The 69,482-nt window shown below is 48.2% G+C and overlaps 6 protein-coding genes and 1 pseudogene across 8 annotated transcripts; 5 read left to right on the forward strand and 2 right to left on the reverse strand.

Annotated features, from left to right (window-relative positions):
* Nucleotides 1-14,145: 14,145 nt before the first annotated feature.
* On the forward strand, nt 14,146-16,823 carry LOC120690135 (protein ECERIFERUM 26-like). Its single transcript, XM_039972658.1, has 2 exons — nt 14,146-14,836; nt 15,702-16,823. Exons 1-2 carry the CDS (start codon nt 14,348-14,350, stop codon nt 16,599-16,601), a joined length of 1,389 nt encoding a protein of 462 aa, XP_039828592.1. The 5' UTR covers nt 14,146-14,347; the 3' UTR covers nt 16,602-16,823.
* A 362-nt stretch (nt 16,824-17,185) lies between these two features.
* Nucleotides 17,186-20,701, forward strand: LOC120688668 (annotated as a pseudogene).
* Nucleotides 20,702-22,726: 2,025 nt separating this feature from the next.
* On the forward strand, nt 22,727-24,681 carry LOC120690136 (heat stress transcription factor A-2a-like). Its single transcript, XM_039972659.1, has 2 exons — nt 22,727-23,635; nt 23,789-24,681. Exons 1-2 carry the CDS (start codon nt 23,282-23,284, stop codon nt 24,557-24,559), a joined length of 1,125 nt encoding a protein of 374 aa, XP_039828593.1. The 5' UTR covers nt 22,727-23,281; the 3' UTR covers nt 24,560-24,681.
* A 3,868-nt stretch (nt 24,682-28,549) lies between these two features.
* Nucleotides 28,550-31,811, forward strand: LOC120690139 (transmembrane emp24 domain-containing protein p24beta3-like). The gene is made up of 4 exons (XM_039972662.1): nt 28,550-28,915; nt 30,549-30,735; nt 30,936-31,043; nt 31,446-31,811. The coding sequence occupies exons 1-4, from the start codon at nt 28,703-28,705 to the stop codon at nt 31,577-31,579; spliced, it is 642 nt and encodes a 213-aa protein (XP_039828596.1). The 5' UTR covers nt 28,550-28,702; the 3' UTR covers nt 31,580-31,811.
* Nucleotides 31,812-32,409: 598 nt separating this feature from the next.
* On the reverse strand, nt 32,410-35,311 carry LOC120690137. Of its 2 annotated transcripts, none has more exons than XM_039972660.1 (7): nt 35,169-35,311; nt 33,923-34,251; nt 33,730-33,849; nt 33,484-33,639; nt 32,947-33,119; nt 32,766-32,871; nt 32,410-32,682 (listed from the first exon to the last, which is right to left on the reverse strand). In XM_039972660.1, exons 2-7 carry the CDS (start codon nt 34,163-34,165, stop codon nt 32,653-32,655), a joined length of 828 nt encoding a protein of 275 aa, XP_039828594.1. In that variant the 5' UTR covers nt 34,166-34,251; nt 35,169-35,311; the 3' UTR covers nt 32,410-32,652. The 2 variants fall into 2 exon arrangements, with proteins under 2 accessions (XP_039828594.1, XP_039828595.1); XM_039972661.1 differs by having other exon boundaries at nt 33,923-34,248; nt 35,169-35,300.
* A 13,225-nt stretch (nt 35,312-48,536) lies between these two features.
* Nucleotides 48,537-49,154, reverse strand: LOC120690140 (homologous-pairing protein 2 homolog). Its single transcript, XM_039972663.1, has 3 exons — nt 48,994-49,154; nt 48,717-48,902; nt 48,537-48,603 (listed from the first exon to the last, which is right to left on the reverse strand). Exons 1-3 carry the CDS (start codon nt 49,042-49,044, stop codon nt 48,601-48,603), a joined length of 240 nt encoding a protein of 79 aa, XP_039828597.1. The 5' UTR covers nt 49,045-49,154; the 3' UTR covers nt 48,537-48,600.
* A 2,037-nt stretch (nt 49,155-51,191) lies between these two features.
* LOC120690141 (probable L-type lectin-domain containing receptor kinase S.5) lies at nt 51,192-54,037 on the forward strand. Of its 2 annotated transcripts, XM_039972666.1 has the most exons (3): nt 51,522-51,663; nt 51,761-52,594; nt 52,817-54,037. In XM_039972666.1, exons 2-3 carry the CDS (start codon nt 51,862-51,864, stop codon nt 53,812-53,814), a joined length of 1,731 nt encoding a protein of 576 aa, XP_039828600.1. In that variant the 5' UTR covers nt 51,522-51,663; nt 51,761-51,861; the 3' UTR covers nt 53,815-54,037. The 2 variants fall into 2 exon arrangements, with proteins under 2 accessions (XP_039828598.1, XP_039828600.1); XM_039972664.1 differs by having other exon boundaries at nt 51,192-52,594.
* The last annotated feature ends 15,445 nt before the right edge of the window (nt 54,038-69,482 follow it).

Consider the following 69,482-nt stretch of genomic DNA (forward strand, 5'->3'; position numbering starts at 1 on the left):
CCGTGGGCACGGGCACTATCGCGGCGGTACCCTCGTCTCGGGCCTCGGTGGGCTCCGAGATGGGGGCTCCTTCTACCGCTGGCGCCTCTTGCGCCATTTCTTCTGCGAGACCCTCGCCCTCGGCCCTCGAAGGCTCGAAGACGGGGGTCTCCTCCGCAGTTTGGCCGGCAGGGTGCTCCTGCGCGCCCCCGCCAGTTTCTCCTCCTATGTCCGGCCGGGCGGCGATGTCTGCGTCGCCCTGACCGGCCTCAACATCAATGACCGCTTGGGCGGCGCCACCGGCACCGCCCTGGCCGGTCTCCTCGGCGTCGGCCGCTTGAGCAGCCGCCTCGGCGCCACGGTGGCCGGCGTCACTCTGACCAGCGTCACCCTCCTTCTCCCGGGCTTGCTGCGCCACCTGGGCCCCTCGGGCCACTGCCTCCCGTAGCCTAGCGGCCGCCGCCTCGAGATCCAAGGCGGGCGGGGGCTGCGGCGCCGTGTGCGGAGTGCTGCGAGCCCCGGTCTTGAGAGCCTTGGCCGGGGCAAGGCGCACTGCATCCTTGGGAACGGCCCCGGGGCTAGAAGTCAAGAGGCACGAGTTGAGCGGGATCGAGAAATTTACCAAGTACATAACAAAAAACGAAATCCAAAATGCTTACCCAGATCGAGCACTCATGCTCCTCTTCCTCGTGGCGCTCTTTCGAGCCTGGGGCATCGAGCTGTCCCTCAAAGACTGCCCCGAGGGCGCCCCCCTCGTGTCAGCCCGATGGCTCGAGGCTGCCAGCACGGACGACTCCTCTCCCGCCGCGGCCTCGTGGCCGCGGATCAGCACCTGGGGCGCAGGCGACCCCTCGCCGGCCGCCGGCGAGGATGACCCCGTACCGCACCCTCGAGGGTGGGATTCGCCGATGACCCCGCTACGGCCCCCGGCTCCTCTGGCGCCACGGTTGCTCCCTCTTCCTCGTCCCACAGGTAGAACGGTAGGGGGCTCGCGCCCTCCCCGTCCCACCTCGGCGCGCGGTCCTCGGCATCCGAGGCCTCCTCCGAGTCCTCCTCCTCGTCCTCCTCCGAGGACACAGGTGTGGCGGGTCGCGGCTTCCCCTCTGCCCGAGCGAGCTGGCGCGCCTTGTCGTGCGCCGCCTTCCTTTTCCTCTTCCTCTCGGCCTTGGCCTCCACCGCGTCCTTCCGCCTCTTCATCTTCTCCGCGTGGAGGCGATTGATCAGACGCTGTTCTGAGACCGGAGGCCTCGAGGTGCCGCATCTCAAACCCTGTACAATACACACAGATGGGGTCAGGAAAGGGGAACTACACGATGCATGACGAGTTCGAAGCTAAAACTCACCAGGGAAATATACCCCGGCTCGGGGCGCATCTTGATCCTCCAAAGATCCGCGGGATCTTGGGGAAACTCCGCCACCGCATACTTCGCCCTTCGGGCGGCGTTGGTGTGGGAGAGAAGCTTGCTCAACGTCCTCGAGCCCTCGACCTTGCTCCCGGGGATGAGCCGGTAAATCGGCAGGGCCCTCTCCACAAGAGGGATCACCCTCTGCCGGTGAAAGTTCGTGATGATGTCCGCCGCTGTCAATCCCTTCCTCACCAAATGCGCCAGCGCATCGGTGAGGCCCTCGAGCCTGGCTTGTTGGGCTGGGGGCGACACCCCCCAGTCCCACTTCGCCGGACGCTCCCGAAGAACCTTGTTAGTAAACGCCGGGAGCACGCCGCTGAAGTTTCGAAGGTTGAACCACCCTCGGCTCCACCCGGAGTTGTTTGTCGTCATCTTGCTTGTGATGTAAAGGTTCCGCCGGTTCGGGCGGACGTGGAGCGTCAAGCCACCGGCGCGCGCGAACCGCCTTGGCTGGTTCCACGCGTTCTCGACGAAGAGCTCGCCGCGGAATAGGTGGATCCAGAGATCCCAGTGGACGTCGATGCCGAGGTACCCCTCGCAGACGGCGACGAAGACCGCCGCCTGCGAGATGGAGTTGGGGCTGAAATTGTGCAGCTCCACTCCGTAGTACTCGCACAGCGCCCTCATAAACTTGCTGGCGGGGACGCCGAAGCCCCGTTCGTGGAGGCGCACGAAGCTCACAACATAGCCCTGCGGGGGCTCCGGCTCAGACTCGTCCGAGCGCGGGGAAATCCACGCCGGCGCCCCCGCGTCGGGGTTCCGCGGCAGCAGCCGATCGGTGACCAGCTGCTCCAGCACCGCGACGGTGGCGGAGGACTTCCCCCATGGCAAGGGCTCCTGGATATCCGACATCTCCGAGAGTCGAGGGGGGATGGAAAAAGGAAGGCTCCGAAATGGCTAAGTCTCTTCCTCTCTCTTTCTCTTTCTCCTTTCTCCTTCTCGCTCTAGGCTATGGGTTCAGGAGGCGACGGAGGCGGAGAAGGCGAAACAGGATGAAGGCAAATGGCCAGGTAAACCCAAAACATCCCCTTCTTCTCCATATTTATGTACCACGGGGGGCGCACCCACAGCCACGGCCCAAATCTACCGCATTCAATGCGGTAGATTTTGCTATCACTGACGGGTGGGCCCCACGACCGCGGAGTTCCCCACGCGCGCACGCGGCGATAAATGTGGCACGGTAACCGGCGGGCGCGACGCGACTGTTGTGTTATCCCATCCGTCAGCCGCCGCCCACGCCGCTCCGTCTGCCCGAGGCCGACGCCTGAAAAGGCGCGCCCACGCCGCACCGCACGAATCGGGCCACGTTCGCCCACCACCAGCGGAAGACCCGCGCGCACGACTTGCGACTCTGCGTCGTTTCAAACCAAGATGGAATATTCCTTCAGGGGTCTCTTTACCCTCAAAGGAATCGCATTTCGAGGCCTTACTGATCAAGGGATCGAAGCCTGGCCCTTCAGGGGGTTCGACAGGCGCCCCAGATCACCGGAGTCAGGGACTGCAGGGATGTGCCATACAAGCTACCCTTGAATGCGGAGTTCGAGACATCCTACGCAGTGTTCAAGGCCAGTCGAGGGTGCCTAGAAGGGGGATCCCATCGAGGGAGAGCGTCGAGCCCTCGGACCCTATCGAATGGGTCCGAGCCCCGCCTAGTGAACCCTCGCAAGCGCTTTATGAGACGTGTCTATGGACCACGAGCCGACCCCTATCGAACGGGGCACGGACGTCCACTTGAACAACCCGCTAATAGCTCACTGAAGCAGCCATAGCTCGCGGCCCGGGCATGGGTAGCATGGTGCGCTTCACCCCTCCTCCCTGCGGAAGGGCGACGAGGGTCGTAATTAAAGTCGAGGGTTTCCCCTGAACGCCTTCACACGGGCCTAGGCTCGGGGGCTCCTCGCACACCACGGTTCAAAACCACACCCTCGAATAAATCGACAACCATCACTTATGAAGCTCCACGCGTAAACCGAACCCACCGCTATTAGCGTACGTCCCCCTAACGGCTAAAACTGAACGCCAGATCGCCGTACCAGCACTAAGAGTGCCGAGGCCGGCTGAAAAAGTGCCGATGCCGGCTGAAAAAGACGCTGGACGGCCATCCCAGTAGAGCTACCCAGCGGGACAACGTTTATAGCCCTTGGACGAGCACAAACTCTCCTCCAAGGCCTCGGGGGCTACACCCGCGGGTGCGATGACGCGCCCCCGCGAAGGTGACTTCACACATATTCGAGTGTCGTGACTCTCTATACACCCCTATACCCTCGGTAATCCTCCCCGCAGAGGAGAAAGGGGACTTTATTGCTCAAATGCAAGTAAAGATTACAAAGGATCACCGGCGCGAAGCCATCGAAAGATACAAACACATTGCCACCTACGTGGCAATTTTCCCTGTCTTGGGGAGGAGCGAGCGACGAAGAAAGGCACCAAGCCCCTAGCTGACGCAGCGGCAGGGCTGCTAGGGATGCGAGAAGCGGCCCCCAGACCTCACGGGTCCAGCGGGACGCTCTCCTCGCAAGCCTTCTTCTAGCGTCTCCTCCACCGAAGACCGCGCGGGGGGTTAAGCTGGCGGACAGCGCCCTCCGCACCGTCTCCCCGAGAGCAACCTTGTCACCGGGGGGGACGATGCGAAAAACAGCCGCCGGACCTGGCGCCAGCGCCCCGGTCAGGCGTCTCCATCCCTCTTCAGGCTAGGGGACATCGCAGGAGCAGGACCCCACGGGCCCAATGCTCTTCCGCTGATCCCACTGAAGCTGAGGGATGGTGCGCACGCCCACTCCGGTCTTCCCCAACCGCTCGCAAGCATTCTTCTAGCGCCAAAAGCTTAAAAAAGCCAGGCCACCCCATCTGGGGGCCAGTCGCAAAAAGGCAAAGGAAACATTACAAGATTTAGGCAATGCTGGAAGAAAGAGTCGGAAGGCTGGAGAAGAAGGGAAACCCCACGACCCCTATTTATAGCTGCGCCGGGCACAAAGCTTCGAGCTTTTCGAAGAGCGGAGGCTTGTATCGCCCGTGACAAAGCGGCGCTCCACGAGCAAAGGATGTCCTCGGTCCCTACGCCGAGACACGACCGAACGAAATAAAGCGGAGCTGAGCCCCCGGATGCTAAGCGGTGCAGCATCGGCCCTGGCCGGATGCCCTCGAACGACGCGCCGTAAAGCAACTAGGAACGCTGGGGCCAAGGCCCTACGTACGGGACAGCACGATGGGAGCACCAGCTGCCAAGCAGCGGGTGCCACCGTCGCCCTGGCCCCCCTCAGTGCGCGGACACGTCTTGTCCTTCAAACAAACAAACAAAGAGGCGCGCGCCTCGAAGTACACCCCCCACGGGCGTACTATCCCGACCGGCGTGTTGTCGCACCCGCCGGGCCCGCGCTCAGGCGCGCCCAGCAGGTGCGCGACTTTGACTAAACACGTCGAAAGAGAAACCGCCGAATTACCCTTTGGACGAATCCCATGACTCGACCAAAGCCTCGGGGGCTACTGTCGGGTGCCACAAATAGGGACACCCTAATTGGAGTACTAAAACCACTTTCGAAAACACAAACACATGTTAAGGCAACTGGGCCCACAAAGGCCCCCGGCCTCCTTCCAAATCTGGAAGAGAGGAAAGGACTCAAAGAAGCCCAGCGTGTGGCCCATTCGCACCCCTCTCAGGCCCACCGAACAATCTCCGCCCCGCTCGAGGGTAGCGGATCTACCCTCGGGCAGGTCACTCATCTCCGCCTCGCTCGGGGGCTCCCCTCGGGACCCTCGACCGCGGAATCGCATTTCCGCCTCGCTCGAGGACAGCGGACCTGCCCTCGAGCGGGTGGCCAGTCTCCGCCTCGCTCGAGGACAGCGGACCTGCCCTCGAGCGGGTGGCCAATCTCCGCCTCGCTCGAGGCCATCTCTCGGCACAAGGGACAAGTGGCCCCGCCGCCCAACCGACCGCCGTACAAAGGCATTAAAGGCCAGCTACTCCGCCACGGCTCAAAGGACGGGCGGCGTCAGACTGCCACTCCCGCAGTGGATGTGACCGGCGTCCCGTCCACTGACCCCGGTCACCACTCTGCCACCCCAGCCGCTATAGCAGCACTGTGGAGCATTCAACGCGGTACAAGACAAGTTGGCGCCGCCCCCGTTACTATCACGCCGACATCAACCATCCGAACACACCTCCCCCTGGGGAAGGGGTCTGGCGATGTCACGTGCCCTTCCGAGAGGGGCACTCCGCATGCGCGGACGGGACCCCGGACCTCCCTCTTGTGGGGTCCGGGACTTCCACACGCTCCCGGACCTTCTAGTGCGCACGCTCGCACCCCGACCAGGGGGTCCGGGACCGTCCCACGCCATTACTACCGCTGGGACTCTGCAGGACGGCCGCCGCCATCTCCACGAGACCAAGGACGGAGCCCAGGATGACGGCGACGTGCGTCGCCTTCCCACAGTACACTTCCTACAGTGTTCGACCACTGTACCCGCGATTCAGGGGAAAACGACGACTTCCGCGCCCCTACACTCATGTACGCCGCCCCTCCTTACAACTATAAAAGGAGAGGGGGGCTTCCTTTTGGGCAGGCGGATCAACTCTCTCCAATCGAAGGTTGGCAGCAGGTTCTCCGGTTTTTCTCCCTCAGAAAGACCTCAGCACTACTGAGCACTCATCTCAACCGACTCCACTCCTAGCAGAGACTTGGGAGCTTCCCTCCCTCTCTCGCCTCGCTTGTATCCCCTACTACGAGCACTTCGGGTGCAAGATAATACAGTGCCCTCGCACACCCCCTTTGCTGGACGTACGGCCCCGCGGCCGGAAACAGGATAAAACCGTGTGTTACTGTGATTGCCTCTTGCATCATCATCTGGGACGAGGAAACACGCAGCATTTACTAGTTGGGATTCAGGCCCCACGGGTCGGAACGCCGACAGCTACAGTGACCATGCTCTAATTATCGTCAAATCATGCGGTCAAAGGCCTCATTAATTATAAAATTGCTACAGTGCGCATGGTTGTGGAGGTGTTTTTGTAATTAGACTTAATTTAAAACCTCTAATTAGTGGTTTTTCAAAGTTGCAAAAAGTTTCTATCAAATTTTTTTCACCCTTAACCAAACACAGCCTTTCATGCAGTCATTCAATGCGACCTGGCTGCAAGCCTGCGAGGTGCTATGCGGACAGTATGGTCGTTGCCTCGTGAAGAAGATCTAGTAAATGACGGCCCTGAATGGTTGCTGGGCATTATTAGGAAGTATGATGACGATGTGGCGCGACATCTCCTTGTTCTATGGAGAGCATGGTTCATTCGCAACGAAATCACGCATGGGGGGAAGCATGTCTCTGTTGCTGCCTCTGTTAAATTTCTGGAGAATTATGAGCAGGAGCTACTATCTATCCGACAACACATGACAGAAGACAGGAAGGGGAAGAGGCAAATCGGCTGTGTAATCTCAAGTGAGAAGGGACCACACGTCGCTAAGCACAGCTTGAAATGGGAGCCCCCAGATCCGGGTTGGGTGAAAATAAATGTTGATGGTGCGTTTTTGGAAGAAACGGGGGAAGCAGGCATTGGCATGATCATCAGAGATCATCATGGCGCCGTTAAACTGTCTGCCTGCCAGGTTATCTTTGGCGCCTCTGATGCAGAAGAAGTAGAAGCTCTGGCGTGCCGTTCAGGGATCGAGTTGGCAGCTGAATGGGTGTTGGCCCCAGCAGTGCTGGAGTCTGACTGCGCTGCGGTGATCCAGTACCTGAAGTCGCCGTCGGCAAGGCCGTCCTGCCTATCCATCATCCAGGAGGCCAGGACTGCAGCGAGAAACCTTCCCCAGCTTGAAGTGGTTCACATAAAGAGAGATGGAAATGTGGTAGCACACGAGCTCCGGAAGATTGATGAGCTCTTGTCCTTTGAGGTACTCCCGTTCGATGTAAGCATGCCACGACGCTGCAGGAGAGGTAACCCAGCTCGGCGACAACTTTTGGCAGCGAATATGCCCATGGATCCCCAGCTCGAGGCATCCTGAAGATTCAGGTTAGTCGAGCACCTGCTTTGCTAAGAGATTATTCTCGGGGTTAACAACATTACTACTATATTGGATACGTGAACATGCTGACAAAGAGTGCAACAAAAAGTACCAATACTAATTAATTGGTCATCAATCTTCAAAACAGGTAAGCGCCCGTGAAGATTGGTCGATGCTTTTCAGAAAAGTTAATTAATTGGTCTACTCACCGGTTAACGGTTGTGTAGAATTGTAGATTGCTGACGGCGGACGATGGCAAACCGGCGGCGGGTGACGATGGCCGAAGCGCACAGGTGCAGCGGACGGAGTAGAAAAAAGAAGGGTTCGGAACTCGGGCGGTTGGTCGTTACTCGTTAGGCTAGCGTGTGTGAATCGCGCAATTTTGCATCCACAATGCACAGCCCGTGTGCAGCCTACAACGCGGGCCCAGACGCCCCCAAAGCAGCCGGAGCCCAACAGGCCACCACATTTATCTTGAGTCGTTTCGATTGACTGATTTTTTTTTTCTTGGATGAACTTATCTTTTAAGTCACAGTGGTGCGGTTTCATCGTTTTCCGCTTCTTTAATTGCATCGCCGTGCTTCTTGGTCATCAACTGCGTAAAGAAACCGAAACTAAGCCGAGCCTGCAGATTCCACTCTCACCCCGTCATCCGACCGTGCGGCTCATCAAATTTAAGCTGCATTTGTCAATCATTACTGATGAAAGCTGTCCGTTTCAGGCTCATCTATGTACTCCATTCGTATTGTAAAGAAAGTCGTTTCATACATCGACACGACCTCAAAAAACAACTTTGACCATTATTCTTATGCTATAAAAATTTATAAAATATAATTAATATATACTTTATAAAACTACATTTTAAGATGAATCTACTTGCATCGCTTTTATATTTTCAAACTCAATCTAAAAAAATTTATTTATAGTCAAAGTTTAAAATATCAGTATATTTGTTTTCGCTTTACAAGGAAATAGGAGGAGGACCAGCACGAGTGCACGGGGATCAGTTATTTGCAAAAATGGCCGGTGAGACGGGATGCTAGGTGCTATCATGGCGAGTCGAGTGGCTAGTTGATCAGCAACCAGCCTACTACCTTCATGTCGCGTACTCATGAAGCATCGCCACCAAATGCAGCCCCGCCCACCGGGCCCGGCGCCACCGCCGTTGTCATCCCCCACGCCTCCTCCGCTGCCGTTGTCGGGGCTGGCGCCACCGCCGTTGTCATCCCCCTCCCCCTGCCTCCTCCGCTGCCGTTGTCGAGACCTGCGCCGTCGTCGTCGACCTCATCGTCGCCGCCGCTGCTGTCGTCGACCTCATCCCTGTCGCTGTCGTCGTCCTCGCCAACGTTGCCACGGTAATGGTAGGCAAGGATGATGATTCCTGTGCCTCTGGCAGCAAAACAGACGTAGTGGTACCAAGCGAGGTTGCTGTAGACGATCTCGGCCCCTGCGAGCACCGTCTCTCTCACCGCCTTGCTCAATACGAGGGGGTCATGTTCATGGGAGAGAAGTAGATGTTTGAGAGCTTCTGAATGCCGTGGAACTCCACTCGCACACAGGTACCAGTTGATCTGCTGGACAACGCTCTCGAGATCCTTGATGGTCTTCCCCTTGACGAAGTTAAGGTACACGAACCTCCATGCTCTCTAAGAGCACGTGTGCCACGATCCCAGCCAGGCGGACGCCATGGAGATCATTCTCGTGGCCACTGCAATACGAGAGGGAGGTGGCGGTGTTCTGGTGGACGAGGGAAGAAGACGTGACGGGGCCTATATATATATATATATATATATATATATATGTATGTCATGGGTGGCTAACTGACCATGCGGTGGTGTTCTTGTAGTAGTATGGTTGCTAGTTTGTTGCCGGCGGGCGGGGTGGCGCCTGAGGAGGGCTGCTAGCTGCAGCATGCAGACGCGAAGGTGACGCCGGCCGGGCAGACAAAAGGTGTGTAACTGCGTGCAGTGGTTTACGTAAGTTTGTTTAGATCATTTGGTCAAAAAATTTGGAAAGAGAATCTTGCTAAATTGGAGGATTAAATAAAATCTATTTACAAAACATTTTGCACGTATGAGTTGTAAATCACGAGACGAATCTAATGAGTCTAATTGATATATGATTAATCCATAATTAGCGGATGGTTACCGTAGCATCACTGTTGCAAAATATGGTGGCCTACCCCTAGAACCGACATTGCTCATTAGCAATAAAGGTTGGTTTCTTCAGTCAGGTTTTAACATGACAATTGATAGCTTATTGAAGAGAAAATAAAGATAAAAAGAATACAGTTTAATTTGATGACCTTTTACTTCAGACGTCCCAAATGAGTATATTTTGTAGCCACATATCCTAAAACAATTTACCCCCTTATAATGTCTACAGGTGATCAGGTGATCAAGGTAAACAAGGTTTAGGATGCCTCGAATCGGGGATCCAGATGCAAATTCACTACATAAAGCAACGACATACCAGTGAACCCATGGCTAACCCATTAGCCCCGTAAAGCCTAGACCAAAGGTGCCTAATAGCCTAGCAAATTCTTGCCCCAAAAAAATGGAAGGAAATGAAATGCCCGGGCCTGGAGCATGGACTCAGACCCACAGGTCGGCAAGTTCTCGAAAAAAAACTCAGACCCACAGCTCAGTGTCGTGTGTAGGACACGTTGCAATACGCCACAAGAACGGGTGGATTTGTGATCCCCACATATCAGAGAGACTACGTCACCTATCCCCTTTTTTCTTTTTTGAGAATTTCTTGTTTCTCTTCCTGAACCCACTGTACCCCCCCCCCCCCCCACCCCACCCCAGATGGCGATGGACTCATCCTCCTCGCCAACCTGGGCACCCCAGCAGCGGCGTCGACCTCCGCAAACCTGACCGGCGTCACCGCCTCATCCTCGACCACGAACCCATCACAGGGCGAGGGTCAATCCTGCAATTCCTACCGAAGTCGGGTCTAGTAGCAGGTTAGCGTGCTTAAATTGTCTTGTAGGAGCAAATTTCTGATTCCTACAATAGTAGCAAGTTTTTACTTTAGAAAGTTGATCAGTATTATTTGTCAACATTCGAAACCTGAGTTTGAGAATAGGTGCAACCAACCTGTTTGTACTGTACTAGTGAAGACTCTCTGAAGTCTGACCATAGGTGAAGCAGTTGAAATAGCCAGCAGCGGATTCAGCGGTGAATCTAGGGAGCCTCGACCACTGGAAATCTCATGAAGCCCCTCCTAAGGCCCCGCCCCCCTCCCTACAAATTTGAAGAGGAAGGAGGGAAGGAGAGGCGAGAGGAGGAAGGAGAAGAGAAGTACCCCACCTGGAGCTCAATCCTACCTCCGCTACATATGTTCTTCTTGCCATCCTTTGATTATGTTTCATAGCTGATGTGGTTCTCCATTGCACGAGTGATGTTGCCCGATTCACAGTGATAGCTTTAAGCAATTTATGAAAGGATAATGTGCTAATTAGTTAAACTTGATAATTAACCTACAAATGTGAGCATCATATCAGAATCCCTGTTCCTGTCATTGTTGTAGAACATATTGGAATTTGGGCTTGGCCCAATAAATTTTCATCAATTCCAAATAAAATCTCAAAGATATATGTGTGTGTGTGTGTGCTTGTGTGTGTGTGTGTGTGACCCATCGGCATCCACCGATATACACCAATTCGAGCTAGGGTTTTGCCTTCTCTCATTATTGCGCCGCCGCTGTAGCCTTCTCCATCCCGAGCATCGGCGTGCATCAGCGAACGGGATAGCAGGTCTCTGGAACCCTTCGCCCTTGAGATCCTGCACCGGAAGAGGGAGAATAAGGTTTTTGGGAAGCGCTTCACGTGACTGCTCAAGATCTTTACCACGGCTCATCCTCCGTCCAAGTCTGGTGTTGTGGCGTACCATCGTCTTCAACATCGTCTGTTGCGCTCCGTCCGCAACACCGTCATCACCCCGTCTGCGCCGCTGGGGATTGACACGGCATCTTCATCTACAAACGCTCCGTACATGCGTCGTGATCTGATCATTTTTTTAACCATGTTTTCTGATATCATGATTATGTTGTGTCTTGTCACTAGTATGATAGAGTTGTTCATGCTAGATCTTTTCATACTCATGATTTATTTATTTCAGAATTTAATCATGCAATTGCCTAATAGTTCAACAGAATAGTTACTTCACTTCGTTCTGTATGCAGCAAGTAAGTTTCATGCTTGAGATTGCTTTAGTTTCTATTTGACCATTTTCTTGTTATGTTTGACATAATGTCATTGATGTTTTACCGGACATTTAAGATACGAAAATCAGAAACTCATTTCCAAAGAACGCATGTGTGTGTGATATGCATATGGTGTAACATTTCACCCATTGACTACTAGGTTGATCAACTTGTATTGATCGTTTCTGAAGGTTCCGACTGTCTGAATCAAACGGCGACGACAGAATGACAAATTGACAAGGCGACCCTTTGGGAGCTCAACAAGAAGTGAGGGTCTGTACAATTGTTTCACTTGGGCAACGGTGATGGATTATGGATAACTGACAAATGGTAGCTTCGGAGAGTTCTGGTTTGGCCGTTTTACCGGTGTTGTGCTGTGCTGGCTTTAGGCCCTGTTTAGTTCTCAAATTTTTTTAAGATTTCCTGTCACATCAAATTTTTGGACACATACATGAAGCACTGAATGTAGTTTAAAAAATAACTAATTGTACAGTTTAGCTGAAAATGATGAGATGAATCTTTTGAGTCTAATTAGTACATAATTGGACACTAATTACTAAATAAAAACGAAAATACTACAGTAACCAAATCCAAAAAAAATCGCGAACTAAACACGCCTTTTCCCCCTTCGTCCAAGGCCGAGTTGTTGTGAACATGGGATGCCACTGTGTAGGATGTTTTGTTACTACTCTAGGAGATGCTGCTGCCTGGGTACGTTCCAGAGGAGATTTGCCTGTGGTCCGCTCAAGCTCACGCATACCTGTTGTACAGATCGTGGAACCCTGAAGTCAGATGCTCGACGGCCGGATTAGTAAATGTCACAGTATTCACAGTTTCACGGCAGAGCAGACAGTTTTTTTAGGAGAACTTGCCTTAATATTAGTTAGAAACAGAAAGCATGGAGGAGATCCAAGTGATCCCAGTTTACATGTTGCAGCGCCTTTGATACTGGCAACTGCTGTTCTGGCTCACATGAGAGCCTGAGAAAGAGCAGCCTACTGAAGTAGGGAGGTTCCTTGCTTGGGCAGGAGCTATTGCATTAACCTGTTTTCTGATCTTGCACGCTGAAAATTGAAAAGATGAGGCCTCCGTGGTGCTGATGCAGAGCACATAGCTGGACACACCTACGTCTCGGTACAAATGCAACTAGGGTCTTGTTTAGTTGTGTCTGTAAATTTTTTGAAATAGAATTTTTGCACATTTGAAGTATGTAAACTTTTTGAAATAGAATTTTTTGCATATTTGAAGTCTATAAATTTGTCTGTAAACTACGAGACAAATCTAATGAGCCTAATTAATCCATCATTAGATCAAGTGTACTGTAGCAATTACTGTAATAATTTAGTGTCTAATCATAGTCTAATTAGACTCATTAGATTCGTCTCGCAATTTACAAGCAAACTATTTGTTTTTTATTTCATCTAAATTTAATATTTCATGCATGTAAGATTCTCTTTTGATGTGATAGATTTAGAATTTTGAATTTTACAACTAAACAAGAGCTCGATTATCATTTAGTACGATGTTATGAGAAAGAAATGTTCTCCAGGCTCCATGGCGGCAGAAAATTTCACCACCAAAGAATTCTCCTCATGCATAAACTGAAGCCCATGACGTTATCTTTGGGTGTGTTTAGTTGGTGAAAAAGTTTGAATTTAGGTACTGTAGCACGTTTCGTTGTTATTTGATAATTAATGTCTAATTGTAGATTAATTAACGTCGTTAAATTCATCTCGTGGGAATTAGTCAGACTGTGTATTTAGTTATTTCTTTTAATGATGTTAGGCATAGAATTTCAGCTGGCTGGTTGAAATGGCGGCAAGCTTCTACCATCCTTTGTGACAAGAGGGGGTGTCACAAAAGCTAAAAGGCAAATTTTATAGGACAGCAATTCGTCCGGCGATGTTATACGGTGCTAAATGTTGGCCTAAAAAAAGCGACATGTCCAGCAACTGAGTGTATCAGAGATGCGGATGTTGCGGTGGTTTTGTGGGCACACAAGAAGGGATAGAGTCCGGAAAGAAGTTATTCGGGATAGGGTCGGGGTGGCACCAATTGAGGAGAATTTTACCCAACATCGGCTGAAATAGTTTGGACATGTCCAACGAAGGCCTACTGAGGCGCCGGTGCGTAACGAAGGCCTCCTGAGGCACCGGTGCGTAATGGGGTTCTTGAGCCGGTCGATAATATAAAGAGGGATAGAGGTAGACCTAAACTGACGTGTGATGAGTCGGTTAAGAGAGACCTTAAGGATTGGAATGTCTCTAAAGAGATAGTTTTGGATAGAATCGCTTGGAGACTAGCTATCAATGTGTCTGAATCTTGAACTTATTTCTTTCGGGTTTCATCTCTAGCCTACCCTAATTTGTTTGGGAAAAAAGACTATGTTGTTGTTGTAATATTTCATGCATATATTTAAAAATTCGATGTGACGGATGCTCTAAAATAATTTAGAACCTAAACGGGGCCTTTATAACGGACGCCCTACCACCTACCAACCAATCTGACACTAAACTAAAAAAAAAACCAATCTGACACTGTAAACTACCAATCCATTTGCCGGCTGCCACGTTCCCTCCGAATTCAAAAGTTCGTTAATGCGCTCAACTAGCAGCAGCTAAACCCTGCCCACCATCCGCCTTAAATCTCCCCCATCCTCAGCCCAATCCTCCCCGCAAAGAGCTCGAGCAGCAGTGAGATCTCAGCAGCACGCGAAAACCTCCACCCGGCGAGCTCTGTAGCGCGCGCGGATCGGCGATGCCTGCGGCGGCGGCGGCGGTGGCGGCGGGGCTGGCGACGGGGCCGGGCAGCCGCGTGACGCGGTTCGCCAAGTCCACGGCGGCGTCGGTGACCCCCGTGCGGCCGGGCAAGACGCACACGCTGTCGCCGCTGGACAACGCCATGGAGCGCCACACGGTGCACGTGGTGCTCTACTGCCGCGCCGCGCCGGGCCTGGACCGGGAGCAGCTCAAGGAGTCGCTCTCCGAGGTGCTCTCGCTGTACCCGGCCATGACCGGCCGGCTCACGCGCCGCGAAGGCGGCGAGGGGCCCCCCGCGGAGGCCGAGCCCGCGCAGCGCGGGTGGGTCGTCAAGTGCAACGACGCCGGCGTGCGCATGGTGGACGCCAGGGCGGCGGCCACGCTCGACGAGTGGCTCGCCACGGCGACCGGCGACGAGGAGATGGATCTCCTCTACTACGAGCCCATGGGGCCCGAGCCTTACATCTGGTCGCCGTTCTACGTCCAGGTACAACTGATGAACTGCTTAGTCAATCATGGTTTTGCTTTGCTTGGTGGAATTTGGTGAGCTAAACTGCAAGTAGGAGTAGGCAGCATGAGCGTCCAGCCCCTGTTGTCTGATTCTTTTGGTTGCCCAGCTGCAGAGTTTGGTGATAGTGACGCAGATTTAGGGACTAAAAAATAGTCCAGATCACATCAGATGTTTGAATGCTAATTAGAGAGACTAAATATTAATTATATTTGTATGCTAATTAGAGAGACTAAATATAAGGTATTTATGCAATTAATTTTGTAATTAAATAATATTTGATACTATTCACCGGATCTAAACGGACTTGCCGCCCCCCGGAAATAAATGGCTTGTGCTCGGAGCCTTGTACGGCTATCAACTTCGGGCTATCAATTGAATGCGTCACATGCCTGCATCATTGATTGACTGACTGGTTCCAGTCCCAGCATATGCAGAGATGCAGATGCATTTTATCGATCCTTTCTTTGATCAGGCCTTGTTTGTTTCACTTGCGCTATTCGTGCTATAAAAAAAAATTATATACATGAAGTATTAAATAATATTTATTTATAAAAATTTTTCACAGATGAATGTAATTTTTCGCGACGAATCTACTGACGATAATTAATCAATAATTGGCTACAGTAATGCTATAGTAACCAACCTCTAATCGTACGGTCAAATATTTTATTAGATTCGTCTCGCGAAGCAGCGCAGAGATTATGAAGTTAGTTTTGTAAACTGTTTTTATTTAGTACCCGAAATTGTTGATCAAAGTTTTTACTACTTGTGCTACTGCACAAATCCGTGATGCATCATTTGTTGCCTAAAATTGCCATGATGGTGATGCGAATGGATGCAGCTGACGGAGTTCGCGGACAAGTCGTACGCACTGGGGCTGAGCTGCACCCACATCCACAACGACCCCACCGCCGCCGCGCTCTTCTTCCAGGCCTGGGCCGCCGCGCACCGCCGGACCACCAGCACCTACCCGCCCTTCCTCCACGCGCCGGCGTTCGAGGTCTCCCCGGCCTCGCCACCCCCGGCGCCGCCTCTGCTCGCCGAGAAGTCTGGCGCCGCCTCCCCGGCCAGCGCCGATGCCGCCGCCATGTCCTCCGCCACGTTCCACTTCCCGGCGCCTGCGGTGCGCGCGCTGCTCTCCTCCCTCGAGCCCGGGACCACCCCGTTCGCGGCGCTCGCCGCACTGTTCTGGCTCCGCATCACCGGCGCCGCGGACGGGGAGCGGGAGCTCACGCTGGCGCTGGACTTCCGCAAGCGGATGTACGCGCCGCTGCCGTGGGGGTACTACGGCAGCGTCGTCCACTTCACTTGCGCGCGCGCCGACCTCGCCTCGGGGCTGCCCGCCGTCGCGGCGGCGCTGGACGCGCACGTGGCCGGCGTGCCGGAGGAGGATCTGTGGCGCGCCGTGGAGTGGCTCCACGCGCGGCAGCAGCAGGAGGGCGCCGCCGCCGGGGCGTTCCAGATGTACGGGCCGGAGCTGACGTGCGTGGCGCTGGACCACGTGCCCATGTACGGCGCGGAATTCGAGGCCGGCGCGCCCCCCGCGCGCGTGTCGTGCCGCGTGGGCGGGGCAGCCGGCGAGGGGCTGGTGATCGTCCTCCCCGCGGCCGAGGTTGGCGAGGCGCGGGACGTGGTGGTGACGCTGCCAGCGGAGGCGACGGCTAGGGTCTGCCGCGACGGCGAGGTTTTCCGGCACGGCGCCCAGGTGGTGTTCGGGGCCAAGGCCGGAAAAGAGGCCTAGGTCGGTCCTGGTGCCACGACGGAACAACAAGAAGAAATCCCCTGATCTGCAGTTGGCCAGTTGCTGCTGGTTCCCCTGAACTTATTCTTTTTTTTTTTTTGCAAGGTTCCTGAACTTTCTCCACGCTCTGCACTTCGTATCTGTGCCGTTGGTTTGGTTTCGATGTACCCTTTCCCCATGCATGTGTGTGATGTGTGCGTGATGGACGCTGCAATTGCAACAGACGTGTGTGTGTGTGTGTGAGTGATCTGTTGCCCTGAAACTGAAACGGACGATACCTCCAACCCGTCCATGTCTCATGTCTGTACTCTTGAGTGCAAGCATGGCGGCGCTAATCGCATATTCCCTGTCCACCTCACCAGCAGCGATGTCATCCCATCGGATCGGACGTGTGCACATGGTCCCCACTTCACAGCCCACGGCACGGTCGCCGGCGAGCGCAACTAACGGACATGGATCACGGAACCATTCGCCTTCGCCATGCATGCTATTCCTGGCGGCTTGGCGAACAAGATCGGATCAGAACGACACGCGAAGGCAAACAAGAAGCTACGGGCCATGCATCTGAACGGGAGTATCGGACATCGGAGCGCGTCGCAAGGGACAAACGGGCGCTGAGACACTCGACGCCGCTCGCCCTAGCCTTTCCACCCGTCGCGCTGCATGCCGAGTGTCCTGCGGTCTCCATGGCCACCACCGCGGCCACCACGCTCGACGACAGGGGCGCCGCCGCCGCGTCGGGCGCGGGCGCGGGCCGGAGGCTGAGGGTGTTCTTCCTGCCCTCCTTCGCGAGGGGGCACCTCATCCCGCAGACCGACCTGGCGTGCCTCATGGCCGCGGCGCGCCCGGGGGAGGTGGAGGCGACCATGGTCGTGACGCCGGCCAACGCGGCGCGCATCGCGCCCACGGTGGCGCGCGCCGCGGCCGCCGGGCACGCCGTGCGCGTGCTGCGCCACCCGTTCCCGGAAGTCGGCCTCGGGGACGGGGTCGAGTGCCTCGCCACCGCCCCCGCGCGCGACGCGTGGGCGGTGTACCGCGCCATGGAGCTGGTGCAGACGTCCCACGAGTCGCTGCTCCGGGAGCACCGCCCCGACGCCATCGTGTCCGACGTGCCGTTCTGGTGGACCACCGTGGTCGCCGCCGAGCTCGGCGTGCCGCGCCTCACGTTCCACCCCGTCGGCGTCTTCCCGCAGCTCGCCATGAACAACCTGTTCAAGATGCGCCCCGACATCATCCGGTTCAGCTCCGCGCCCGGGACGGTGGTGTCCGTGCCGGGCTTGCCCGGGAAGGAGATCACGATCCCGGTGTCCGAGCTCCCGAGCTTCTTGGTCCAGGGACGACCACCTCTCCAAGTCGTGGGAGCAGATAAAGGCGTCCCAGCTCGCCGGCTTCGGCGTCATCGTCAACACCTTCGTCGACTTAGAGCAGCCCTACTGCGAAGAGTTCAGCCGCGTCGACGCCCGCCGCGCCTACTTCGTCGGGCCTCTAGCCCAGCCATCGTGCTCCACCGCGCACCGAGGCGGCGACAGTAACGTGGACTGCTTGAGCTGGCTGTCCACCGCGGAATCCAATTCTGCAGTCGCGCGTTGGGGCGCTTCCTGGCGCGCGATTCCGGAGCCACTACGCAACGACGGATCTATCGGCCCCACCCACGTGACAGATAGCCAGGTATTAATTTGTTTTCTCTTTTTATTTTCTGTTTTTTCCCTTCATATTACATAATAGCAAGTGTTATCTTTTTTATTTTTTTTCATTTTTCCTTTTACTTTCCGATATATTTATTCTCATGCACATGTATTAGTAAAATTTGTTTTTTTCTAAGGTGTTCCTTGAGTTCTGCTGTTAAACTAAGTTCCTTTTTTCAGTATTTTCATGGGAAGTTGGATAGTGAACTTATGCATAAAAGTTGTGCGAGAAGTTTTTCTAATAATATTATCGTGGGAGTTATGCTAAAAAATATCATCCGACAAGTTTTCTAAAAAAGTTATGCATGTAAGTTGTATATCGTGAAATATCTTCTGAAAAGTTGATTGAAAGAAGTTATAAGTAAAAGTTTTGTGTATCACGAAAGTTTGATGCAAAATATTCCCTCACCAGTTGTTTGGAAAAAAAACTATATGTAAAATTTTTGTGCATAAATTATAAGGTTTCAAAACTAGAAAATTGTGCATGAAAAAAGTTTCCTGAAAATGAAACTTAGTGGGCTGTCGGAAATCGGGCGCTAGCAGGCTTCCTGGCACACATTCCAATCTGGCCATCGCACGCTACTTATCTTTCCAACAATCGATCTGACAGCCGCGGCGACCCCACAGCCGCGGGCCGGGATCCGGTGCGGGAGCGCGCTCCTTCCCTTTCCGCTGTTCCGTTTTTGTCTGGCCCAGTTCGCCCTCCGGTTTTTTTGCCCAGTTTGTTGCTGCCGGCGTGGCCCGTTATGCGTGTCATCAGTTCATTTTTTTTCAGCCCAGTTTACAATAATGAGAATGATACTATGTGTGAAAAATTATCACCTGTTTTGGTTTTTCTCTACGTACTTATATATGATACTATTTACGTCAGCCGCCACGTTGTTTTGATATCATTAGTGTTATCATTTTATATACTAAACTTATGCAAAAAGGATGTAATAACTTATGCACTAAGAAAATTATGTATATAACTTTTACTCGAACATATTTAGATATATAGCTTTATGCTACATACGCAGAACAGTGAACGATTGATATAAAAATTTGTATACACAACTTTTTCTTATAACCCATATATGTAACTTTTCTAGTGCATCCAAGAAAAAATAAAAAATTATGTATATAACTTTTTATTCGAACATATTTAGATATGTAACTTATGCTACATACGCAGAACAATGAACGATTAATATAAAAATTTGTCTACACAACTTTTCTAGTGCATCCAAGAAAAAATAGAAAATTATGTATATAACTTTTTATTCGAACATATTTAGATATAGAACTTATGCTACATACGCAGAACAATGAACGATTAATATAAAAATTTGTCTACACAACTTTTCCTATAACTTATATATGTAACTTTTCTAGTGCATCTGGAAAAATGGAAAATAACATTTTTACTAAAATTATTGTTTTTCTCATTTTTCTAAAAATTATTTTTTTGGTTTGAATCTAACTTCTATTTCACTTCCCCCACCCGAAACACTACTCCCTCTTTCCCACATTCCCGAAAAAATTATGCTCACTAAAAGAAAATTGTGCGCACGGCCCAACAGGGAAAGGACCCGTGCAGTGAAAAGGGAAGGAATATCAACGTGGGCTTCATTTGCTGCGGCCGATCCAAAAAGGGAAAGAGAATTAACTGGATGACCAAAATAGAATATACTAGGTTGTCTGATCGTTTGTTAGTTGCTCTGCTTGGGCGCTCGCGAATTAGCTACCCCCTGTCCACCAAACCGAACCGGTTGGTGGTGTATGTCTGTTTTGGGAGCTGGGCCCACTTCTCAGTGACTCAGAGCAGGGAGCTCGCCCTAGGGCTCGATGAGTCGAACCAGCCATTCCTGTGGGTCGTCCGCTCCGACGACTCCGACGATAGCCAATGGTTGCCAGAGGGGTGGGAGCAGCGCGTCGCCGGCCGGGGCATGGTCGTTCGCGGGTGGGCCCCGCAGATGGCGGTGTTGGCCCACCCGTCGGTCGGAGCGTTCGTGACCCACTGCGGCTGGAACTCGATCCTCGAGGCCGCGTCCGCTGGCATGCCGGTGCTCACGTGGCCGCTGGTGTTCGAGCAGTTCATCAACGAGCGGCTGGTGACCAGGGTGGCCGCATTCGGCGCGCGTGTGAGGGTCTGAGGGACGGTGGCACACGCGGCGAGAGGGTCGGGGAGGCGGAGACGATCGTGCCGGCAGAGGCCATCGCTCGTGCCGTGGCCGGGTTCATGGAGGATGGAGAACAGCGCGACGGGGTGGAACTGCCGTGGAAGCCAGGGCGCGGGAGCTGGCGGGGCGCGCACGCGGGGCCGTCAGTGAGAACGGCTCGTCGTGGCGTGATATCCACAGGCTGATCGATGATCTCTTGCAAGCGAGAGCCTTAGAGTTGCCACAACCACAAGAGGGCCCAATCAAAGCGTAGTTTCAGTTTTGCACAAAATTATGTTGTTGTTGTAATAAAAGTAGAAAATATAAAGGTTTTCAGTTCAGTAAGACCCACTTTTATGTTGTTGTTGAGTGGGTTAGATTTCCATCTCTCTCTTTTTTTTAAAAAAAAAGAGCTCAAATTTCCATCTCCGTCTTTTGCACTGGAGGCCGTGGACGGGAGTGATTATACATCACTTAAGATGATGAAATTCGAATTCATCACCTGAAGCGGGCCACTAGCGCTGAACGGCCCAACTCGCCCATGCACCGCTGGCCACCTCCGCCTCCGTCACCATCACGCCCCTGCCGGCTCCACCACCCACAGGGATTGTTACTAAAATTTTGGCATGTCAAAGTTTTGAATATTGGGCAAAAAATTTGCCCACGTTTTGATAAGATAAATGTGAGAGGTGGAACCAAATAGAATTTTGGCATATAAAAATTTTGGTAGTAATCTAAGTGGACTCTTAGACCGAATGTGAGGTCGGATGAACCTTCAGACAATGGTTGGAGTTTTGCAGCGCGAGGAATATACAGCCATCGCGGCCGTGGGCCAGCCCGCAAGGCTATGCTGCTGCTGGGCCCAATGCTCTATTTTCTTTCGGCCCTTGTTTATTTGCATCCAAAATTTCAAAACTTTAAAAGATTCTCCGTCACATCGAATCTTTGAACGCATGCATGAAGTATTAAATGTAGCTAGACAAAATAACTAATTACACAGTTTGTCTGTAATTTACGAGACGAATCTTTTGAGCATAGTTAACCCATGATCGGATAATAATTACCAAATACAAACGAAAGTGCTACAGTACCAAATTCAAAAAAAAATTGCAACTAAACAAGGGCTCATTCAGACAAGGCTAGAGGCCCCACTTTCCCTCCCGCGTCGTCACATCCGATCCGACGACATCAAGAGCTCCGTTTTCTTCAAGGATTCCTAGAACACGCAAATTGAAAAGAAAATTCTGTATGCATGGAGTACTAAATAAAGTCTATTTATAAAATCTCTTCACGGATAGGTGTATTTTTTTGCGATGAATCTAATGACGATAATTAATTGATGATTGGCTACAGTGATGCTACAGTAATTATTCTCTAATCATACAAAGATCTCATTAGATTCGATAGAGTTTCTAGAGCAAATTTTTTTGAAGTTTTGTAAACTATATTATTTAATTTTTGTAATTAGCTGTCAAAGTACCTTTTAGAAATTCTAGAGAAGAAACCAAACATAGCCAAGCATCCCTCTCGTCCAATCCGCGCGCGCCCGCCTGATTGGTTCCCTGCAGCAGGCTGAACCAGGCTCGACGGATGCAGATGCCGTCAATTTGGTTGCCTGAACCAGCCATCGGGCCAGGCCCCCGGCATGCAAAATCGCCCCTCCAGCCAGGCTCGGGAGGAACGGAAGAATTGACCGTTTCTGACGAGCCAGGTCGGAGCGGTGCAACGTTGGGCACGCAGACAGTTAAAAGTAGCTGATAGGAGCTGCAAATCAAGCAACCAAACGCTGTCCTTGTATGCCCCGTCTGTAACCAAACAGTACCCTTTGCATGTGCTGGACCTGGTTTAGGGGAGCCTGGTTGGCTGGAGCAATCCAATCAGGCCCTTAGGCGCGCAGCCAACCAGCGTCAGCGTCGTCTCCCTCCCACGACCCGGCTGGTCCCACTCTCACGCGTCGCGCCCACGGGGTGTTTTGGCCAAACCAAAAGCGTCAGCGCACCGGCAATAAACAAAGGCACAAAGCTCGGGATGCCGAATGGGGAATGGGGATGATGGGCGGACGGACGCTTCCAGAACTCTCCGCGGCGCCTTCGCGAACGTTCGCCGCCACGTCACCGCGCTTCCCCCGGGATTAAACTAACGCCCCCCCGGCGAGGCGGGCGCCGAAGCCCCTTCCCTTCCAGAACCGTCTGGAACGTTCGGCGCCGACCGCGGGTTACGTGGGGGCCTCCCGCCGGGGCGTATAAGTTGGCGTGGCGGCCGCGTGTACTTGCCTCCTGGTCCTCCGGTCCCGGCGAGCTCTGCTCACGCGGGTCGCGCGCGCCACCCCGCAAGGGAGAGCGACACCGCCGACTCAACTCGGCTCAGCTCCAAAGGGGACTGTACTTTTCGGTCCCTGGCCCTTCACTCTGTCTCCCTCTCTGTTCATGCAGCGTCGCACTCATCCGGTTCTCTTCTTCCTCCTCGTCTCTGCCAAGTCCTGCTTCTCGCAGCTGCATTTCTGCGCTCATTTCTTCCCTTTTCGATTCGCAAAGGCTTCAGTCGAGTTCTGTAATTTGGGTCAGCTAACGGAGTGGAGGTACCCAAGTTACTGCAAGCATTTGAGGCCCACTGAAAATTTCCCCCCTTTTCGTTTCCAACCAATCTTTGGTGCTCCTCGAATTCTTCCGGTCTTTGACATTCAGGGAGGCCATTTTCAGATTGAGCTAGTTCAGTGGGGCAGTTTCTTCAACCAAAGATCGCCTCCTTTTGACCCATTCTTGATTCGTCCGGGGTTCCTTTCCTCTCCTCCGTTAAGTGGAGCTCTCTCCCGCCATTGCTCGATCGCGTTTGTTGTTGCTTGGTGGGTGCCGCCATGGATCCCTTCCGCGGCATTGTGAAGGAGGAAGAGTTCGACTTCGATTTCGACTTCACCGGCGCTTCGGCGGTGGGCGCTCCGGCAGCGGGGACGGCGGCGTCGTCCTCCTGGGCCGTTGTCGTGCCGGAGCAGCCCCGGCCGATGGAAGGGCTCGGCGAGGTGGGGCCTACTCCATTCCTGACCAAGACCTACGACGTCGTGGATGACCCCAACACCGACACCGTCGTCTCCTGGGGGTTCGCCGGCCACAGCTTCGTCGTCTGGGACGCCAACGCCTTCGCCAACGTGATCCTCCCGCGCTACTTCAAGCACAGTAACTTCTCCAGCTTCGTCCGCCAGCTCAACACATACGTAAGTCCACTCTCTGCTCTTGTCCTCGTTGCACGCGTCATCAATGGCGATCGATCGCGGCACTAAATTTCTTCTCTGTTTTTTGAATGGTCACCGGGGGGAGAGCATTATCCCCAGCTGAATTGCATTCGTGGGCTCGTTCTTGCATTGCAGGGGTTCAGGAAGGTTGATCCGTACAGGTGGGAGTTCGCGAACGAGGGCTTCCTCCGGGACAAGAGGGAGCTCCTCAAGACGATCAAGCGCCGGCGCCCGCCGTCGAGCCCGTCGGCGCAGCAGGGGCAGGCGCAGCCGCCGGCAGCGTGCCTGGAGGTGGGGCAGTTCGGGCTCGAGGGCGAGGTGCATCGGCTGCAGCGCGACAAGGGGATCCTGCTCGCGGAGGTGGTGAAGCTGCGGCAGGAGCAGCAGGCGACGCGCGCGCAGATGCAGGCCATGGAGGAGCGGATCACCACAGCGGAGAAGAAGCAGCAGCAGATGACGGTGTTCCTGGCGCGCGCCATGAAGAACCCGAGCTTCCTGCGGATGCTGGTCGACCACCAGGGGCTGGCCGACCGCCGGAGGGAGCTCGAGGACGCGCTTTCCAAGAAACGCCGCCGGCCCATCGAGTACCTCCCACGCGACGACGAGAGCAGCAGCAGTGCCGCCGCTGAGGCGGCGGTGGGCGACTACATTTCCGGCCTCCCGGTCGGCGTGAACGGCGTGGCTGAGCCGGACGACGACGAGGGCCGGCGGGACGACCGCGGCGGCGGCGGGGAGGACACGGAAAGCTTCTGGATGGAGCTGCTGAACCTCGGCCTGGAGGAGAAGCACCGGGAGGGCGGCGGCGCTGGCGCGGACAACGACGTCGACGACGACGACGACGTGGACGTGCTTGTGCAGAGCATCTACCACCTGAACCCGAACCCGGGCAGCCCCAGGGGCGAGTGAAAGTTCCAGAACATTCCAGAACCCACCATGGAAGCATCCAGGTGGGCACTAAAAAATTTCGCGAATTTTTTTTATCTTTGACCACTAATTTCGAGTATTAAATAAAGTCTAATTATAAAACTACCTCCACTACCCCGTGTAAATCGCGAGACGAATCTAATTAAGCCTTTGACTGTGTGATTAGAGAATGATTACTATAGTGTCACTATAACAAATCATCAATTAATTAACATCATTAGATTCGTCGCGAAAAGTTACACCTATACTTGAAAAATTTTTACAAATACACTTCATTTAGTATTCCATACGGACATTCATCTTTTTATGTAAATTTGATTTGACGTGTAACCAAACACGCCCGAAGTAACGGACATTGCCTGTCTCTGTCCGAAGGGGTGTTTGTCTTGTCTCGTTCTGATGTTATTCCTCCAACTGCTGATAGTTAGGGTGTGTTTAGTTGGTGAAAAAGTTTGAATTTTGGCACTATAGCATATTTCATTATTATTTGACAAATAATGTCCAATCATAGACTAATTAGGTTTAAAAGATGCATCTCGTGCTAACCAGTTAGACTATATAATTAGTTATTTTTTAAACTATATTTAATACTTCATGCATGTATCCGAAGAATCGATGTGATAGGTGCATTGTGAATTCTTTTTTGAAACTAAACAGAGCCTTAGCCACCAAAGGAATGAAGGATCATGTCTCATCCGGCTGTTAAAACAAATTTGAGATCAAAGATCACAGATAAACTGGAATTTACAAAATACTCCCTCCGTTACAGTTTAAGTGCAATTTTAGAATTTGAATAGCAATCTTAGTATTCATGTGAAATGACATTACAACCCCTATATAATAGGGGAGCACTCGTACAGCATGTAGACAAGAAACATAGGTAATCATTGCAGCTTCTCTGACATGCTATACTTGGCCGTGTTTGGTTTTTTTCATGGAATTACTGTAGCACGCTTTGACCGTTAATTTAGAGTATCAAATAAAGTCTAATTACAAAACTACCTCCACAACTCTCCGTGTAAATCGCGAGACGAATCTAATGAGGTCTTTGACCGCGTAATCCGCGTAATTCGAGGATGGTACTGTAGCATCACTGTAGTAAATCATCGATTAATTACCGTAATTAGATTCGTCTCGAAAAGTTACACTCATCCCTGAAAAGGTTTTGCAAATATACTTCATTTAGTACTCCATGCGGACGTTTGTTTTTTTTGTGTAAACTTGATTTGATGGTTTACCAAACACGTCCCTTGAGAGGCAACTATGGGTGTGTTTAGATCACTTTGTATTTTACATTTTTCATTTTTAGAAGGAAATCTTTAATATTTAAAATATTAAATGTAGACTAATTACAAAACTAATTACAGATAGCGTCTGTAAACTACGAGACGAATCTAATGAGACTAATTAATTCATCGCTAGAGCATGTTTACTGTAGCATTATTGCAGTAATTTAGTGTCTAATCGCATCATAATTAGGCACATTAGATTCGTCTCGCGATTTACAGTCCATTTGTGTAATGCGATTTATTTTTTGACTATATTTAGTACACCATGTAAGTGATTTATAAAAATTTTACATTTTGTGTTTTGGGATCTAAACAAGACCTATATGCCTCCACGTATACCATCTGGAATATCCCAGAAGCTAAACAACGTATACTGCTGCAATATCAGTGATGGGCCCGGTTTGATGAGCCGCACTGCACTTCATATGGTGTGTTTTATTTGGGACATTTTTTGAATCTCACAGGTGTAGTTACATTGGCACGGAGGGAGTAAACTTTTTTTTTTTGCGGGTGACCAAAGTAAATTATGATACTGCAGGCACTAGGCAGTACCAACTTGGCCAAGCAGTTTGACAGCAGAAGTCCAGCATCTGATGAGATCAGGTACGATGATGCAGGCATCATGCAAAGGGGGGCGTTTAGTTCCCAAAAATGTTTGCACAATATCTGTCACATTAATTTTCAGACACATGTATTGAGTATTAAATGTAGTTAAAAAATAACTAATTACATAGTCTAACTGATTCTTACAAGATGAATCTAATGATGCTAATTAATTCATGATTGAATATTAATTGTCAAATAACAACGAAATGTACTTATAGTATCTAAATCCAAGCTTTTTCACCAACTAAACACCCTCAAAGGATCATTTCTGTGCCGGAAGTTTTTTTTTAAAATCCGGCAGCAGAAGAGAGCACATCAACACAGGTTCTTCGCGGGAAGCCAAAACACTCAAGGCTGTGTTTAGTTCCTAAAAAAGTTTGTGCAGTATCTGTCACATCAAATTTTCGGACACATACATAGAGCATTAAATACAGTTGAAAAAATAACTAATTACATAGTCTAACTGATTCCTACGATACAAATCTAATAATGTTAATTAATTCATAATTAGAAATTAATTGTTAAATTACAACAAAATATGCTACAATAGTCAAATCTAAACTTTTTCACCAACTAAGCACCCCCTCATTTTCAGAGCCTGCTGGTGCTGGAGGTGCAGACTGCAGAGCAGTCTTCAGGGGGCGCCACACTCGTGCCACCGGGGCTGTTTGGTTTTCGCTAGTAAAGCATAGCACACAATTCCTGAGAAAAGAATCTTACATGCATGGAGTACTAAACGAAGTTTATTTTCAAAACCTTTTCACGGATGTGTGTAACTCTTCATTTATTTTCAAAATCTTTTCACGGATGGGTGTAACTTTTCACGACGAATCTAATGATAGTAATTAATTGATGATTGTCTACAGTGATGCTACAGTAGTCATCCTCTAATCGTGCGGTCAAATGCCTCATTAGGTTCGTCTCGCGAAGTAGAACAAGACTGTGGAGTTAGTTTTGTAAATTACTTTTATTTAGTACCCCTAATTATTAGTCAAAATTTTTGTGCTACTTGTGCTACCCTCATCCAAACAGGGCCCGGATCGATGAAGGGGAAAACAAAGACTTCGATGAAGCCCGGACTCACAATTCGGCCCAAGTACGAACATGACGGGCCGTGCAGAGCGCCGGGTTTCATTTTCACTCCCCGCCGGCCCATTGCAATTACTACGTCTTCGCCACACGTTCACGTAAAAGAAGGTGGAGACGCCTTTCTTTGTGTTGACCGTCCCGGCTCGAGCAAACGGCCCATGACCCGTGCCACGTCAGGACATGGGCAGCCAATCGCACCCACATGGCCACGCACGCAGGCGGCGGCACGATTGCACGAACCCGTTTCGAACTCGCGCGATTACGCGATTCGCAGGGTCTTTTATTGCAACTAGTCAGATTGGCGGCTATGCGCGCCTGTACCAAAAACGTGGACCTAAAATATTAATAGAAAGATATTATCCGTTACTATGTTCGAAACAACATCGTATCGATGTATTGAGTTAGATCTAAAAATTATAGTAAAGCGGGCATAGTAGTTTTGTGTCTGAGAGCGCGCCAATCTCAAGCATTCTAGTATAGAGGTACAGGTAATTTTTCCTTAGGAATTTTTTTGTGTCAGTAGGTATAGTTTAATTACTTTAGTAGGAAAAAAAAAGTAAAATTAGAAATGAATGAACAGTTTAATTATATTTTGTGGGTTTATGGAGGGAAATCAAAACCCAAGAAGTAGTACAACTACCACATGTAAATATAGTACACTAAGTTTAGTTATTATTTTTGTATGTAGGGAGTAGTTAAATATATTTTGTATTATCAAATAATGGAAGGAAAATATTTTTTTGAGATAAAGAGACTAACTTAATAGAATTGTGGGCCCACGTGGGGTCCCGCCTGAATAGTACATGGGTCCCACGTGGGTCCCGCCTGAATAATACGTGGGTCTCGCCTGAATAGTATGTGGGGGCCCACGTGGGTCCCACACGAGTAGTATGCGGGACCCGCATGAACAGTGTACGGGACTGCATGAACAGTACACGGGCCCCACGTGGGGCCGCGACTCATGAGGAGGCCCCAAATCTTGGCTATAGTTACTTAATCCCCGTCCCGTGAACCCGTCGCGTCTCGGCTTCCTCCTCACCGCCCCGCCGTGCACGAGCGGAGCTCGCCGTCGCCTCCCTCGCCGAGAGGCCCGGGGCCTGATCCCCACGCCGAGAGCAGTGGTGGTGCGAGGAGGTTAGCGATGGCGAGGTGGCGCCCGGCGGAGCTGCTGCTGGTGGTGCTGGCGGCGGTCCTGGCGGCGGCGCGGCGGGCGGACGCGCTGTCGGTGACGGTGACGGACACCGAGTGCATCCACGAGTTCGTGCCCTACGAGGGCGACACCGTGTCCGGGAACTTCGTCGTCGTCGACCACGACATCTTCTGGAGCTCCGACCACCCCGGCATCGACCTCACGGTACCCGCCCGATGCCCTCGCCCCCCTGGCGTCCTCAGCTCCTGCACGGTTAAATTGGATAGGAGGACCGTGATTTGGATGGGTTTATGGGTTGTTTTTGGTAGGGATCTGGCCATCCGGTGGGTTTGATTGGGGATCGGGAGGCTTCGTCAGTCGTGATCCCCTGATGCGATCTCTAGTTTCCGTACAAAACTTTGGCGATCTAGAGTATTTCCTTATCACTGGCATATTGTTGTTATAGTTAGCTTGATGAATTAGGAGTGCTCACTGCTTAGGAGTTGATTTGGTGCAAAATTCAGACCTTTTGGGGGGAATTTCAGGGGATTGCCACCGTTTAGTTGTATGGTCTACTGCAGGTGTATTATGACCTGAGAGTGCACAACATCGGTTTGGATTGTTGGTTGTTTGGTAAAAATTTGATGTCAATTTCACGTCTGCCCAGTTGAAACTTGAAAGCTCCAAGCGAAAAGCCCATTTGCAGTTCCATTGTCAGCTGGGGATTCCTTGCCTCTGTCTGTGGGTTCTAATTCTTGATTCTGTCTGCGGCAATTCATGCTAATATCCTTTTTCTATTTATTTCTTATGATTCGATCGAGTAGACATTGTGCAGATACTGCAAATTGATTTGTATACCTCCTGCCCACTTAATATGATTAGTTTTACCTTCCATACAAGCAAGGTATTTCTATACCTTATTAACAGCTAAAGGGTCAGCTCTTGATTCTCTTCATTTACAAGCAAGCTTTGGACTCTTTTTTCCCCCTGCTAGTAGTAGTTTCATGGCACTATACTAAAAATTTGGGGCTTTCCCTTGTCCCTTCTCATTTGCCCATATTTGGCCATCTGGTCCTTTTAATGTTGAGGTTCCATATGTACCCTTCTGTGCACTGCTTTCGCAAACTTACCACTGAAAAGTTCTTAAAATGCCTTGAGTAGTAGAGGAAACCATTTATCTCTTCAATTTTCAGTTCAGCAAAGTAGTATATTGTTTCCATGGAAGATACCCACTATCCAGTAAAATTATTTGAAAAATCTGATGCACGAAAAAAACTAATTGAATTGGTACAACACTAACTAAAGTTGGTCGCTCATGCACGATATTATGCGAGGAAAGTTGAAGTTGTTTAACCTTAATGTTAGTTTCATGGATGAAATCAAATTGCTGAGGTTTTAATGTCTCAGTAAACTCTATCAATTCAACTGAATGGAACCTCATGTGGTTTTTGAATGTGTTTCATTGATTGTATGACCAGTGTAGACATTTGTTGCGCTGCTTTTATCTAGGAGTGCTCCTGTGGTCGATCTGCAGGTTGTCTCAATGCCATATATAGACAACTACTTGTTGCCCCTTATACTCCTAACAAGGCAAATGATGTTTGTTACTTTTGGGAGTGTCTGATTGATCTTACTCATCCACTTGCAATTGGTTATTTTGTTATGCTCGTGCCATCATGGTGCTTAATAATACTATTAGCACTTTTAAAACTGATATGGAATTACCTGCATCATAGTATTTTCATTGTGCTCTACTGCACGTAATGTGTGGGTAATGAATTACTTATTTGTATCACATATTTGGTGTCTTGGCCACCTTTTTTATGCTCTATATTATTTTTCCCTTCGACGAATGCAGGTAACTTCACCAGGTGGCAACACTGTACATACGTTGAAGGGGAAATCTGGTGATAAATTTGAGTTTAAAGCTCCAAGGGGTGGCATGTACAAGTTTTGCTTCCATAACCCATATGGAGCACCTGAAACTGTTTCTTTCTACATTCATGTTGGGCACATACCCAATGAACACAATCTGGCAAAAGATGGTTAGTGTACTGCCTTTGTATCTTAAGCTTCTCTGCGCTTGCTTATTCTGTGGAAATTAAACCAGTTTGCAAATTTTTTACAGCTATCAATCTGATTGGCTCTGTGACCTTAAGTTTATTATTGTTCAGAGTTATGTGTCATTCATTCAGTTTTAACATGTTAGCACTGCAATATAAACCATGTTTCATTTCTGTTGCAGAGCACTTGGACCCTATTAACGTTAAAATTGCGGAGCTGAAGGAAGCATTGGAATCCGTAACTGCTGAGCAGAAGTACCTAAAGGCACGGGAAGCTCGTCACCGACACAGTAAGCTCATTGGACTTGCATGTGCTCTTTTAAAAAATAACACCAGTGCTAACAAAAAGAAAGGGCCCTAGGGCAGTTAGAAGTTAGAACACTCATGCTGACATTTCTGAATACATTAGGGCACAACTAATATCTTTGACTTGGTATTGAGCTTACTTTTCCTCAATCAATGCATTCCTCAGTGTGGAGAGTTGATGATATTTGCTTAGAGAAATTATTCAAAATGTTCTGTTTTGCATGCCTCTTTAGTGAGATATTGATAAAATCTAGGTAACAAACCAATATTTATACATAGCACATGACAGGCATGGTGAATACATATTTTCTTCTCTTTCTTCTCACTTGTTTATTGTTACCATTTATGACAATGCGAAGTTAATTTCCTGACTCAATTGAATCCAGCAAACGAGAGCACGCGAAAGCGTGTGATGTTCTACACAATGGCGGAGTACCTAGCTTTCATGGCAGCTAGCGCATTGCAAGTCGTCTACATCCGCCGCTTGTTCAGTAAAAATGTGGCATACAACAGAGTGTAGGATACAGCTCTACTTTGAAGGCGTCAATGGAAGCAGCGCATGGTTGGAATGGGAAAACATCTTCTGTCAATTTGACAAATTGTAGCTCTGCACCCTCTTTTCTTCTTTTCTTAGTCTATAAGCAAAACTTTTTAATCTATCATGTACTTTTAGCAACTCTTGTGAGATGTGAAGTGCATTTGTTGTGAACGTTGATCCATAATTAATCTTCAGAGAATTGTCGTGAAAGCTATTGTCCTGGTACAGATCCTGATTCTATGTGATTCTGTGATGAAGGGGCTCTAAGCAGAAGAGCATTATCTTTCCTTACAATAGGAGGGTGGCTCTGTGCACATCTCAGATCAGAAATATTGATTATCACAGTACATTGTTTAAAGGGAAATTAATGTCGTCAGACTTTATACTGCTAAATCCTGACGAGACCACCACCTGTACATAGTGCTCAATTTCTAGCACCTGTACACGAAAGTTTATTTTTTCCATAAACCATTCACATTTTCAACGAGACAAAATGTTGCTGCAAAATGATTGGTAGCTATATTTTTTAGGGGAGGATCCACGCGAGTCCAATCCAAAGTGGACAGGCACATAACACAAGAGCGCGTAGGTGGTAACGGATTATGGTCTTAGTGGTCTTGTCACAGTTCACCTCAACCCTTATAGTATATTTTTAACCATTATTATTTTTATAGTTTAAAATTATATAAGATTAGAGCCCGACCCTTAGATTATTAGGCTAAATTTTAAGATCTTTTACCACCCCTAGGCACCGTAGGGCACTAACATGTCACAGTTTTCACTTTACTAAGCAGCAAGGGGTATATAATCTGTAGATTAAGATAGAAGTTTCCGTACTTGTATTATCGAATACTTTACAATAAATACATGAACATTTTTCTTTGCTGTACATCCGCGTGTTTTGACATTTAGGTTCAAATGAACATGGAGCAGTATCATTCTTTACACCATTGAACTTAGGACGGGGGCATTCGTTTGGCCAGGATAAATGAAGACTTGAATAAAAAAAGGGATAAAACTGAAGACCTTTGTTTGATCGAATTGCTTTCACTTAATCAAACTCTTGGCCACTGTGGGCTAACTACCTGCATAGTGAATCCACAAAATCAGTGACAATGTGAATTTCGAATTTAACCTAGGTGTACATATTGGCAACACTGCTACAAACCTCTAATGTGCTGAAAACTAACTGCATCCGACTAGCGACTACTGATGGTTTCTCTGAAGTTCCTGTGACAGCCATCTGTTCCAGCTGCAAGGTTTTCACCGGTAACCTGCAGCATCAGTTTTAGTGACATGTATGAGATTCTGAGATATAAGAAGAATGCTGCTGACCGGAACACTCTTACCATGCCATTCCTTTGACATAGTAAGCGTTTGCGATTAGAGCACAAAATCCTTTCCACTGATGCAACACGTCAGCTGACACCGGCGGGGTAGGAGACCACCTGATAACTGTTGGCTGTGGTGTGCACAGTATTGTGATGAATACTATACCGAGCCACAGAATGCATTCACGAATCTGCATAAAATTGTGTCACTGAGGCAAATAGTGAAACTACAGAAGATCTTGTGGTGGACATTTACATGATAGACATGCTCTCTAGTCTCTACTGGACTCCATGATACCTTATATCAAGATTCATATCTTGCCAATTAGAACTAGTGGACTTCATCTACTGATTTGAAAAATAAACAAAAATAAAGATATTGCGTGAACGAATAAAACTACAGTATTTGTTGAAGTAACAAGATCAAAGCAAAACTGCTTGGCTTGACTATAAGGCATACAATGTAAATGTAAGACAGACAGACAGACAGTAGATGATATTAAAAAATGATGATAAATTATATGATGCAATTCACATTAATTAGAGTATGCTGACCTCAGAGGAGTGGACTTTGAACTTCAAGCTGGTTCCACCACAAGACCCTAAGCCTTCAATCTCAAGACCAGAATTTTCTATATCCATAAGTTCCTTTCTAAGCCCCTCATCCGTACACCCTAGGGCATAAGCGTTCACTCCAGCACTGATGAATTCCTGATAACATTGATAGTCACAGTAATTGTTAGTTAGAGCATATAAATTTATGCAAATAAGTATTGTGAAGATTCAAACAAGAATCCATACTTTTAGGTTATCTCCACTTCCTCGATCAATAACATTCTTATATCGCTTGAATAGACTGATTGCTATATTACGTGACGAGCGGAAATCATCATCTGACGAAGCATTAACATGGAATCGATGCTGCATACAACAAAATGCTTAAGAGGAAAAAACAAGTAGCGATCGAAATCATGAAATGGAGAACAACGAATACCAGCCAGTGTCTTGTAGTTCTTTCTTTTAAGCTTTTACACAGGTGATGGCTCACTCTAGTAAAGTTAACTTTGTAGCTATGAACAATGTGTGGCTTCTGTAGATGATGGCCTTCCACTGAATTGTAAGCCGCACTGCATCCTAATTTACAACGTAAAACAGAAACACTCTTTTCACACTGTTTTTCTAGGTCCCAGCAAGGACCGGGCCTCACAAATGGAACCGTTCCTCGTAGCATCAGCATGACTGAGTGCTCATCAGACTCCAAGTGATCAGCACATTTCTCCAAAAATAGGAGAGGACTTCTGAAGTGGCAGGCGATTCAACCTGCTATAGAGTATGTTTCAATAAGTTACTGAATCACCGAATAAGGACTAAGAGCACCACGGATCATCCTCAAATTATGCTATAATAGCAGCAGCAATCAGCTAGTCCCCCACTCTTAGTGGTATATGAGTTATGTGTCCAAAAAAAATAAAAAAAAATCAAAGGAATATATTGATGAAGGTACTATTTCTCAATGGCATGTATAGGTAATATTTCTCACACGTCTTATTAAGTTTGAGGGAAAAAGGCAATTACTGGGGAGGAACAGACCAAGTGGGAAGTGTTATGACGCCACCAGTACTATCATGCCTAATTACGATTTCAAAATAAACCTTCGAATATCTTCGATACAAGATAGTTGCCTTTAACAACCCACAAATATTCAATGAAATTATGAAAAGATGAAAAATAAAGAATACTCCATATCTGCACATTAGGATAATTTCCAGTACTTCATATCAGAGGATCATCATTGGATTACAGATTAAGGCCCCCTTTGGTAGGGCTCAACCGGGCTTCGGCTTCAGCTCTTTGCTACAGGATTGCCACTGTGCTGCACTATTCTTTTAAAAAACTGTGCTGCACTGTTCTTTTTTTTTAAAAGAAAATGTGCTGCACTGTTCTAAACTGCAGTTAGAAGCAAAACGTAAAAGAGGAAGCCGGTGGCACGCTGCAGTGATGAACAGTGCGTGAACAGTGCGTGAATACTGAAGATTTGCGTGTGCGTTGCATACAGAAGAAACTCATGGTTGGCAAGGGGGGAACAGTCAGTACTGGCAAACCAAAAATTGGCAATAGCCCCCTTTCACCAACACGACCAAATAAAACCGGAGATTCTAGCTCACAAACCCTAACCCAAACAAGGAACCCAATCACGAGCGAGAGGGAGAGGGAGAGGGAGAGGGAGTAGCAGGCTTTACCTCCCGAGGGGCAGCGGCCGCGGAAGCTGGCGCCTGGCGGAACATACAAGAGAGGACGAGAGGAGGGGAAGGTGGAGCCGAGGCGACGTGGAAATATATAGATACGTGGAGGGGTTAAGTGGCTAAAAATTTGCGAGAAAAATGTAAAGGGACAAAAAACTTGGGGGCCACAATAAAAAACGACTGGCGAGGCGAGCGGCGGGGGGAGCGCGAGGAGGGGAACCCTCGGCTAGTCGGCCCGTCGCTCTCGCTGAATCTTCTGTAAGATGGCCCGGTTTAATGGTTTATGGACTGTGGCGCGAACTGGTCCAGCTTTCTCTTGTCTCGACAGAAAAATAGAAACGATAGCTAAATGCAGCCCAATAAGACAAGTGACGGCCCATTCTCGATTGTTTTTTCCATGTCATGATTCAGATCTTGAAGGCTACAGTTGTTGTTTTTATCTGTGGCCTTTCTTTGTATTTTTGTTGCCGTTGCTGTTGTTGCAGCTGGCCCATAAGTTAATCCTGAGCACATCAGTTATATTCCAACCTCCCCTAAAAAAAAGTTTTATCCCAACCTCTCAGCTAATACAACGAGACCCTTTCGCTGCTCAGCCATTACTTACTGCCCGGCTGCAGCCTGTCGTCCGCCGCTGAGCAAGTGGCATCAATTTTCTAGTTGACGCTGGGTGAATCAAATGAATCTTGTTTGATTATCACTCGATTCAACACACCCCCCACGTGGCATGATTACATTGGTAAAACAATCGCTTGAATCCCAAATAAAAACAACTCGAGTGATGTATAGTAGTCACTCAAACAAAATGAGCTGAACACTGAATAACATTCAGGTGTTCACAATTTTGTGCAGCAATTAGTGAAATCAGTGAGCCGTTAACTGTACAAAACCCTGATTGCGCTCTGCATGTTTTTTTTTACAGTTCACAATTCCATGTGTGAGCGGCACACAGGTTATTACTCAAATGTTTGGGTGGGAGTGGGACGTGATGGACAGTTAACAGGCCAGCCTGCGGACTTAAACAAATTAAGTAATATCACGGGCTCAAAGTAAAGAAAAGTCGATTTTGCAATCGGCCCACAACCAGCAGCGCACCCGTACGTCGCAGATCACACATACTATGATCGGCCGCGCCGCTAGGCAAAACCTAACATGCATCGATGGCGCGGCGGCAGCGCATCCATCCATTCGTGGAGACGGAGCTTGCGGCCGATCTCGCCTCGGCCGCACATCATCAGCGCTGCCGCAACCGCACCCGCTCGTCGTCGTTGCTACTGCGGGCTCCCGTACCGGCCCTGTGACGGAACCTTCAAGTTAAATAGTTTAATTAAGCGTAATCGTCATTATTTGAACGCATCAGGCGTATTAGCTTAATTAAGTGTAACCTGACAGTTTGTTTCCAACCCACAGGCCGATCGAAACACACAAGTAGTCTCGCACGACGGCGAGCGCAGACGGTACCAGTATGATAGAATCTTATAAAAATAGTAACTCACATTAAGACAATTACATAACCGCTTTCAATATAAAAATTTACAAAAACAGTTTTTAATTTAGAATTTACGTAAGAAGGGATAGCAGCGGAAAAGAATCTAACATGGGGAACACTTTTAATAAAGGACTCATGAAATAGCAAAATTAGATTGAGAACTACGGAGATGGGAGGACATCACATCGATCCCACCGACGTGAATCCCAGTTAGCTTCTACATCTGAAACAGGGTAAACAACAAACTCTGAGCAACTAATACTCACCAAGACTTACCCGACTATTGGATATACTTAGCCCACATATCTAGATATGCAAAGTTTTCTAACTGGTGGTTTATTTTGCAGAAAAGTGTCTAAAAGTGGATCCTTATTTTTAATATTTTAGCTCCAGGTTCTATATAGACTAATCATGATCTAATATTTGCATAAACCAACTAAAACAAACATAGTAGAATATTAATCACAATTTAAAGTAGACATCAATATATATAATATAATTCATGTTCCATATCATATTACTATGATGTGACGTAGTTGATGAAGGTGCTCATATCCGAGAGCGACTGACGGCGAATCGATCCGATTTAACCTTGCAAGGTGGACCTAACCAACACGGCGCGCATAAGTCCTGTCGGACCACACGCACCAACCATTCCCCTCCCCGCCTCGAACTACAGGACCGCCCCACCATCGTATGGCCAGCCGAGCTCAACATGAGACCACCAAAAGTAAATACATGCATCCCCATTTCTCCGCGACTACTCGACTATCCCAGGAGGTGAGATGGGGTCCTGTACTTTCGAAGCGAAGCAGTACTAGGCTTACCGATTTCGACTACCTCCTACTCCCGGCATGCGATTAGTACAATTCAAACATGATTAGCAGGGCTAACAACGGTACGATCCTCAATCGACACAGACGGGGTTAAGACACCTAGGAACCCTGTCCTGCTGCCATACCTACATCTCATTAATATTCCCCGTCCGGTCTCCATTTCCATTCTTTTTCATATTTCACACATTGAAGTATAAAGATAATTATACATCTCGCGAGTAACCGGCAATTACTCGACTTCTATAAAATCATATATCTCGCGAGTGACAAGAAATCACCCGACTTCTACCGAGACCTATTAAGCATGGCATCGCTATCGTCCTATACATACTAGTATAAATCAAGGAAACCTAAGGATCATGCAACTAGAGTTCCAAATAATTCCTAAAACTTAATGCACAAGTAATAAATATATATATAGTGAATCATAATTTAAAATAATAGGACATGCACCGGGGCTTGCTTGGAGGTAACACTAAGTGTTAATACTATTAAGGCCTTGGGCCCTTCCGCCCTTGGGTCGGGTCTTCGGTTGCCTCAGTGGGTCCTTCCATCTTCTTGAGATATCCACCGAACACCGTCTTATGGTTCGACTCCATCACTGCGTGCTTCACGTCTGCGCGTTGTACATCTAGCGTACCTAAATGAGGTGCAACAATACATATGTATAAATGCATGGATGATGCAACAAAAAGTGCAGCAATACAAGCACAAGGTCACCATTACCTAAACCTAAACAACTACATAAGCGGAGGATAATTAAACCTTACATGAGTCTAACAAAGTTAACCCAACTGGTTTTATATTTTTAGCACATTCCTAACCCTATTTACGCATTTAACAATCTAGAAAAGCATTTATCTAGTATAAATAAAACTGCACATAAAAAGTTGTCAAATAACACATTTCATGGTTCTACAATGTAGAGAATAAAAATACGAAGCTAACAAAACTAGTTTTGTATTTTCCCCATTTTTCTACAATATTCTACGTATTTTACAAGCACTGAAGATCTGTGCTGATCGGATGATTCGACCCAACGCCGGATGATCCGACCACCACCAGAAAGTTTTGGCTTCGGATTGCCGTTAAGTCCCCTTGGTCGGATGATCCGCCCATAAGTCGGATGATCCGGCCAAACAATACTTTTTGATACTGGAAGTGCCGGATGATTCGACCCTAGGCCGGATGATCCGGACCTAGGTATTTTCTAGAGTAAGTTTCGTGCCTAAAAAGAGTGTTGAGTCGGATGATCCGGTACTAGGTCGGATAATCCGGACCTGGGTGGGGCGGCGGCACGCGTGCGGCGTGTGGCGGCGCTCCGGCGAGGAAGCTTCGGAAAAAGGGCGGGGAAGAAGCGGGGAAGGTGGAGGAGCTCACCAAGAACTCATCCTTGGGGTCGATTTGGGCGGAGAAGGACCGAAGAAGCGGATCGACGCGAAGGGTTGGAGCTCGGGCGACGCTCCCATGGCGGCCGGCGATGGAGGGCCGATTCCGATAGGGAAAGCTCGAGTGAGGCTTGGGGAGGTGCGGGGGAGGTGGAGGACAAGGTGAGGAAGGTGCTCGTGGAAGGAATCGACGAACGGCGGCTGGAATAAGGAGATCGATGGGAGGGGGCGGCGACGGGACGAGCTCAGCTCGGCTCGGTGGAGGAAGGAGAGAGAGATAGAGCTGAGTGAAATAAATAAGAGTTGGGAGATGGTAAGGGGATTAAAAGACTCCCAACTGGTCTGACCGTCACTCAGACCGGTCGGACCGGTCTAGCTCGAACTAACAAAAAATTGACAGAAATTTTTTCCTCTATTGCTTTAATCATGAAGATTTAAAACTAATGGCTGAAATTAGTCTTAATCATGAATAATTAACACCTAGGGTGTTACAGGCCCCTTCTTCCGCACAAGGTCTACGGCGTCCTCATCAACTACGTCGACCACTGCCGCCCGCACCTCTTCCACCGGCCACCGCCGCCCCCGATCAGCGGACCAATTCCAAGTGTTGACGGCAGGATGTTCTTGACCGAGGACCACGACTGGTGGTTGGTCCTGGATCACTGCAACGGCCTCCTCCTCTACGCTACTGACGACTGGGGGGAAAAGCTGTGCGTCTGCAATCTTGCGACGCAGCGCTGGACGATTCTTCCCGGACGTGCAAGTGTAGCAGCACGTTACGCTGGTGCATACCTTGCGTTCGATCCGGCTGTGTCGCCGCACTATGAAGTAATCCTTATCCCAGCAGTGCCCAAAGCCGATGATGATCAAATAACGGAGGAACAAGAGTGGCCACCGTCGATGTGGAAGATGAACGTCTTCTCCTCCAGAACTGGTAAGTGGGAGGAGAGAGCCTTCGTCTGCAAAGGGGAGCCAGCAGGGACGGTCCAAGATATCCGGCTGGATCGTCTCCAACCGAGCGGCTGTGTCACAGCCCTGAAAAAAAAGGGGGAAAAGAAAATAAAAATCGCGCCTGGGCCCACCTGTCAGCCCCTTCCCTTCTCTCCTCCCTGCTCTGTTCGGCGCCGCGCGCACGCGTCGCCCGCCGGCGTCCATCCTCGTGAGCCGCGCCACGTGCCGTTCATCCTCGCGACCCGTGCCGCCCCTTCGCTCCTCCCTCGCCCCTCTCCTTATCCGCGTCGAGCCCCGGCCTCATTACCCGCCTCAAACCCTAGCCCCCTCCACCATTGGTGCCGCCGCCGAGCTCCGTCCTCGCCGCCGATTCACCTGCTCCGGTGAGCGCCGCCCCAATTCTTCGCTTGGGGAGCTTTCTCGCGTCGCCGTCCTCCGATTTTGGCCCTCACCCGGCCTTTTCTCCCTCCCTGCAGGGCCGGCGACGAGCGCCTCCGCCCGCCGCCGCCTCTGCTCGTCGCGCCGCCGGTCCGTCACCGCTCCTGGTCCGCGTCACCGCCGGTGAGGCTTGCCTCCATCCCCTCCGCGCCATGCGCGCCTTCCCTTCCCTGCTCTGGCCCTGCTTCGCCGCCCCGCCTCGCGCCGCCGCCGCCGTCGCCGCGTGTGCCGTGGCCGCGCTCCCGGGCGGGTCAAGGCCGCTGGCCTTGCCTTGACCCGGCCTGGTGGGCAGCTGGCCCGTGGGCCCCGCCTGTCGGCGCCTGGGCTGGCCGGCTGGGGGTGTACCTAGCAATTTTGCTAGGGTTTCTTAGGTTTAGTTTTTTAGCAAACTTGCAAAATCCATAGAAAATCATGTATAGCTCCAAAAATTGTGAAACTTGTTTTGTTGGATTCCTCTAGATGAGATCTACTTAGGAAAAATATTGTTTTGCATGTTACTTTGCTGTATATTTATCTATAGTTTTATCTTGCAAAAGTGAGTTTATTGCTTAGTTATTTGTATACTGCTTGAAAAATGTCAAACCCAATTTTGTTAGACTCCTTGTGAGGGGTAGTTTTCAGTGGTGCATCTTACTCATGTGATTCCTTGCTGTTGGTTAGGGTTTTATTTTGATTTCATGCTTGCTGTCCAAAATGTGGTTTAATATGGAACTTTTTGCAGGAAAGTGATAAAATGGCAAAACCAGTTTTGTTAGCTTTGTTTTCATGCCTAGTTTCTATGATAATTTTCTTGGATTTGTTTAGTTCAGTTTGTATGCCTTTCCCGATTTATCTTGCTTAGAGTAGCTGAAAACGGTTTTATTTATGGTTAATTCTAGGAAAATGGTTTTGCTGCAAAACCAATTTTCATGCGTTCTTTGCTTTGTCCTATACATGCTCAAATTGTTTCATGATTTTTGCATGTTGTTAAGATCATTTCTTAATTCTTGCATCGCATTCATGCATTTTAGTGACCGAACCGCCGGAGGTCGAACCCGTGGAACCCGCCGAGTCCGTGGAGCCTGAACCCGGAGTCCCGTTCGTGGTCGAGTCTGAAGTTAACCCAGGCAAGCAGCTAAGCATATTCCTTGCACCTATTTAATCTGATTTAGTTTAGTTATATCACCGGGTAATGTTGGGTAATATATATTATGTATGTATTGCATTCTTGTACCTGCTTCCATGCATTACCTTTCCTTGATTTGTTATCCATTTCCTTGGCACTAGTTAGATAGTTAATCACTTAACTTGACTAGATGCTTAGCCCTGCTTAGAATACTTCTTTTGCTCACTAGATAGGAGTGGTTTGGAGTATCACACTTACCTGAGTATCCTTGTTCGCACTTGAGCATCTGGAGTTAGTAGAGTGCAGTATCGAGATTCGAGCGGAATGGTAGGGCCTAGTGAATGGAGTCATATGGGCATAGTCCGCTTGGATCGTTTAAGGACCGTTCGTGGATGACGTCGGCTTTGAGCACCTTTCCGTGCTACCACATATCCAATATAATGGAACGGATAAGCCAATTACCTTCCTTGACTTGATCATTGATGTACAGTCCTAGATACGTGGCCAAGGGCTATGCAGAGAGGCTTAGAGGTGTCCCCGGGTGGACCTGTGAGTAGGAAAGTTTAGAGATGTCCCCGGTGGAAACTAAGTCTCTACGCGTAAGCTAGGTGTGAAGATTTCAATGATTGAGCCATGTTGGGAACGGTTGATGCGAGTACCCTCTTATCCAACTTTAGCGGGTTGGGTGAGTCGCATGGTCCTTGCGTCGTGTGGGTAAAGTAGTACACCCTTGCAAGGTTAAATCAATTCGAATTGCCGTGCTCTCGGTTATGAGCAAGCTCTTTGTCCGTTGAACTCTTCGTAGAAAGTTTCGGTTATGTTGGAAATGGTTGATGGCACCTCTGTGCCTCATTAGTTTGTATGCTCTTAATTTACTAAAATGGTTTAAGGGTTTGGGCAACATTAATTAATTCTGATAGGTGATAGTGTAGAAGCTAATGCTGATGCAATAATTACTTAACCTTAAAGCTTTTACTTGAGCCAATGCATGATTCTTGCTTATTTAATCGCGTAAGTCTTGCGGAGTACCTTTTGTACTCAGGGTGCTTTCTAAACATAGTTGCAGGTGAGCCAGAGGTGGTGTTTGGCCACTTCTACCCCGCTGATCCAAACGCGGGGGAAGAGTAGGTCGTGGTGGCTGTAATGACGTCCTTGAGCAAGGCGTCATTACTTTAGTAGGTCCTTATCGTATCTGAGCTTCGTAAGTGTATGTAAATGCAATAAACTTTATGTTTCTGTTTAATATGACTCGCGTGAGCCCAAGGCTTGTAAAGTGAAGTTTGAAACCCACCTATGTTGAACTTGTAATTAAGCTGTGAACTCTGGTTTGTATAAAACTGCTCTTTGTGGTTTATTTGGCAATGTATTCGATTGTAAACGGTATGTGCATATGCTGAATCCTGGGCGTATGTTGGAGCACATACCGGGACTACCGGATTTGATATTATTTTGGATGAATGACGTGTCGGTTATTCGTGTCTCTAGATGTGGGATAACACATGGCACGCACTCTGGCAAGCACGTGTTAACTCTCATCTGGATGATAATGACCGGCGGTTCGTTTAAAATAGTATCAAATTGGGCGGTTCTCACAGGCTGGGGGCCACGACAAGGCTATGCAGCCTACTCCCAGGGTGTGCTCTATGTGCATTGTCGAGGCTCCTTTATCTTGAGGTATGTGCTTATGCTGCATCTACACTAGTTATTTAACTAATAACTGCTACCTTCGTACTTTTTTCGTTGTTGTTTAGAACAACACTTTTAGTTTGTTGTGACAACAAAAAAGAATCGGAAGAAATATGTTTTTATCCTAGTAAAAATGAAAAAAAATCTAATGCCATGTCAGTCCTGCTAGCCAAGTTTGCATAATACTTCTTGTCTTAGTTGAGTACTACATAATAAAAAACAATAAAGAACGTAATGGTTTCCAGGCTTGTGTTGTCCGGAGGCAAGTTGAAAAGACCTTAAGATGCTTAGAGGGAGGGTGAATAGGCAATCTGCAACTCAAAGACACTTAACAACCTGTCAGACGTAGACTCAGCTCGGATACTCCGGGTATAAGCCCGGATACTCCGGGTTTTGTGGTCCGGAGTATCCGGAGCTATGACCGGAGTCTCCGGGTATGAACAACCTGAAAAGAAAATGCAGGAATCTGTGTATGAAAAATAGATCGAGCTAAAGTACGAGTACCATGGGTTCCTTAAGGTTGATATCCAACAAACAAAACTCACTAGAAACTCGTGAGTGGGTAGATCGAGCTCAAACCCTAGAAAAAAAGTCTCACAAGCAAATAGCAATGAAATCAAATAAGTTAACACGAAAGAGACAAGGATTTGTTTCTCGAAGTTCACACCCGAAGGTTCTATGTCTCCGTTGAGGAAGGATTCGAGAGACGGTGCTCAAGAACCCCTATGCTCCTCTCCCAAGGGCGAGATCACCTCTCAAGTCCAAGGTCACTTACTATGGATTCCTCGGCCAGGAATGGAGCTTACAAACTTATTGTGCAGCTCACAATCTTGATTGAGCAGTCACAACCATGCCTAGCCGTCTAGGAACCCAAGGCTCCAAGAGTAACAAACTTGAATCCACGGGCTAGACCAAAACCAAGTGCTCAAGAGATGGAAAGGAGGCTCACTAGCATGAATCCTAGCTCTTGCTTGCTTCTCACTCAAATCCCTCAAAGGAATCACTCAAGAATGAAGAGAGGGGAGTGAGAGAGCTCTCTTTTGGCTTTGGAAGGAGTTCAGCTCGAAGGAATGGCAAGAGAGAGAACTGAAGGAGGGGAGGGAGTATTTATACCCCTTGACCCAAAAATAGCCGTTGGGCGAACAGTTACCCGGAGACTCCGGGTATATACCCGGAGACTCCGGGCAACCCTAACTTTTCGGCCCGAGAACAGCACCCGGACACTCCGGGCAAATGGGTCCGGAGTATCCGGCCCTATACCCGGAGTATCCAGGTTAGGCAGGATGAAAACTCATGTTTTGCTCTTTTTAGTATCCGGGTGTAAAAGCACGTCGGGGGAGAGTAAAGAAGATAAAATACCGACGACAGACCTCAAGGGTGCAAAACCGTACCTCGGGACATTGAAGAATAGGGTGCATTATGGAATGGTGTACGGCCGTCACTTACGGATTTGGATGCTCGACGAATCATGCGCGCGTACTGAGTGGGTCTTGAAGTATGACGTTGACGTTGGACTCTATGCTCACAATCTGCTCCTTGATATAAATGGGAGGGATTTGGAGGGATCTTGGACGGTAGATGAAGGTAACAGTAGCCGTGTTAATGATGAATATGATGGCTCTAACATTCTTATACCTGCTGATGATAAGGGTAAAGATGAGTGGGACTCTGACAACGACGATATTGTCACCCTTGAAGCCGATGATGAAGATACCTTTTTAAGGAAGGTTGATATTGTTGGATTTCATCCTTCCAAGAAAGTTGTGTTTTTAGCTAAGAATTTGTTCGGCATAGCAGCGTACCATTTAGATAGCTCAAAGTTTTAGTATTTAGATTACGCACGTCCAAAATGTTACTATCTCAACTATACGAATTGTATCTACGAATCATTTGTATACACTCCATGCATGATTGGAGATCTGCTTCACGGATATGGTACCAGCAGCCGATGAACTTCCGCGTAGGAGATGATTCTGGTGGGCTTCTTTGGAAAGAGGCTTTGATCTGTACCTTGATGCAGTCTTAATAAGTAATTATTGCTGATCGGCTGACCTCATTGACCCTGGATAATCTGAGTTGGCTTTACTCTGAATCAATTACTTGTTCAGGGCAGGTATTCGCTTTTGCCTTACATCATTTTACATGGGTTGTTCTTTGGTTTCTTCTAATTCGTTACTGTGTACTTCCTCTGTTCCAAAATATAAGTATTTCTAGATGTGGTCCAGATCATAGTCACATAGTTTCCGGGTCGATCGGGTCGTGGATCGGGGTCGAGGATCGAATGTGTATAAAAATGCGGGTCGAAGGGAGAAGTTTGGAACGAATGACCCCGATTAATCCGGGTCGACTCTCCGGGTCGATGACACAAGTCACGTAGATCTCATATGTCCTACAATTAGAGATGTGTTCTGGCAAAGATATAAAAGCAAAAAAAGGAGAGAAAAGAAACTTGGGCTGCCCATGTTGGCCCAAATAGCCCATTACTCATCTAACGTAACCCTATCTTTGAGTAGCTGGCTACTGCACGTCGCATGTTGCAGCCGCCACCGCCATCTCTTTCCTCCCCGTTCTGCCTCTGCTCTGCACCGCTTTCACCAATATGGTAGCTGACTGCAGCATCTGGCACCATCCGAGAACAAAATTGGTAGTCCATGGCTCTCTCATGCCTCTGCAATCCGCACTCCACCAGCGAGACCCGCCGGCATGGTCCGTCATCTGCGCTCTACTGGGAGGCCGGCCGTGTGCGCTCCGGTGGTGAATCGGGACGTGAACCAGCTAGAATTGGGTCGACGACCCTGGTCGTCCCCGACCCTCGATTTGGGACGACGTTCCCGGGTCGAGGAACGTGAGGTCGACCCCGAATCTAGTGACTATGGTCCAGATTCATTAAAGATGCTATGAATCTTGACCACATCTAGAAATACTTATATTTTGGAACAGAGGAAGTACTATACGAAACTCGGCCTGCGGGGGTAAGACCCTACTATTAACTCAGACAACATTTGTTGCCCTCTTTTGTTAGCTTTTTTCAAGTTATTTACCTGGGGTAACCCGCATAGTCCTTAGTGTGTTAACAGTCCGGCCGAGTAGTGTTTGAATTTGTCTACTTTCTTGTAGTTGCTTCCGTGTGCCTTCAAAACATTTCAAGTGAATCTTATATTAGACGAGTGAGATTGTTTTGTAGATATGTTGGTAGTTGTACATGGGTTCTAGGCATGATTGTCATTGAGTTTATCTGTAACCTTAGCCGACTCTCGGTGCTGGTTATATATGACACGGAATCGCCGCTTAAAGATGAACGATCTCTGCCATTGTTTTAGGTAGTGTTTGGTTCTAGGATCAACTCGTTCATGGATGGATCTGTCCTGGATCTGACAGCATCCCTATGTTTGCTTCGTTGAACCGAACCGATCCATCCAGGACAGATCCATCCATGAACTAGGTAAATCTTATATTAGACAATTATTGTGAGATTGTTTTGTAGATATGTTGGGTAGTTTGTTGTACATGGATTCTGAAAGTGATCGAGTGCTCTAGCCTAAGAGGAGGGGGTGAATTAGGCAACTTAAAAACTTAACCTATGGTTCCAACTAGTTTGCACAAAATTTAAACTAAAACGTGCTATCTAAATGTGCAACTACGGTTCTTCTAGTGTGAAACTCCCATCCCAAAAAAAGTTTAGCCACCTATAGCCAATTCTATCAAGATACTACTCTATGAAAATAAAGGCACACAAAGATTGCTAGTATGAAATGCGGAAGCTTAAAGGAGAGATAAGAGGAAGCAAACTCTTTGACACGAGGATTTATCCCATGGTTCGGTTAGCCACAAAGGCACACCTACATCCACGTAGTCGAAGCACTCACAAAGAGTATTACTTCATGGCAATCAAGTATTGTTGACAGAGACTGGAGAGTTATCAAAGATAAGACCGTTTCTCTGTTTCCAGATGCACCAAGTAGCTATGATAAACATTTCCATGAAGAACTTGTGCTGGAATTGACTTTTCGCAACCTCCATCATTTCAGAGAATTGTCTTGATGTGTCCCAAGTAACACCAATTTTCTGCCAGCATCTCTTACTAAAATGGCATGTGAAGAAGAGGTGTAGAGCAGTTTCCTCCACTCCACGGTTGCATAGCATACAGTTATAATTGTTTCCTTCAATTTTACAAGGGAAAATTTCTTGTAAGGCCCTTAAAGAAACATCACTTCCTTCTATGACCCTGAAAAATGCAAACTTCCTTCATTAATCTTAGTTTTATTTTCTATCCCTCCTTGGCTTTGCCGTGACCATACCGTGAGCTCTGTTAGCCCATTCCGTTAAGACTGTGGAGGCCGGCGCTTGCAGCCGTGACAGCGGTGAAGTTCCTTCTCTTCTAGCCTCCACTGCTCACTATTTCTCCGCACGCCTGCCATCCGCCGCTACCCCGTGTTGTGCGCAGCACGCCGCCCCGCTCTGCTGCACGACCGACTGTCCACCCGCTGCAGCCCCACGCGGCACAACCTTCGCGCGCCGACCGCCCGCCGCCGCCCCGCGCTGGCCTTGGCGTAGTAGCCGCGCGGCCGCGCGCCTACTTCGGGTACTCAGCGTGCTGTTGGAGGAGCAGAGGTGGAGGAGCTGCTGAAGTGCGGCGGCATGGCTGCAGAAGCAAGAGGGCAGGTCTTCGCGGCTGCAGGCACCGTCCATCATCGCAAAAACGGAACCCACTAACAGATCTCACGGACTCACGGTAAGGTCAAGGGAGGGATTGAAAATAAAACTAAGGTTAAAGAAGGAAGTTTGGATTTTCCAGGGTCATAGAAGGAAGTGCTATTTATTTGAGGATCTTAGAAGGAATTTTCCCATTTTATAATTCTTCCTCCTCAAAATATTCCTTGTATTAAGCCGATCAATCAAAAGAACCCAAGTAAAGACCTTTATTTTGTTACTACATTTAGACTTCCAAATCCATTGCCCAATTGGATTGCAAGAAACAATCTTTAACTTTTTTTTTTTGACTAGCAGATGCCAATGTGCGGCACGCACATGTTTTAAAAATTTCAAAATAAAAATTTTATATTTATAATTAACGCTTACACCTGTCAATGATATATTTTTTTAAAAAAAGAACCGAATGAATTTTTCCTGAAGAAAGAGTCCAGCTTCGTGGACTTGTATTGAAAATGTATGGTTCTCTCACATAAAGTTCAGTAGCAACGTGTTTTAAAAAATCAAATAAAAAATTATGTTACAAAAAAATATGTATTTTTAGCTACATCTGTCATTAGCTTTTATGGATATAATATTCAGTAAATAATTAAATATTAACAGAGGACAACATCATCAATCTGGATTCTAGAACAGCTCAGCTACAGAAACGGTGAGAAACAACAATGTGTAGTTGGTGAAACTTCTGTAACTGATTTTTTTGACTTGTGATTTAGATACTCATGCTACATCAGCAAGAAGTTTTTCTCCTTTTGTTAAGACTTGCCAGCATGTCAGTGTAAGACTGCAGGTTCACGCCAATATCTTCGTCATACTCAAGGCCAAGCTCTTACTGCAGATGCATATTGTTCATCAGCACCATGAATAGCTAGATTGCATTAACGGGAAGGGTAAATCCCAAGTGCAGTCAAAGGGCAAAAGATGAAGCGGGAATGCAGCAAAAACCTTAAATTCCTTCTGATCGTTTGGTCTATTCTCAGTAATATTATCCCAAATCCCCTTGAACATACTCTTCCGCTTTCTCCATTGGTTAACATTTTCAGCAAAAGAATTCTCAATGATCTTCTTGTCAGGTTTCACCAAGATGACACAACTCTGCAACTTATCGAGTTTCTCTTCCATTTCCTGGACCTAAACAAATATGGTCCTGTAATTAGAACTGGTCCAAAGGAACACGGACACTTAGTAAGGAGCAGAGGGGAACATTTTTGTATGCACGTACTTCGCTTTGTAATTTAGCCTTTGACTTGATCTCTGCCAGCTGGTGCTGCATGTAGGGGATGAATGAGAAGAGAGACCCTCAGGGGGGAACAAATGCATAAAAGAAAATTCATTTGCTTGGAATAATGTCATTATACATTGGAATTCAGTTGAAGCACAATACAGATTACTGCAAAGATTATACAATGAGTATGTGTGTGTGAGTGCGTGTGCGTGTGCGTGAGCCCTAGTAGGCACATTCCCAAACTTCTCGGCAACCCTTGCGTGCTTGAGCGTGCAGTCGACACGGGTGCCCAACTGAGTTCTTACATGATTCCCCAGTGTTCCTAGGTGCTTTAAAAAACGACAGTGTGCGGTAGACCAATTCATTTTTTATATAGTAATTTTTACATCTAGTAATATGAACTTTATTTACATCTAGTATGGTGCATGGTGCACGAGTGGTACGCACATGTTTGAAGAACTTTATTTACATCTAATAATGTTGAGAAAAAAGTAACCACACTAAATTTTTGCAAATAAAATTACCCACACTAAATATTTTGTTGAACAAGCGTTTTAAAAAATATTTTAAAACGAAGTATGCTGCCTCCACTCCATCTACGTGCTCCCAATTCTCAAAAAAAAATCTACGTGCTCCCTCTCTCCACCGCTTGCCGCGGCCGATGACCTGCTCCTTTTCTCCACTGCACGGCGTCGTGCTCACCTCCCTTCGTGCCCCTCTCCCCGCCGCTCGGAGGGCTGCTCCCCTTCGTCGCGCGTTGCCCCCCTCTACCGCAAACCGCCCGAGCCCCGGTCACCATCGAGATGGAGGGCGTGAATACAAATTATTGTGGAACGGAGGAAGTCATATCTCTAACTTCCTTTACGCGTTCTGACTACTGAGGATACATGCATCTGCATGAGATTCAGCAATACGCGTCAGTTGACGGACTTGAGTCTTGGTCTTCGGCATGCAGCAGCAGATCGATCCCGCCTGAAACGCCTCGGCCTTTATGTCCAAAAACCAGTTCATCAACTTACCTGCACCGTAGCCACTGACGCCTACGGACTAGTCGACCCTAAAATTTGCTACGGACTAGTCGACGTCCAAAAACCAGTTCATCAACTTCGGTTGGCAAATTTCACACCTAACACACAAGCCCAGCACCAAAATGTAGGGGGAACTATAGATGTCCAAATGAACCGTGTCAGATATGGGCGGCACGGGACACGACACTAAAAAACACGACACGAACACGGCACGGCATGATAGGTTTAGTGTCAGTGCCAGCACGAACATGATATAGTGTAATGTGTGGGCCGAATCCCCAGCACGCAGTGCCGGCACGGACACGACACAGATAATAGGCCCGGCATGGGCCTGGCACGGTATCTAACTAGCAGTTACCAGCCCAACTAGCCATTAGATCCCTTCCAACCCGACGGCCCATTAATGGCCCACTACAGCAGCAGCCCGGCAGCACATAAGGACCTCCCCCTCCTCCCAAACCCTAACCGTCAACCCTCTCCCTCCAGTTGCCTCGCCCCGCCCGACCGCCGCCACGGGCACAGTGTCCCGCGCCGCTCGCCAACCCCGCCGCAGGCGCGGCCTCCCGCCCTCCCCGCGTTGCTCGCCATCCCCGTCGCCATGGACGCGGAGGCGCGGCCTCTCCAGGTCGCTCGCCATCCCAGCCGCCATGGGCGCGGTCTGCGCGGAGGCGCGGGCTCCCCACGCCGTCGCCATCCCCGCAGCCATGGGCACGGGCCGCGCCGCGGAGTCGCCATGCTGTCGCCATCTCGTGGACGCCATCTTCCAGTGCCCCTTGCCTTCATCGTCGCCGCCGTCCCGTGGTCGCCGCCCTTGCGCCCCTCGCCTACCTCCTCCTCCCAGCGCCTCTCGCCTTGCCCGCCACCGAGCTTCGTGTCCGGGTCGGCACGACCATGCCGGGCCGCCGGGCCCACCCAGGTGCGTGTCGTGCCGTGCCTGGGCCGCGGCGGCGACACGCAGTGCCGGCACGGCACGGCACAACTAGCCGATCGTGCCTACTCGTGTCGTGCTCGATAGTGCGGTGCCGAGTCGTGCTCGTGCCGTGCCGTGCAGCACGTTTGGACATTTATAGCAGGAACCTTCGTCCCTACACGTCAACGTATCTTTTGACCAGATTTTAGAGATTAAAATAATAACATACAAAGAGGCTATAAAATACCGGCATGCACCAGACCCAGAGCGAAGATGGTGGCCAAGCAAGCAAGATACCACACAATGCCTAGTTCAACAGGATTCACTAGTCTTATCCTTTTATTAGCCAGAGCCGTCCTCTGGTGGATGATTGCTACAACTCTTCCAGCAGCTTGCCATGGCACAGGAGGCCGGGACGATGTCATGAGCTTTCTCTACCCGTCGTTCACGGACATCGGCTCCCAGTTGAGGTTCTCCTGGGACGCCGGTGTCCTCGACGGCGCCATCCACCTCACCGCCGACGATACTTATCAGCCACCGGTTCAGTACCCTCCCGACGGGAGGAGGTCGGCAGGACGTGTCATCCTTTGGGCGGGTCCCCCTCAATACGAGGACAATAGATACATCAACCACGGCGACGGCGAGGCATCTTTTAACACCAGCTTCACTATGAGCATCAGCCGCTCGCCAGCCGCCCAAGGCGACGACGATGGAGGCCTTCTCTTGGAGGTGCTGCCTTCTTCTTTCATTACTGATGGCTCCTACTACCGGAGCATCTACTACTACTCCATGGCTAGGACGACAACAAGCTCCAACATCTCCGTAGAGATCGGTGCGTTGGAGTTGCAGTATGACGTGCAAACGACATTCGGCGTCCGCGAGAGAAGGACAAGCGGCGTGTACGTCTCCATCGCGCCGGCCTGGACGATGCCGGCGGCAAATCACACCGTCTGGGTTTACTACGACAACGTTGGGCACAACCTCTCGGTTTACGTCGACGACGGGGGCAAGCCCAAGCCTGCCCAAGCCACGCTTCACGTTCCCCTCGACATCGACGACATAATCGGAACGGGTGATTTCTACAAATATTTCGGTTTGTTTGCCTCCAAGAACAGGTCGTTGCCCTCTTGCCAGCCGGTAATTTATAGCTGGAACGTGACGGTGGACAGGCTCATAATGCCCACATTCGAAGCAGAAGCAGAGCATCATCATGCTCGACGGAGCTGGATCTTAGCCACCATTGTTCTGTCCTCGGTTCTTGTGGCAGCTGCAGCAGCTATTGTTTTCGTGGCGTGGATGTGGAGCCGCTGGGCCTCATGGTACAGGGCTCTCGTCATGAAGCTGAAGCTGGCCAGGGCGCTGCGGCGCCTACCGGGGATGCCAAGGGAGTTCAAGTTCTCCGACGTCAAGAAGGCCACCAAAAACTTCCACGACACTAACAGGCTCGGGAGTGGAGGCTTTGGCGCCGTGTACAAGGGGAAAATACAGATTGCCGCCACTAACACCAGTTGGCAAGAGGGACGGCGACGACAGCGGCGACGATACGTCGAGGTAGCTGTGAAGAAATTCACACGCAAGGAGGACCATGGCTACGGCGACTTCCTGGCGGAGGTCGCCATCATCAACCGCCTCCGCCACAAGAATATCGTTCCTCTCTTGGGTCTGTCTGTCATCCATTCTTTTTCCAGCTACTACGCGCCAATTTTGACTGACTTTTGTGCATCACTTATTTGAGTTGTCACTATGTGTCCATTCTTTTTTTCCCAGCTAGTCGCCACTTTTGACTGACTTTTCTGCATCACTTAGTCATCCAGTTTACTTCATTGTCCAGCTACTGGAAAAGCAAGGCTAACCAAATTAATATTGCAAATTTTAATTTCAGGTTGGTGTTACGAGAATGGAGAGCTACTACTTATCTACCAGTACATGTCAAACGGTAGCCTGGACCAACATCTTTTCCGGCACCGGCAGGAACACGGTCGTCCAGCTCTCCGGTGGGAGACACGGTACAACATAGTGGTGGATGTCGCCGCCGCTCTCCACTACGTTCACCACGAGTACGAGCGCGTGGTGCTCCACCGCGACATCAAGGCGAGCAACATCATGCTCGACGCCAGCTTCAACGGCCGCCTCGGCGATTTCGGCCTCGCCGGCCTGGTGGACGACATCGACAAGAACTCCCTCACCGACCTCCCTGTCGCCGGAACATGGGGCTTCATCGCGCCAGAGTACCCTGTCAGCCACAAGGCCACGCGCAAAACCGACGTCTATGCTTTCGGGGTGCTCATCCTCGAGGTCGTTACCGGCAAAAGGTCGCTCGGCGAGGCGAGCACCGAGTTCCAGCTGCTGACTGACTGGGTGTGGTGGCTTCACGGGGAGGGGAGGCTGCTGGAAGCCGTGGATGATGACCTCACTGATCTCTCTGCCACGCGTCAAGTGGATGCTGACGTTTCCACCCGGTTGCTTGATGCTGTGGAGGATTTGGGCGGCGGTGATACGGGCACTGGCGCCGGAGGAGACAAGTTCTATGCCGCCGATGACGCCATCCGGTTGCTACTCCTTGGTCTGGCGTGCACCAATCCCAACCCATCAGACCGGCCAAGTACGGCCGAGCTAGTCCAGGTCATCGGGAAAAGAGTCGCACCACCGGTCGTGCCGCTGGTTAAGCCACCGTTCGTGTGGCCGCCAGAAGGAGAGCTCCCGCTGCTGGAGGAGGATGACGACATGGAGCTGGATGAGGAATTAGTGGACATGAGCCATCAGGACGAGGAACCTGACCAAAGCCACGCAAGGGCACTGAGCCGTGAGGGCTTGACGCTCAGCATCGGGTCCTTGTCCTTGGAAATCATGGTGTGCAGGTCTCGTCGATCGCTTCCATGAGACCGATACTAATAGAAATTTTACATGTTTGGAGAAGCGTTGGGAGATGTTTAACGTGTCTATGATTCATGAACCCAATATGAAAGAAGGCGTTGAGAGACGTCAATGAGAAGACGTCGGGAGACATTAGATGTGTCTATGGTCGGTGGGCTTATATGTGACGTAACGCCTCCCAACGCCTCTCAATGCCTCTAAAATTAAGAGGATTAGAAATTCATGGCAATTTTTTTGGAGTTATTTTTTCCAATCAAGGGTATTATAGTAAATTCTTCAAAATAATAGAAATAATATTTTGAATAGTATAATTGGGTATCATAGTTTGATCCAAATACTCGGCTGTTCCGAAAGATGCGGCACGTGATCCCGTCCGGACGCTGACGCCGCAGTGTGAGCGGCTGCAGGTTGGGACGTCGGCCGAGCAGCACCGCCGACGTCCTCGTCGTGCCCAAGGGTGCGTCCTTCTCGGACACCACGCGGCCGTGCCGGCGCCTCACGGGGACGCTCTACGGCCACCCCCGGGGCCGCGTCGACGTCATGCTGCCTGCCTAGCCTCGTAGTCGAGCTCGCGCTCCAGATGCACGCGCTGCTCCGCGAGCTCGGCAACGTAACCCGGCCGGCGCATGCATCGTCCTTGAGACGGAGCGCCGCCCGGCGGCGGCCCCGGACACCGAGGGCGGCGCGCGCCGGAAGCGGGGCGCGGGGAGCCCGCGCACCGCCGCTGCTGGACGAGCCGGCCTGGATCATGTTCTGCAATGGCAAGAAGACCGGTGATGTTCTAGACTAAGAGGGAAAGAGGGTGAATTAGATAACTTAAAACCTTAACCTATGGCTCTAATTAATTTGCACAAAACTTAAACTAAAACATATTATCTAAATGTGCAACTAGGATTCTTCTAGTAAAACTCCCATTCCAAAAAGAATTTAGCAACCTATAGCCAATCCTATCAAGATACTACTCTATAAAAGTAAAGGCACACAAAAATTGCAATAAGTAAATGCGGAAGCTTAAAGGAGAGATGACAGGAAGCAAACTCTTTGACACGAGGATTTATTCCGTGGTTCGGTTAGCCACAAAGGCACACTTACATCTACATTGTTGAAGCACTCACAAAGAGTATTGCTTCACGGAAATCAAGTCTCTTCCGTGAACACAATCACGGTCAACTTGATCCCGTTTTCCACTAAGAAGCTTCACCGAAAAGGGTGGGGGTCTCCACGTCCCCCGCACAAAGTTGTCAACGCCGCTCCACACTAAGTCGGAGGGTCGTTGACGTTTCCGACGAGCCAACAAGGCTCCAAGGGGTCGGCGCACCGAGATCTTCTTGTGGTTCACTCTAGAACTAGCTCACAAGGTAGCACACTTGCTCTCACACTTGCTTAGGAGCTAAACCTAGCACTTACACTCTCAAATATGTGATAAGGACTAAAGATATGATCACTAAGCTCTTGGATGGCTTGGAGGTGCTCTTGGATGAGGGTGTGATGTCTCTGAACTCCAGCAATCTTCAAATGGCTGGGAGATGGCATATATATAGGCCACCAAGTCAAGAGAGCTGTTATTAGCCGTTACCCAGTTTCCTGCGAGGGCACCGGTTGAACCGGTGATAGGGCACCGGTGTAACCGGTTACTCACGGCTCTGAACTAGCTGTTGGCCTTCTGACACTGTACTCCAGAAGCCACCAATTAGACCGGTGCCACATCGGTTCAACCGGTGCTGAGCTTTTTCTCCTCATCTTTCAGCACTGTTGATGTCATTGCATCGACGCCTTGCTCCGATGCACCACCGATTCAACCAGTGCTGAAGAGTTGGCTTCTGCGCGTTTGACATGCTCTCTGGTTAATAGTTCGGTGAATGCACCGACGCCCATTTTTTGACCGTCGGTTCAACCGGTGCTACTGAGATTTCTTGACTTGGTCTTCATGCGCTCTGTCCAATGCACCAATGCTCCTGCGTCGGTTTATCCGGAGACCTCCAGTTAGACCGGTGCTTGGTCACCGGTTAAATCGGTGCTATTGATTTTTGCAAGTCTTGCCTACTTTTTCACTATACTTTGGCATCACGACGGTGAGTTGGACATCTCAACGGTGAATTGGACGTCAGGTGTCCATGCTTGTCATTTTGTCAAACTTCAGAGAAAACGTCGTTAATCGAAACAGGTAGCGGCACACCTGGAACTCCCCCGACTCCTGTTCTTGCAGCAGGTGCACCTTGTACAAATTCCTCTTGTCGACGTACTCAACGTCGATCGAGACGCACTGCACCAGGCAGTACTTGCTTCTACCTCCCATGGAAACGAGGGTGGCTCAGACATGTTCCTTGTAACACCCGAGTGTTAAACTTGAGTTTAACTAACTAACTAGTGATCTAATTCTCTCGGTTACAAGTCGAGTCACAAATCGACTCAAAACTCGATTTCCAATTCTGGAGCCAGAGGAACCCGGATACTCCGGGTTTGAATCCGGAAATTCCGAATTTACCCGGATACTCCGGATTTTCACCCGGATAGTCCGGACCTAAAATTATATATATCACGTGTTTTGGGTCTTGTGACTGTTCCCAAACATTATTACACCATTTTCTCTCCTTTCCTCTCTCCCTCACGAGCTCTCCCTTTCCCCTTGGCCCTAAACCCTAAATCCTTCCTTCCAAATCCATTACAAGGCCTACGGGAGCTCCAATCGGCATGGGGGATCCTCTCCTCCAAGTATTCCACCTTGGGGTGGTTTCATTTTCGAATTCTCTTGCAAGGGAAGCTTACTCAAGGTACCAAAAGCTAGGGCTAAATGGATTGGTTGTTCTAGGGTGTTTTAAGTGATTTCTTTTGGGTCAATCATCTCCCTATGAACCATTCTATTAGGGCTTGAAAGGGTTTCAAATTTTGTGGGTTGGTTTTGCCAAAATCAAGATTTCAGTTTTGGGGGGCGAAAATGGTAGGAAACCCGGAAACTCCGGGTGTTAACCCGGAAAAATCCGGATATAAAATCCGGATATTCCGGGTTTTGCAGAATTGTGGACGTCAGGTTGTCTCGGGTAGTGGTGTGTGTGTACGGTTTAGGCTTGTTTCAAAGTTACAAATCATACTGCATGCATTCTCATGTCATATGAATACGTGTAGACACCGCCGTCGAAGGAATCGTATACGAGGTGATCGCAGAGCCGCATGAGCACCCGGAGCAAGCCCAGTAGGAGGTTCACGAGCACCTGGCCCGAGGCCTAGTCGACTCCAGTAGCGAGCAGCGGCCCGAAGGCAAGCCCCGGTGCATGTCATATTATTTTAACTTATGATTCACTATATATATATGCTTATTTAATTACTTGTGCATTAGGTTTTAGGAGTTGTCTGAAACCCTAGTTGCATGATCCCTAGGTTTCCTTGAGTTTATACTAGTATGCATAGGTCGATAGCGATGCCATGCTTAATAGGACTCGGTAGAAGCCGAGTGACTTCTTGGCACTCGCGAGATATAGGATGTTTCAGAAGTCGGGTAATTGCCGGTTACTCGCGAGACGTTTAATTATTTATGTACTTCAGTATTGAGCTGTGGAATGCAACGTGGAATTGATGAAAACTTGAGACCGGACGGGGAATGATGGTGGTGTATAGGTATGGCAGCAGGACAGGGTTTCTGGTTGTCTTAGCCCCGTCTGTGTCGATTAAGGACCGGTCGTTGTGGCAGTGCTGATCGGGGATTGAACTGTACTAACCGCATGCCGGGAGTAGGAGATAGTCGAAACTGGTAAGCCTAGTACTGCCTCGCTTCGAAAGTACAGAACTTCATCACCACCCCTTAGGGCGAGTCGAGTAGTCGCGGAGAAACGGGATGCATATGTTTACTTTTGGTGGTCTCACGTGGAGCTCGACTGACTATATGTAGGTGGGGCGGTTCTGTAGTTCGATGCGGGGAGGGGAAGGGTTGGCGCGTGGGGTCCAACGGGGCTTTTGCGTGCCGTGTCGATTCGCCGTGTCTCGCGGTTATGAGGGCCTTGATCTCTTTGCTGCATCGTAGCAAAATGTTAGAATGTGAGTTATATATATATATATATATATAATGTTGAACACATTGAAATATTTTTGGTTGCACCACCATGTTTGCTATAGTTGATTCATGCAAATATTAGAGTAGAGTTAATTTATATAGAATCTGGAGCTAAAATAATGAAAGTAAGGACTTAACTTAGTCGCTCTTTCTGCAAAATAACCACCAGCCAAATGCCTTGCATGTCTAGGTATGTGGGATAAGTTATACCCACTGGTCGGGTAAGTCTTGCTGAGTATTAGTTGCTCAGGGTTTGTTATTTACCCTATTTTAGATATAGAAGCTAACTAGGTTTCAAATCGGTGGGCTTGATGTGGCGCCTTATCTTCACGTCTCGGTAGTTCTCGACTTATTTAGTTTGTTTTATTTATTCTCTAGTAAAAATGCTCTGTAAGTTAGATTCTCTTCCGCTGCTACTTTTTTTTGTAATTTTAAAATTTAAAGCTGTTTTGTAAAAGTCTTAATATTATTTACTATTTCTGTAAAATTGTATCCTGCTGATACCGTCTGCGCTCGCCATCGTGCGAGACTTCTGGTGTGTTTCGATTGGCCTGTGGGTTGGAAACAGCCTGTCAAGTTATACTTAATTAAGCTAACGCGCCTGATGTGTTCAAATGATGGCGGTTACGCTTAATTAAGCATTTTAACTCGGCGGGTCTGTCACAGCTGGTATAAGAGCTGAAATGCACCAGAAAGGTAATAACATTATTATTTTGGTGTTTTCAAAACTAAAAAAATTAGTTTTGACAAAAATACGTCTCCTTGCGCTTAAGGGATTAGAAGAGATTAGATCATAAGCCCTATATAGTATAGGTTATTTCAGGTGGTAATGTGTATAGTATAAACTAACTTCTAACCATTCATTAGTTGTGTATATATATGTATTGTGATTCTTTTGCAGGTACACTAACTCCGCTTACGTAGGGAAGTTCATAGTAGACTGCTAGTGTATATAGTGAGAGTACGTATTGTGCCACCGTAAGAACCTCCGTATATTGCCATAGTTTGAGTGGCAAAATTTTTCCTTTGTGAGGACGTATAGGTCATGCATACATCATGACATCTCATCGGATTTTAGTGTTTTGTTTTATTTAGCTTTATTTGAGTAAACCTTTTTCCACCCGGTGCACATCTCGCAAGTTCCTAGATCTGGCGCTGATAGTTTGTGGCACAATTCTCACCACCAAGGTCATTTCTTTCAAAAACCGAGCACTTGGAAAGTTCTAGTAACTTGTAGTCCGGGATGGTAGTAAAGTTTCAGAGTTTTTCGGGGAGTAAGATTTGGGGTTTCGTTAATGCTTTTGAGCCCGGTTTCTTAAAAATTCGGAGTGCGCAATAGTTACTTAAGTTAACAATTTGATATGTTTAAGTTCGAAATCTGTTCAATATCGGGAACCCGGAGATTCCGGATCAATGTCCGGATAATCCGAGTATTGAGCCCGGATATTCCGGACTGAAACTCGGAGTCTCCGGAGCTTGCAGAGACACCATCAAAAGATCATTTTGGAGTGGTATTTGAGGTTCTCTTGGAATTGAATAAATTCTCTTGAGCAATAGTTTCAATAAAAAAAAATCTGCAGTTTAGTTCCGTCTTGAGGACCTTCGTTCCATACCTGAAAAATACTGGTTTCCGGCTATTCTTGATGGGTAAAAGCATTCCAAGGTTTTTCTAGCATCGATATTCATTTATTCATGTCACCTTGATTTCTATATCCAAAATGGGTCCGTTGCATTCTTGCAAATAAATGAAATGCAAAGTTACGAATCTAGTAGTATGGTGGGTGTTTCTTAATCCCGACGATAGACTCTTCCAAACGTTGCCCAATGTTAAAATAAGGATGTTATCGTTGCTTTAGATGAAATCTTTGGCGATTTTTCTTTACTTTTTTCCACCATAATTAGCTAACCTTATCATATCCGTGGTTCTATGATCGTTCCATCCTGTCTAAACATTGATGTTTTCTATTATTAATCAATGTTAATTTGAATTCGTATATCCTCATCTCTAGTCCATTCATTCCAATGCCCAATGATAATTCAATCCAGCCATCCTTGACGACTAAAGACATCATGTTGTTCTTCTAACATTGATATTTGTTATTCTTAATTATTTTGATTCCTACCCTTAATATGCATCCGCTTGCATTCTTGTTCGAATCAATGTGAATAAATTAAAATTTTGATTACCTGCATTATAGTCATCTTGCATGAGTAGGGGTGCAATATTGTTGCACGGCATAATTATATAGTGCTTAGTTGTGCGTTGACATGATGAAACCTGAGCGGCAGGTTAACCAACGTTATGTATCCGGTATGACCACGTAGAACTCGTAATGTTTTAAAAATTCGGAAAACCTCTCTCTGAATTTGTGCTACTTGGGTTGCTCTCTATGATTTTCTTACATAGTGGTGATTGTCACTCGAACTATTGTGACGCGACGGGACCTAGGGCCTCGCGTGTGCGGCCGCCACGTGATTGTGCCACCGGGTGCGCGCTGGTGCTTAAGTACGTGTGGATATGAACTGCTACGGCTATCTTTTTGTGCAACCCATAAAATAATTTTCTCTACTTCGTCTATTTTTAAGGGGGTAGGCCGTATAGGAATAACAACGTACGTGGGTAGCATTAGGTTCAATTTTCTGAAAAATCACCGGCCACTAACCTGTATGTTAACATATGCATCTTGCATCGTGCAATTAAATTAATAAACGATATTGAACAAGAATGTTCTTGAGCAGAAACTTGCCTTGATGTCCTTTCTATATTGATTCCGCAGCTCCTTGAAACTCACTTCGTATAATTATGATTCCAGCTTCCAACCAAAGATGGAAGTCAATTCTTTCAAGGACATTCTTGATGTAATCTTTTCTAAACAATATCCATTGAGAGTTTCTTCGTGTATTCCACTTGAACGACTTGATGTGTTCCAGTGTTATGTTCCCTGTTTGGTCTGATGCAGGTGACTTGGAGCGTTTTCTTCTTCCAAATATTTCCTTGGTTTCTTTTAAAAATGTCCAACTTTCATGAGTCTGATACAATTCCTAGAGGTCAATACTCGACCCTTGCTTTCCTTTTAAATCTCGGGACGAGATTTCTTTAAAGGGGTAGGATTGTAACATCCGAGTGTTAAACTTGGGTTTAACTAGCTAACTAGTGATCCAATTCTCTCGGTTACAAGTCAAGTCACAAATCAACTCAAAACTTGATTTCCAATTCTGGAGGCAGAGGAACCCGGATACTCCGGGTTTGAATCCGAAAATTCCGGATTTACCCGGATACTCCGGATTTTCACCCGGATAGTCCGGACCTAAAATTATATATCACATGTTTTGGGTCTTGTGACTGTTCCCAAACGATATTACACCGTTTTCTCTCCTTTCCTCTCTCCCTCACGAGCTCTCCCTTTTCCCTTGGCCCTAAACCCTAAATCCTTCCTTCCAAATCCATTCCAAGGCCTAAGGGAGCTCCAATCGGCGTGGGGGATCCTCTCCTCCAAGTATTCCACCTTGGGGTGGTTTCATTTTCGAGTTCTCTTGCAAGGGAAGCTTACTCAAGGTACCAAAAGTTAGGGTAAATGGATTGGTTGTTTTAGGGTGTTTTAAGCGATTTCTTTTGGGTCAATCATCTCCCTATGAACCATTCTATTAGGACCTGAAAGGGTTTCAGATTTTGTGGGTTGGTTTTGCCAAAATCAAGATTTCAGTTTTTGGGGGCGAAAATGGTAGGAAACCCGGAAACTCCGGGTGTTAACCCGGAAAAATCCGGATATAAAATCCGGATATTCCGGGTTTTGCAGAATTGTGGACGTCAGGTTGTCTCGGGTAGTGGTGTGTGTGTACGGTTTAGGCTTGTTTCAAAGTTACAAATCATACTGCATGCATTCTCATGTCATATGCATACGTGTAGACACCACCGCCGAAGGAGTCGTATACGAGGTGATCGCAGAGCCGCAGGAGCACCCGGAGCAAGCCCAGCAGGAGGTTCACGAGCACCTGGCCCGAGGCCTAGTCGACTCCAGTAGCGAGCAGCGGCCCGAAGGCAAGCCCCGGTGCATGTCATATTATTTTAACTTATGATTCACTATATATATATATGCTTATTTAATTACTTGTGCATTAGGTTTTAGGAGTTGTCTGAAACCCTAGTTGCATGATCCCTAGGTTTCCTTGAGTTTATACTAGTATGCATAGGTCGATAGTGATGCCATGCTTAATAGGACTCGGTAGAAGCCGAGTGACTTCTTGGCACTCGCGAGATATAGGATGTTTCAGAAGTCGGGTAATTGCCGGTTACTCGCGAGATGTTTAATTATTTATGTACTTCAGTATTGAGCTGTGGAATGCAACGTGGAATTGATGAAAACTTGAGACCGGACGGGGAATGATGGTGGTGTATAGGTATGGCAGCAGGACAGGGTTTCTGGTTGTCTTAGCCCCGCCTGTGTCGATTAAGGACCGGTCGTTGTGGCAGTGCTGATCGGGGATTGAACTGTACTAACCGCATGCCGGGAGTAGGAGGTAGTCGAAACCAGTAAGTCTAGTACTGCCTCGCTTCGAAAGTACAGAATTTCATCACCACCCTTAGGGCGAGTCGAGTGGTCGCGGAGAAACGGGATGCATATGTTTACTTTTGGTGGTCTCACGTTGAGCTCGACTGACTATATGTAGGTGGGGCGGTTCTGTAGTTCGAGGCGGGGAGAGGAAGGGTTGGCGCGTGGGGTCCGACGGGGCTTTTGCGTGTCGTGTTGGTTAGGTCTACCTTGCAAGGTTAAATCGAATCGATTCGCCGTGTCTCGCGGTTATGAGGACCTTGATCTCTTTGTTACATCGTAGCAAAATGTTGGAATGTGAGTTATATATATATATATATATATATATATATAATGTTGAACATATTGAAATATTTTTGGTTGCACCACTATGTTTGCTATAGTTGATTCATGCAAATATTAGGGTAGAGTTAATTTATATAGAATCTGGAGCTAAAATGATGAAAGTAAGGGCTTAACTTAGTCACTCTTTCTGTAAAATAACCACCAGCCAAATGTCATGTCTAGGTATGTGGGCTAAGTTATAACCACTGATCGGGTAAGTCTTGCTGAGTATTAGTTGCTCAGGGTTTGTTGTTTACCCTATTTTAGGTATACAAGCTAACTAGGTTCACATCGGTGGGCTCGATGTGGCGCCTTGTCTTCACGTCTCGGTAGTTCTCGATTTATTTAGTTTGTTTTATTTATTCTCTAGTAAAAATGCTCCGTAAGTTAGATTCCCTTCCGCTGCTACTTTTTCTTTTGTAATTTTTAATTTTAAAGCTGTTTTGTAAAAGTCTTAATATTATTTACTATTTCTGTAAAATTGTATCCTGCTGGTACCGTCTGCGCTCGCCGTCGTGCGAGACTTCTGTTGTGTTTCGATCGGCTTGTGGGTTAAAAACAGCCTGTCAAATTATACTTAATTAAGCTAACGCGCCTAATGTGTTCAAATAATGGCGATTACATTTAATTAAGCATTTTACCTCAGCAGTTCTGTCACACTCCTCGGCTGGATCCTGGCTTGACAGATTCTCCTTGATGAGGAACTTCCACGCCAGGCGCTCCCGCCCGTCAATGGACCCGGGGTCGGAGGACAATACGTCGCAGGCGCATATGTCCCCAAGCTCGTCCGGATCTCCTCCATTGTTGTGAGACGAAGCGGTGGCATGACGGGCCGTTTCGTGAGCAAACATCCCATGGGCCGTTACGTGAATGAAACATCTCATGGGCTGTTAGCCAGGGCCAGTTCCACTGGCGGCCCATGGGCATTTCGAGCGCTTTCTCTTCTAGTAGCCCACAAAACGGACGAGGAGTTTTGCTAAATTAGCTCTAGAAAAGCTAGTTTTCACGTGCATACATCTATTTGCCAGAATATTCATCGTGGTGGACAGATTAAGCAAGAAAAGCCACTACAGCGTCCTCTGGAAGATTTTAAGTTTCAAGTCAATCGGCGTTTCGTGTAAAAATATTTGAAGAGAATTGTTATATCTTGCCTCCTGTCGATTGACCCGGTCCAAAGCGTCCCGTTATTCCTGAGCCCTGACCCGATTTTTTTTTTTTTTGAGATTAGCCCTGACCCGATCTTAGGACACACGCGTGTGCGATACTAACTCTGCAGCATCAAAGCAAGAGTCAGTCCATCATGATCAGACCGCGCTCGGGTCAAGCGTGACGAGGGACTAGTTCGTGCTGCAAGCACCCCCATTGACCGAGCTTAGATTTCGGGTTCAGAGACCAGGATAAACAATACTCCATGACAAGACTATTTTATTCTTATGGCTCGTTTAGTGCCTCATGATAGTAAGTTCAGGGGTCAGGCAAATGGCACGCAATCTATTAGCAAGAGAATTTGTTTGTTCCAATGCAAAGTTCCAAATTTTAGACGTTTTTTGGCCAGATAAAAAGATTTCCCTTTTTTCTTTTGCTTTCTCCAGCTGGTCGATTCAGTTTATCCAAACCATACCTTCTGACCCAATCTCTGTGCAGTACCAACTGTCTAGCTCTCTAAAGGCTACAGCAGCAGCGCAACTGTTCAGGATCGACGTTATCACGCCCCAGTCAATGATGAGAAGACGAGGTGCTGATCAACGTATACGAAGCACTGTTGACCGGTATCGAGAGACAAACGCTCCATGACAAGGCTCGCCCCTTTTCGCCCTCGTTATGCCGCGCGTTACAGGTCCTCCATTCGACCACTACTCTCCATGTCGATCATGATTGGACTGTACTACTACTATACATGTCATATGCATGTACACACATTTATTTCATTTTCATGGAATCATTTTCTTTGGAAAAAAAACTGAGAAACATTTTCTGTGTACATATTTCTCTACAAATAAAGAAATGATCCCCCTTTTCTTTGGGAAAAAAGCTGATACAGACATATTTGTAGAGAAACATTAAATAAAAGGTGATTCTTTTCAGGGATTTTTCAGTACCAAAGGTTCACAGGAATGATACAATTGATTGGTTGATTAAGAAAGCCATCTAGCGGATGATACGCGAGGCCTTGAGAGGAGCAGACCTCCCGTGATCATTTTCCAACAACAACACTTGAACGGACACAAGGAAGAAAGATCTCCAAAGGCCAAAATGGCCGACGTGTCGCCACAGAGATCGCTCTCCCCTCGTGTTCACCCACCTAATGGTGATCACATGCGTAGATTGGTGTGCTATCAACAGGCGGCGGACCACGGGCAGGTTCCAACTTCCAATCGTGTGACAACGTTGCTTGGGGAAGAATGTTTGGCCCGTCGATCTGCACACAAAGAGGCTTCAACAGGTCGGTTAGACATGATGTGTAGTTGCAGTAAACGATAGGCTTCCAAGGCTGCAAACTAACAAGCGAATTATTTTAAGCACCTGGGTCTTTCAAAAATAAATATTTTAAGCGTCTGTCACACTTTTGCAGAGGCTGCATCACGGATCTAATTATCTAATGGCGTGCCTTGGATTAAAGATATGTAAACAATTGTTTCGACGGTTTATTTGGCTGACAAAATGAAAACTCTAATGTTCACGCACGTACAGTGGCGGACCCATAAAATTTTTGGAGCCTGGACCACAATAGCTGTGTTGGTCCGTCTATATTTAAATTAATTTGTGTTTATTGTACGCACAATGAGCTATTTATCTTAAACTTATATCCATGGTATTCTTTTGCACAGAGCTTGTGCAGGAGCCGCTCCTAGGTGAGCCGGGCTAGTGCGCCCCGGGAGGCCGGGCGCTGGGTCCGCTACTGCACACGTAGGTCCACCGACAAAGGTTTCCTCAAGGCCTCCTCGAGTCAACCACTAGCTCATAGTAGTAAAAATAACATAAGAAATATTTTTTTCTTTTAATGATCTAACACCTAGCACATAACTCAAAACATAGAGGGACTCAAATAATAGATCTACATTGCCTTGATTATGTGTATGAGACTATTTCATGATCAAAAGATAATTCTTCTCTCTCCATCTAGATAAAATATTATATTTTTATCCTATACGCTAGCTACCTAAGGTCTCGTTTGGTTTTTTAAGTAGCTGTCACATTGAATGTTCGGATGTCGACTTAATTTAAAATAATTGCATAAGTTGCAATTATGGTTGTAATTAAGTATAATTAATGCACAATTAGCGAATAGTTACTGTAGTAATTAATGATTAAATTATGAACTAATTAGGCTTAATAGATTCATCTCATAATTAAATCACAACTTATAAAATTATATTTGTAATAAATATATGTTTGGTGCTTCTAATTGGTGTTGAACATGCAATGTGACGGGACTTATAACTTAAAAACATCAGACCTCATAACTTGGCACTATTGTAGAGGCCGAAGAAGCAGAGGCCTCTGTTATAGACAACGCCGGTTGTCAGATAGTGCAGTGCAGGTTCACTCGGATCGGTCTGAGTGGCCTTGACTTTGCCATTTGGCTGTCTCGCTTTATGTTCCGCGACTTCCGGCCCTGCCAAAGACTTCCCGGCCGGACCTTTTCTGGCTCATGTGATGCATCATCGTTCATCCCCAATCGATGCTGAAGCCAGTGGGGAAAAGCATAACTCCACTTGTGTGGTGGGGCCTTGGAAGAGCGCAAATGGTGATGGATGCAACAACCTTTAACATGTCTCACTAAACATAAGGAATTAAGGACCAACCCATATACTGGAGTCTGGAGCAAATTATAAAGGACACGGCTAATTTACGGCCGGCCATAAATCAGACTGGCCGTACGGCCGTTCGGACAGTGAGTGTTGCATACATGTGAGGGACAATGACAGAACCAACAGCGCATGCATGCACATAATTTCAACACCGAGCATCGAAATCAAAATCCGATTGCACAGTTGTGTTCGTTTCAATAAAAGTTTCAAAACAAAATCTCACACCACTATGTTTTAACGATATAATTTTTTTGAGAGAAAATACTTTTTTTTTGCGTATTCTAATTTGCTTATGATGTTTGCAAAAATTGCTCATGGGTTTACATAATGCTGCTTTTGCATGCCCGAGTTCAGTTAAGTGGATATTGGTGTTCATATTGTGAAGATAGAATGTTTAGTGTCAATAGTGAATAATGGTAAACAATTTTGTTAGGTAGGTGAATATTGATCGCATGATCAATAATATGCAACTTTAGCAGATCGATTGAGCATTTTGACTAATTGATTTTGGTATTTTTTCACAGTACATAAAAACAACTTATGTGTTTTGAAAAGTATCGTCGAAATATATTCAAGTGGGGTCTTGTTTTGAAGATCTCCTCGAAAGAGATACAGTTGCGCAATCGGAATTTGAATTTGATGTATTGTTTAAGAACTACAACTTTTTTAAGTTTTGAGTTCGTTTGCACGTGTCATGCCCTGCACGGTGGAGGCCTAACTTAGACTGCCGTGCAGTAGTGTAAATGTGATTTCGGTGGGATAGTTCACAGACATAGCCCCTGATAAATATTGCGTGTCCGTTCGAAGATGGACAACAAATTTTGGATGCCGTGCAGTCGAGCAAATTTATGGCCGGCCGCAACAAAGTCTTTACCAATTATAAAAAGTAAAAACTGCTATAGTGCCGGCGGCAAAGTTTTTTTTTTAGCAAGTGCCGGCGGCAAAGTTACATGCACAGATGTAGGCAACATTGTACCGGGTGGTGAGAGTGATCATTGGAGTCCGCCAGACCGGTCCCGCATGTCATTGCACCCAAGGCATGTACAAATTCAGAGCATATCTATAAAGTGTGATAAGGAACTTCTTCAATATCCACTCACTTGAACAATATAAAAGTATTTAAATATGATATTGCACATGTGATGCGAGTAGTACGTAGAGTTCTTCCTGCATCTGGAAACAAAAAGGACACATGCTTCGTGCCCAAAATTTGCCCCTGGATCGCCTTGTCCAACCTTCCAAGGCACGGTAAAAGTTACCTCTAAATTGTGAAAAATTGTGCGGCTGCCGGCTGCTATGATTCAGCGCACGATGCCGTGCCGTGCTCACCGACGAAGCAATGGCCGTGATGATTTGCTCCATGTATAGCTACCCCATGGTTCAGGCCTTCTTCAGAGGTGGTGTATCATTTCAACTTTCAGTCTTTTACTAGAACCTGGTGATCTGCAACGACGGGTCAAATTTGCATGCTCATCCAGTATTTGACAGATTCTCTCGGTAAACCCTTGCAGCAATATTGCTCTCGTCAGGCAGACATCTTTTGGAATGGATCCGCCGTGGATGCACGTGGATTCAATCATTCAGAACACGAGATTGCAGTCTGGGTAATGGCCAATGGGCATCCACGCCGCTGACCCGCTGGGTTCAGCAGCTTCCGGGACCTGGGATTCTGAACGCGAACGCCGCGCGCGACGATGTTTCCCGGCGGCGACCTGGCGAGGTGCCGTGGACGGAACAGGTCTGGCTGGAGCCGGCGCGAGAGCGAGACGAACCGGTCCAGGGCCACTGGGCCAGGGGGTGCTCCGCTCTGACGCAGCATGAATCGTACGCAGACTGTACTTGTACTAACTAGCAGAGCGTCCTTCCTTGTTCCTAGACTGTGGCATTGGTGGCTTATCCATCGTTATGGGTTGACTATGCATGCTGATAACTTTTTTAAAAAAAGAAAAAACTTCAAACTCTAAAACCTGACAACAATAAATCATCTCTCTGAAGTTCTAAATCTGTCAGAACTTGGTATTTGACTATTTGTAGCTCCAGCTTAGGAAAAAAAGAACATCTTATTAAATTTAAACGGGGTATATAATACTGCTAGCGATTGCGCAAGATTTACACTGATCGAGTTGCTTGGCAATGCATCCGCACACGGCGTGTGTCTGAACCTACGGAAACAAGAATGTATGGGCCGTTACTGGAGTCCGTTTATTAGTTGGGGGCTTCAGGCTTGGGGCCAAGCCGTGACGTGCTCGCGCGGTCAGCTGCTCATTCTCCTGTATCTCAAAAAAAAAAACTGCTCATTCTCCAGCCCGAAGTGGCCGGGCATGCCATGCGCGCGCGAGCGGGGTGCCGGACACGGTCCGTGCGCGCACGTACCGGGCGAAAGGCGAGCTCGCTAGATCCTTGTCGCGAGTCGGATTTCCTCTCCACCATTTTCCTAATCCTAATCGCTCAGACAACTCTCGGGCCAATCGCCGGCCCCGAAACGCTCCCCTTCCCCTGAAGATGTGACCTGCACGCTTGTCCGATCCCAAGTACCCCATCCAAACGAGTAAGAAAAGGCCTTGCTGCTTGTGTAGCCGATCCGCCGGGGCTCGATCCATCCAAGGACCGTGTCAAAGGCTCGTAGCGAGGAACTGGCCTGGATCGATCGGATATGCTGGGGCCGTGTGCCTACGCGAACGCGATCGACCAGCCTGGTTGCAAGAGAATTCGGGCTCCGTCGCTGTCAGGCGTCGGCGGCGGCGTCGCTGCCCTGCGTGCGCACGCACCGTGGGTTCACACGGATTTCCTGTCAGAGAGGGCTCGGTCGGGGACTCGGGGTCACTGGTCACGGCCCCCGGAATATAGATGGGGGATGGTTGGTCCATGGAGCGAATCGCATTCGATCCACCGATCCATGTGTGGCCACTAGGTGAACCGATCTATCCATTTAGTTAGAACTGC

This window comes from Panicum virgatum, chromosome 9N, assembly GCF_016808335.1.
Source record: "Panicum virgatum strain AP13 chromosome 9N, P.virgatum_v5, whole genome shotgun sequence".
Classification (NCBI taxonomy): domain Eukaryota; kingdom Viridiplantae; phylum Streptophyta; class Magnoliopsida; order Poales; family Poaceae; genus Panicum; species Panicum virgatum.

What these genes read in the sequence shown, in the direction of transcription:
- LOC120690139 (XM_039972662.1), top strand. Translation starts at nt 28,703, where the DNA reads ATGGCGAGGTGGCGCCCGGCGGAGCTGCTGCTGGTGGTGCTGGCGGCG. An exon ending in ACCCCGGCATCGACCTCACG is followed by an intron (nt 28,916 to 30,548) that starts GTACCCGCCCGA and finishes CGACGAATGCAG; the next exon opens with GTAACTTCACCAGGTGGCAA. An exon ending in GGAAGCTCGTCACCGACACA is followed by an intron (nt 31,044 to 31,445) that starts GTAAGCTCATTG and finishes AATTGAATCCAG; the next exon opens with CAAACGAGAGCACGCGAAAG.
- LOC120690140 (XM_039972663.1), bottom strand. Translation starts at nt 49,044, where the DNA reads ATGCAGCACCAGCTGGCAGAGATCAAGTCAAAGGCTAAATTACAAAGC. An exon ending in AGGCTAAATTACAAAGCGAA is followed by an intron (nt 48,903 to 48,993) that starts GTACGTGCATAC and finishes ATATTTGTTTAG; the next exon opens with GTCCAGGAAATGGAAGAGAA.
- LOC120690137 (XM_039972660.1), bottom strand. Translation starts at nt 34,165, where the DNA reads ATGCTGATGCTACGAGGAACGGTTCCATTTGTGAGGCCCGGTCCTTGC. An exon ending in GAACTACAAGACACTGGCTG is followed by an intron (nt 33,850 to 33,922) that starts GTATTCGTTGTT and finishes TGTTGTATGCAG; the next exon opens with CATCGATTCCATGTTAATGC. An exon ending in TCAAAGTCCACTCCTCTGAG is followed by an intron (nt 33,120 to 33,483) that starts GTCAGCATACTC and finishes AATTTTATGCAG; the next exon opens with ATTCGTGAATGCATTCTGTG.
- LOC120690135 (XM_039972658.1), top strand. Translation starts at nt 14,348, where the DNA reads ATGCCTGCGGCGGCGGCGGCGGTGGCGGCGGGGCTGGCGACGGGGCCG. An exon ending in GGTCGCCGTTCTACGTCCAG is followed by an intron (nt 14,837 to 15,701) that starts GTACAACTGATG and finishes GAATGGATGCAG; the next exon opens with CTGACGGAGTTCGCGGACAA.
- LOC120690136 (XM_039972659.1), top strand. Translation starts at nt 23,282, where the DNA reads ATGGATCCCTTCCGCGGCATTGTGAAGGAGGAAGAGTTCGACTTCGAT. An exon ending in TCCGCCAGCTCAACACATAC is followed by an intron (nt 23,636 to 23,788) that starts GTAAGTCCACTC and finishes CTTGCATTGCAG; the next exon opens with GGGTTCAGGAAGGTTGATCC.
- LOC120690141 (XM_039972664.1), top strand. Translation starts at nt 51,208, where the DNA reads ATGGTGGCCAAGCAAGCAAGATACCACACAATGCCTAGTTCAACAGGA. An exon ending in GAATATCGTTCCTCTCTTGG is followed by an intron (nt 52,595 to 52,816) that starts GTCTGTCTGTCA and finishes TTTTAATTTCAG; the next exon opens with GTTGGTGTTACGAGAATGGA.